Source organism: Medicago sativa, chromosome 5 (genome assembly GCF_051527215.1).
Source record: "Medicago sativa cultivar Bolivia chromosome 5, Bolivia_mono, whole genome shotgun sequence".
NCBI lineage: Eukaryota > Viridiplantae > Streptophyta > Magnoliopsida > Fabales > Fabaceae > Medicago > Medicago sativa.
Genome location: NC_140753.1, coordinates 16,609,167 through 16,665,219, shown reverse-complemented (window position 1 = coordinate 16,665,219; position 56,053 = coordinate 16,609,167). Strand labels below are relative to the sequence as shown.

The 56,053-nt window shown below is 33.2% G+C and overlaps 6 protein-coding genes across 7 annotated transcripts; 2 read left to right on the top strand and 4 right to left on the bottom strand.

The window, feature by feature from the left end:
* Positions 1 to 6,671: 6,671 nt before the first annotated feature.
* LOC146920568 (uncharacterized) lies at positions 6,672 to 9,221 on the bottom strand. Its single transcript, XM_085711159.1, has 5 exons — positions 9,129 to 9,221; positions 8,872 to 9,045; positions 7,704 to 8,365; positions 6,845 to 7,436; positions 6,672 to 6,803 (listed from the first exon to the last, which is right to left on the bottom strand). The coding sequence occupies exons 1-5, from the start codon at positions 9,219 to 9,221 to the stop codon at positions 6,672 to 6,674; spliced, it is 1,653 nt and encodes a 550-aa protein (XP_085567285.1).
* Positions 9,222 to 12,293: 3,072 nt separating this feature from the next.
* On the bottom strand, positions 12,294 to 13,557 carry LOC146920567 (F-box protein At3g07870-like). Its single transcript, XM_085710730.1, has one exon. The coding sequence runs from the start codon at positions 13,555 to 13,557 to the stop codon at positions 12,301 to 12,303; it is 1,257 nt and encodes a 418-aa protein (XP_085566856.1). The 3' UTR covers positions 12,294 to 12,300.
* A 13,266-nt stretch (positions 13,558 to 26,823) lies between these two features.
* Positions 26,824 to 28,248, bottom strand: LOC146920566 (F-box protein At3g07870-like). The gene is made up of 2 exons (XM_085711158.1): positions 27,527 to 28,248; positions 26,824 to 27,397 (listed from the first exon to the last, which is right to left on the bottom strand). The coding sequence occupies exons 1-2, from the start codon at positions 28,246 to 28,248 to the stop codon at positions 26,824 to 26,826; spliced, it is 1,296 nt and encodes a 431-aa protein (XP_085567284.1).
* A 3,431-nt stretch (positions 28,249 to 31,679) lies between these two features.
* Positions 31,680 to 32,570, top strand: LOC146920565 (uncharacterized). Its single transcript, XM_085713992.1, has one exon. The coding sequence runs from the start codon at positions 31,815 to 31,817 to the stop codon at positions 32,544 to 32,546; it is 732 nt and encodes a 243-aa protein (XP_085570118.1). The 5' UTR covers positions 31,680 to 31,814; the 3' UTR covers positions 32,547 to 32,570.
* Positions 32,571 to 34,020: 1,450 nt separating this feature from the next.
* LOC146920564 (F-box protein At3g07870-like) lies at positions 34,021 to 36,645 on the top strand. Of its 2 annotated transcripts, none has more exons than XM_085713989.1 (3): positions 34,021 to 34,118; positions 34,753 to 36,030; positions 36,295 to 36,645. In XM_085713989.1, exons 2-3 carry the CDS (start codon positions 34,760 to 34,762, stop codon positions 36,353 to 36,355), a joined length of 1,332 nt encoding a protein of 443 aa, XP_085570115.1. In that variant the 5' UTR covers positions 34,021 to 34,118; positions 34,753 to 34,759; the 3' UTR covers positions 36,356 to 36,645. The 2 variants fall into 2 exon arrangements, with proteins under 2 accessions (XP_085570115.1, XP_085570116.1); XM_085713990.1 differs by having other exon boundaries at positions 34,021 to 34,122.
* A 1,357-nt stretch (positions 36,646 to 38,002) lies between these two features.
* LOC146920563 (uncharacterized) lies at positions 38,003 to 48,704 on the bottom strand. Its single transcript, XM_085713988.1, has 22 exons — positions 48,570 to 48,704; positions 47,271 to 47,398; positions 46,674 to 46,765; positions 46,503 to 46,574; positions 46,191 to 46,236; positions 45,962 to 46,030; positions 45,637 to 45,803; positions 44,904 to 45,053; positions 43,991 to 44,137; positions 43,568 to 43,628; positions 43,138 to 43,394; positions 42,851 to 42,982; positions 42,632 to 42,760; positions 42,294 to 42,380; positions 42,051 to 42,170; positions 40,778 to 40,925; positions 40,566 to 40,691; positions 40,183 to 40,317; positions 39,580 to 39,719; positions 39,351 to 39,491; positions 38,403 to 38,753; positions 38,003 to 38,309 (listed from the first exon to the last, which is right to left on the bottom strand). The coding sequence occupies exons 2-22, from the start codon at positions 47,353 to 47,355 to the stop codon at positions 38,226 to 38,228; spliced, it is 2,739 nt and encodes a 912-aa protein (XP_085570114.1). The 5' UTR covers positions 47,356 to 47,398; positions 48,570 to 48,704; the 3' UTR covers positions 38,003 to 38,225.
* Positions 48,705 to 56,053: the final 7,349 nt, after the last annotated feature.

Below are 56,053 nucleotides of genomic sequence, written 5' to 3'. Positions count from 1 at the left end.
TTTGTGTTTGGGAACTAGTGAGATGGAGATACACACTGCAAACGGAATAATCACCGTCCATGTCTAAATGCCACTTCCACTCATCTTCCATATCAACCTACAATTGCACGTTAGAAAGAAAAAGCGAGCACTCCTTAACCAACTTCTCCTCCCACGCCGAAACTTCCAAACCTCACCCCAACCTAGAGCAAACATATCCGCCACCGTTACTGTCCTATCCGTCGTCAACTCAAACAAAATTAATAATGTGACAAAAAATTATGAACTCAACGCAATTTCATAATCCATTTACACTAACATCACCATCGAATAAAAATTCAGACACATCAAATAAATCATGCAACATCAATAAAAAACACAAAAATATTGTTCTTAAAAATCATCGAGTGTCAGGGTTTAACATTTAAAGCCAACATATATAATTGAGAAAATGTACATTTTTGTTAAGGGCGCTGCTACTTGTCGTGACTAAATTCCTCGCAAATATTGTACAGTTATTTATTTATTTATTTATTTATTTATTTATTTATTATTAGCATACTAATGTTAATCCGCAACATACTATTAAAATCAATCACAAGTCTGCAACACTACGACACCATTCACTTTTATCTCACAATTCTTTTGTACAATAAACCATTTTTATTGCTAATTGCTGCACAAACCATTTTTTCCCCCACTATGACAGCATTAACCGAATTTGAACTGGAAGAGGTGATGAAGGAGGTAGATAAGTAGATTTAGGAGTGCTTTGTTTTTCTTCCTTTTTTGAGTTTATTTTTCGAATTGGAATGAATTTGATTCCAGTTTTTTTTTTTTTTTCTCTCAGTTTGGATGCATTTGATGATAAATTTGGCAAGGAAGATGAAGAAGAAGAAAATAAATTTTAAAAAATGTTTATTTTATCTAATCATTTTTAAACAAACTAGACTCTAACTTGTGCGATACACTCGTATGCTAGAGTTTCACTTGTAGGTATTAAATTAGCTATATCATTATTTTTAGAGTTACCTTCAATAATAATATACTATTAAACCACTGCAAAAAGCAACAAATAAAATGTAAAAATTATACCAATTTAAGCTATTAACTTTATTTTCTCACCAAATAATATCATCATATTGTCTTCTTTAATTACCTTCATATTTGATTACATTCATGTAATTAAGAACAGCTAAAATATTCAAATTGAAAGGTTTGTAAGAGTTTTGTATATAAGTTATATATATATATATATATATATATATATATAATATGATGTTCAAATAATGACTACAATGATACTGTTGAAAAAAGATTAAATTATGTATTTTACATTAGCACTTTCATATACCTTTTTAAAAAAAATAAAAGAGACTCCATAAATGCAATGTATAAAAATACCTGAATAGATGGAATGCTATCCTCATCAGCATGCATTTGTCGTGAATATCATGTTGATCTCATTGTTACCATCCAATAAATATCCACATTTGTAAAATAAAAAGGAAAGCATGGGGTTGCATGGAGCGGGGGGAGGGAACGAGGAGGTTGTACTCTTGAGAAGTTAACGTGAGCATGGGGTTGCATGGAGCGGGGGAAGGGAACGAGGAGGTTGTAAAGGAGGGAGGGGATGTGGGAGGGTCGAAGGATGCGAGGGTGGGTGAGGTGGTGGTTCGGGTGAGGGCTTTGGCGCAACTGAAGGAGGTCGCTCCGGATGCTAATGCACGACAACCTCCTTGTCAGAAGTTGTTCCGGATGTTTAGGTCTCAAGAGGACGATCTGAAGTGGGCTCGTAAGGGCGTGATCGCTACGATAGCTAATGGTGAGGTAATTCCGGTGGTTCAGAACAGAGTGGAGGACACCGAGTTTACGAATCTTGATATCATTCTGATGGGGGCCGACAAGGTGATTAATCATACCTTATTAGATACATATGTTAAGACTTTAGAGGAAGCAAATAAATTTTTTGATCATCTGTTTTCTAATATTATATTGTGAGATGGGATAAGAAGGTGATGCCTTTTCAGAGGGGAGCCTGGCTGAGGTTATATGGTATACTGCTTCATGTGTGGAATGAAAAGTTCTTTAAGTTATGTGTTGTTGACTGTGGTCGGTTTCTCTGCACGAATAGTTGTTCGTTGGATAGGGAACAATTTGACTTTGCACGGGTGTTGGTTGCAACATCTTCTTTGGAGATTGTTAATTCCGTCGATAAGTTGTTAATAGACGGGGAGCTCGTGGAGGTTAAGATCATTGAAGAATAGGGGTTCAATCTTAGGGAGGATGCATGTCTTTTCGAGGAAGATGATAGGACCAAATCGTCTCAGTCTGATCAGGAGGATATACTGGGTGACCCGGAAGCTGGTAACAATGTCGATACCTTAGTTGAGAAATTAGTCGACGAGTTAGCGGTGGAGAAGCCTGAGGGTTCAATCTTTGAGGGACATGTGGACCAAGCTATTCATGCTTCTGAAATTGTGGCATCATCGACAAGGCTTGCTAGTAGGGTGCAGTCGTCAGGTAAGGCAAATGTCGCATGGTTATCTGCAAGAATCCAATTAACTCAAAATTCGATTTCTAGGTCGGGGTTTTCATTGTTTTTATTTTTTATTTTTTGTTTATAATTTTTGCGATTTAAAAATTCATAATTAATTCGTCTTTAGTTGAAAAATATAATTTTTTGTGTAAAGTTATATTTTAATGTCATAACATGTTTGAAAAAATTTATGAAAAAATTCAACCTATAAGTATTTTTTTTTGGACTTCAACTATACTACAAAGGTAAAATGTAATAAGAATATCAAATCACAGAGTTAGAATATGTGCTTTTTATTTTACACGGTCATTTTCAGACTTCGTATATTTTGCGGGGACAATTTCAATAATTAACCTTTTTTTTAAGAAAAAAATTCCACTCCAACTATGAGGTATTGGTCTTTTTTTAAGAAAACTTATTTTTGTTAAAAGAGTTTTTCTATCATGGGCAATTGAGTATGTTAAGATGTTCAAAATAGTAAATTTATTTTAAAACTTGTGTATTTTACATTAAATTTATGACTTTCTAAATAAAATAGTAGCATTACTTTCATATTTTCTACTCTAATTTTATGTATATGCATTGACCCCGCTTATTGAATTTTCTGGATCCATCCATGGTTGTAAGTTAACCATTTAAAAACGAGGATTAGATTAGTAGCCTATGTCGGCTCCTATTGTGATCCCTTTTAAAGAATAAGTTTATGCGTCTTTTCGTATCTGGAAACTCATTGAGATGATGTGTATATCATCATATGTTGTTGTTCTTTTTTCAAGTATTGAATACATTGAAGAACTAAGGAGAATTTGATAAGATCGTTGGTCGCTCAATTAGTTGGAGTCTTATCCCACCTTTTGTCTAGGATTAGAGTCACTTTCATTGACATACGATTAAATGTTTTCAAATGTATTAATTGTATTATAAATGATCATTTTCCTTAATTTTAACTACTCCCCAGTCTCATATATAAGGAAAAAAAATCACACTTTGTTAAGAAAACTAAAACATATTAGTTTGAAACATAGTTTTTTGTGTTATCTTTGAAATAAGTTATATAGGAAGATGTAAAAACAATTTTCATTGGTAGTTGATTATAGAGAAAATGAAAAAGAGAGCAAACTAAATGCACTTTGCATTTAATTTTCCTTTGGAAAAGATAATTTTTTAAAGGGTCTTATTAACTTGTGCACTTGAGTTAAGAAACTAAAAGTAGAAGTTTTTCTTGGAAATTGTGCATTCAATGTCTTAAAAGTTTCAAAAGTTATATTTTCAACATAAAATTTATTACTTAATTCTATTTTAAGTACTCTTTTTGAAAAAACATAGGTTGTGTTTGGTAATACAAATAAGCTAGCTTATAGCTTGTTGGACTAGCTTATATGCTTGTTTTGATAGAATAAGATGTGTTTGGTAAAAAGCTTTTCCCACTAGCTTATAGCGTTTTTTGAGAAGCTATTTCAAGTAGCTTTTAAGCTTATGGCTGGTAGCTTTTCATAACTTTTTCCAATATTAACCTTATTGCATTAATTTTAATATTTTATAAAAGAAAAATAAACTACCCACGTTCCCATGTTTTAATAGTTTACTGCAACCAACCTGAGTTCGGTATACATTTTTATATTGAAAATTGTTGTTCACACATTAGAGAAGGCTGGGACACACATGTAAAATACGCTTTTGCCCCCTTGGCAATTAACTACTGAGGATTTCAAAATCCGGCTGCAGTTAACTACCGAGGAATTCCTCGGCAGTTAACTGCCGCGGATCTTCTGCTACAAGTTTGGCAGAAGCTCACTCATCTCCACTATTCATCTCATATTCCAATTTTTTCCTCAAATCTCTCTCACAAATCTCTCTAAAAAACCCAACCAAATCCAACCAAATTTATTCAACAAAATCACAAGTAAGTAATTATAATGCTATTAACTTAAATTTTAGTTGTTATAAATGTTTTTATTTTTTAGTTTTTGAGTAGATTTATTTTATTTTAGTTTTTGAGTAGATTTACATAGTATAATTCATTTTTAGAGTAAATGTTAGTTGATTAATTTAGTTAAAATGTTGGTATGATGTTTATGTTTTAGTTTAAAATTTATTGGTTATATTTTAATTTGGTGTTTTAAATTAATTTTTTTATTTTAGTTTTTAATTAGATTTACATGTTATAAATCATTATTAGATTAGATGTTAGTTGATTAATTTTGTTAAAATGTTTGCATGATGATTATATTATAATTTAAAAATTTTAGGGTTATTTTTTAATTTGGTGTTTTATATTTTTTATTTTATTTTAGTAAGACTATATGATTTATTTTAAGAGTAAATATAATTTGAATAATTTTGCTATATTTTACGTTAATTTTTTTTTTTTTAGACAATTACATTTTAGGGTTATTTTTATGATTTTTAGAGTCTATGTATAATTTGTACATTAAGTGTTTGATGAAATGTTTGAATGAGTTTTTCATTGATTATTTTAAATTTCTATGTGTGTAGATTTGAAACAATGGTCGGATGGATCGACGTTCATGCAACATTCAACGGCGGAGAACCTCAGAGGTTGAAGGTTCGGTGCCTTGATGTAACGTTAAGAGATCTCAAGGATCAACTGAATGAATTCAACCAAGGAGTCAACCCAGGAGACACAAGAAGGGTGCAAAATGTTCGGTATAAATGTCCAAAGCTCGACGAGGGGAGCGTATCATTCACTTGGGTGGAGTTAAAGAACGACGAAAACGTGACGAGTATGTTTTGGGAGCACACCAAGTTCCAGTGGATCGATATGCGAGTGACGTTGCTGAGATCAACTGAAGATATCATCAACAACTTGATTCCGCCAGAAGATCGTCATTAGTTAGGGTAAGGTGCATTCAAACTACAACATTTGTCTCACCTCTGAAATCGGGTAATTCAAACTTGCCAAACGGCGAGGACTCAAGCATTTCGCTCAGCATTTATGTTTTTCCTTTGAAAAGATTAAATTTTTGTTTGGCTGGTTTAGATGAAGGTATTAAGTGTCAAGGAATGGACCTCATTTCGGTGGCACTGCAATACATTCATTTAAATCAAGCCTAACAAAAATTTATTCTTTTCAAAGGAATGCATGAATGCTGAGCGAAATGCTTGAGTCCTGTTGTTTGGCAAGTTTGAATTTACCCCATTTCAGAGGTAAGACAATTGTTGTAGTTGGAATGCACATTCCAACTACAACAATTGTCTTCCTTTGGATGGGGTCATTCAAACTAGTTAAATGGCAGGACACCGGCATTCGTCCGGGAGTGTTTTTGTTCCATTCTAAATGTTAATTTCTGGTTGGCTTCGTTTAAATGATGGTATCGAAGTGTCAAGGTCTGGACCTCATTCCGTTGGCTCCAAGACCAACTAGAATTTAACATTTGGAATGGAACAAAAGCACTTCTGGACGAATGCTGGAGTCCTGATGTTTAGCTAGTTTGAATTGACCCCATTCAAAGGTAAGATAATTGTTGTAGTTGGAAGGTACATTTTCGAATGTAATGTAATGATAGTTGACGTACATGTCTTTTACGTAATGTAATTATATGTAAATAAAATTGTCTACGAATTAATGTCGCAATATTTATTGGAATTCACTCTATCGCAATATTTCAAATAACATAAAATAATTTCTAAATAATTCCTAACATTTTCTAACATAATTCTATTCTAAACAAAATAAAACAAAACATTCCCTCAAAAAAAAAAATAATAAAACAAAACCTCGGCACTTAAGTCCCGAGGAAAACCTCAGCAGTTAAGTACCGAGGAAAACCTCGGCAGTTAACTACCGTCGGTTTCATTATTTCCTCAGAAGTTAACTGCCGAGTCGTCCTGAAGCCAGAAAATGGCAGAACCTGTTGAAGGCAGAACCTGTTACATGTGTTTTTGCACATTGTAAACACATTGTTTGAATGCCAAACCATAAAACCTAATCAAAGAAAATTAGCAACATAATTGAAATTGAAAATATAATACGGAAACGAACAATTGTCATAAAAAAATGTCATCGAAACAAAGTAACAACAAATGTACTGAAAGTACTAACAAAACGGCCAAATGTCATGAAAATAAACACCAAGTCCTAAAAATATATCCTAAACATAAAATACTAGCAGTCCTAATCCTACTGCTGGTCCTAGTCCTGCTGATGCTGCTGCTGCCTCCTCCTCGGTCTCTGGGCTCTCCTCCTGGTAATGATCGGCGCGATCTGCTGCCTAACATCCTGCAAGGCCGCATACAACTGCTGAGGGGTCATGCTCATCACCTCCTGACCCAAAAACTCATCAGCATGGGCAAAACGCCGCTAACCATGTCATAGGTGTCAGGGGAGCTTCTCGCCTCGTACCGCTCCCACTGCTCTGCAACGATCTGCTCCTCGTTTGGAGGCCTCGGAACATCTCCCGGAAGAAGTGGCAAAATCTGAGGGTGAGACACAACCGTGTACCATTGTACATAGCCTTCTGACATACGCCATGGTTGCTCTCCTGCATGCTCACCCCAATCGGCCGCCTTAAGCGTGTGAGGGCGGAAGTCGACGAAGGCCTGCACAATCTCAGTCGGTGACAGCTCTGCAACATCAGTCAGAGGTCTAGGGACGAACTGGACGTATCCGTACTGCCTCAAAACCCTCTCCGGCAGGTGACGGTACAACCTACGATCGCCACACATGATCCAGCCAGAATAACAGAATACCTCCTCGAAAGCCTGGAACTCCCTGTGCCCTTCGTACGGCCTCCAGCATACGTCATCAAACGTAATACGATCAAGTGTCAACCGATACGTGGTCCCCTCTCCATGACCCATCTGAAGAGTCCACCTCGTCGCAACCGGTAAATTTTCAATGTAGTACGGGTTTGGATCAACAGTATAAAACTTAAGGAAAATGCGCCAAAAACCATGCCTGCACAAACCATACAAATCAAATTTATAAATAAATTAAAGTTAACTAAAAAAATAAAATTTAAAGTTAACAAAAAAATATAACAAAATAATAATAGTTAACAAAAAAAATTAAAGTTAACAAAAAAATATAACAAAATATAACAAAATACTAATAGTTAACAAAAAAAATTAAATTTAAATTTAATTTTTACTTACAGTGAGCAGTGTCACGCTTCCCTCAAGCTGGCTGTCTCCGGGCAAACAGGCATGAGCTAACTCATCGTACAGGTATGCAAGTGTCATCCCTCCCCACGAATAAGCACGCATCCCCGCGTAGCCGTCCGCCATAGTCGTCAAATAGATCAACTGGATGCGTTTGTTGCTTCTATCCCCAAACAACAAGCATCCAACCAAGTATAGAAGGTAGCACTTCACACAATAAGTCTTAACCCTCTCCAACTCCTCCAGCTCCTCTGGATCCTGTGTATCCGCCAAAATGTTGGCTCTACCAAGGTGCGTTGTATAAAACTCCCTCAACTTTCGATAACTAATGTATCCACCATACTCTGTATTGCAGATTTTCTCTGCCTCCTTCTTCGACGCACCCAAGTGATTCATCAGTAGTGCCTCTCCCTCGTGTCTCAGCATCTTCTTCCGGTGGCCCAACATCCGCCCTTCAATCAGGACATGCATAAGACATGCGACATCATCCAAAGTCACAGTCATCTCCCCCATGGGCATGTGAAAAGTGCTGGTCTCGGAATGCCACCTCTCGCATAGAGTCATCAGCAAAGCGTGAGGCACAGTGGCGTAGCCCAAGTAGACCAAATCATGTAAGCCACTCTCCCTAAGAGGATCCCAAAACCATCTCTGATTGGCGTTTGGACGTCCGAGACTCAAAATCTTAGGGCCATGATTAATTGGTTTTACAAAACGCTTCTTGCGGCACTGAAAAAATAGAAAAATAAACATAGTTTAAACAATGTAAACATTTAACTAATAAATATAAAACTTATCAAATGCGAAAATAAAAATAAAGAAAACATATAAAGAAACATATAAAGAAAATCACATATAAATAAAACATATAAATAAAACATATAAATAAAACAATTTAAATCAAGAAAGAAAACATATAAATAAAACATATAAAGAAAACATATAAAGAAAATCACATATAAAGAAAACATATAAATAAAACAATTTAAATCAAGAAAGAAAAAATAAAGAAAATAATTAAACATAAAGAAAGGAATTAAAAAAAAACACATATAAAAGTTGATATAATAATTAAACAAACACACACATAATTAAACATAAAGAAAGAACATTTAAAAAAACAATACTTACGTTCTCTGAATTATACCAAAGCGGCAATGCCACATGATTGGCATAAGAGTGAAGCAGAGATATGTCTGCGGTCCTCCAGGAAAGGGAGCGTCCGTAGGCAACACCTCCGGGGCAGTCGCTGCTGCAATGTCATCCTTGTCTAGCTCCCCTGGCATATGCGGCTGCTCTGGCATATACTGCTCGTCGTACCCACCATCAGTCACATCATGGTGATCCTGATAGTTCAGGTACTCCACCCCCTGGGTCGGGTCAACCACCTGCGACTCTTCAGGCTGTGCCTGAGAAGCCTCAGAAGGCTGAGAAGTCCCTGAACCATCCCCCCCCCCCCCCTCCGACCTCTTCCCCTCTTTTGGATATGTGCGTTTCTCCTCTCCTTCTCCTTCCGGTAGCTTTGTGTCTGAGCACGCCTACCACCAATCATCTTAGATGGATCAATGGGGTCCTGATCGGCCATATCTACACAAATTTTTAATAAATTAACATCATTTTCCATAACATAATCAAACACATTAAACACACTAATCATAACTTAATCATTAACATTAACAACAATGAACATCATTTCCATAACCTAAAATCATTCATACAATCATCATTACAATAAAATCAATAACCTAAACTAATCATTTCTATACACTTACAATAAAATCATTCATACAATCATCATTATGTCCATCATTTCCATCATAACTTAATCATTTCTATACACTTAATCATTTACATCATAACCTAAATACAATAAAAAATCAATATACACTTAATCAAACTATAATTAACATCACTTCTATCATTTCCATAACCTAAACTAACTAAATAATCAATATAATTTTCATTGAGGCATTTGATCAAACACTTTGTGTGCAAAGTATAAAACATATTCAAATTGTGTTCATTTGCCACCATTCAAAGCCACATTATCATTTAAACAACATAGGCAACAACTACATTCATTTATCAATTCAAAAACTACACATGCAATCATCAAATTGTCAATTTTAAAATCAACCCTAACCACATGCAAACTACTCTAATTTTTTTAAAAAATAAACCTAAACAAACTAACATTAACATTGCAATGATTAAGGGTACTTACTTGTGATAATGAGGTGATGATTGGCTTGCAATTCGTGAAAATGTGCTTTTGGAGAGAATTTGTTAGTGTTTGAAGGAAAATGTGAAACTGGAAACTGCTTTTGTTCGATCTGTTTATGTTCAGAAAACCTCGGCAGTTAACTACCAAGGAATTCCTCGGCAATTAACTGCAGCCGGATTTTGAATTCCTCGGCAGTTAACTGCCGAGGGGGCAAAAGCGTATTTTACATGTATGTCTCAGCCTTCTCAAATGTGTGAACATCAATTTTCTTTTATATTTTGTACTTCACTTTTTTTTATGACATTGCTTTTAATTAATGTAGTATTTAATTTTAAATATAATATAATAATAAATAAATTGTGAAGCTAATTTAGTTAAATAAAATTCGTCAAAAAATTAAAATTTGTTGAATAAAAAATGTCAATTGAGTTCATAAAACACATTTATTATTTTAGAGTTGAAAGTAATTGGAAATAAATTTTGATATTTAAAAAGAAATACATTAAGTAAAAAAAAATTACATATATAATTTATAAAAAAATAAATAAACAAACATGTCATTTAATGTCATTTTATATTTATAAAAAAAATTGTTAAAAAAATGTCAATTAAATTCATAAAATACATTTATCATCTTGGAGATGAAAATAATTTGAAATATTAAAAAGAAATACATTAGGAAAAAAAATCATATATTTGATTTATATAAAGAAATAAAAATAACCAAATATGTCCTTTTATGTCATTTTATATTTATCGGTCATTTCAACAGCTAATTTTACCAAACACTTTAAAGGGTTAATTATGTTTCTAGTCCCTATAAAATAGCGACCTTGTAAGTTTAGTCCTTACTTAATTTTAATAGCATTTTTAGTCCCTATAAAAAAAAAATTACTTATAATTTTAGTCCCTGCTAAAACAAAGTTTGATTAATTATCCTTAAACTCTTAAATTTTTGAACGATTTTTTTGAGACAAGATTAGAACACTATGAAAGGTTCGTTTACTAAAATTTAGAATTTTCAGACATGAAATGAATTAAATATGAATTTTTTAAAACGACAAAAATTAAAGATAAAAAGTAATAAAAATCTGGATGTAAAAATCAAATTTTGAGATAATTTTTTGCGGAGGAACTTTTAGTAATGTTCTAAACATGTCTGCAAAAAATTGTTCAAAAATTTAAGAGTTTAAGCATAAATTAAACAAATTTGAATTGAGTAGGGACTAATACTCAGGGCAAAAAAACAAAATTAGGGACTAAAAATGCTATTAAAATTAAGTAAGGACTAAACTTACAAGGTCGCTATTTTATAGGGACTAGAAACATAATTAACCCTTAATTTTAATAAGCTAGCTTTTTAGCTATCAGTTATCAGCTATCAGTCATCAGCTATAAGCTAGCTTATACCTTATTTTTACCAAACACACCCATAATTAAATATGATAAAAGTTGGTCTTTTTTGCTTATAATTTGGGACAAAGAAAATGAATTTTTTTTGCTTATAATTTGGGACGAAGGGAGTATGTTGTAAACTTCTTGTAAAAAAAAAAAAAAAAAACTATGTTGTAATCTTCAACAATAATTTTAAAAAGAAGTTGATCGACTTATTTCACTCGATCCTTAGTACACTATTGAAATTTATTTATAAAAAAATGTCTCGTTTAAAGCCTAACAATATGTTTTTATTTATTTAATGAAAAGCCTAACAATATGTTGTTAGGCTTCTTTATGGTATGTCTTAATTGGCCAATAAGCTTCCTCGTACAATGCTGATAAAGTGAAGACATTCTTCGTTCAATATAAAGAAATCAATACAAGGAAGTGAAGGAAAAGCTCCAAAACTGTATGCTAGCAAATATTAAAACTGAAATAAAGAGTTGGCAATAATTAACTCCAAAAACTTCAATGTTGCTTCTTGTCTGAGCCTTTTAATTCACCATTTGATGGTATCTGCAAGAATCGAATTAAACATTTAGAGGCATAATCAAATTGTAAAAACAGTTAACATAACATAATATACAATAAAAAAAACGAACCATATTTCAAAGCAAAAATTAATAATTCAAAGCATCACTATTTTACGAAACAACTCAATTCAGCGAATGACATTTGTGGAAACATAAAATCAGAGTTCCAAAAACTAAAGAAGTTCCAAAAACTTGTCTTATGATTCCGATTTCTGAATATACAAATAATTATGATTTTCAGAACTGCAATTTAAAATAGGGTCGTTAACTTGTGCCCTAAGGGCACATGTTAAGCAATCCAAAAAGAGCAACTTTACATTGGAAAAAACAATATATTAACATTTAAGTAGTTGAATGCACGACTTTTGATACGTATATTTCTATAACGAGTTCCTTAACATGTGCCCTTAAGGGCACAAGTTACCATTTTTGCCTTTAAAATAATATATTTGAACCAACATCCTTATTCCTTACCATGAATTGACACTCTGCACTTCAATGTTGTTTCCTTTCACAACATCCTTCAATGATACAAGACTCGGAATATGAAAGATTGATTCAAACAAGATTGATTCGTCCCCTTCAACACAAAAAGTTGTCAATCGATGTTTTTCGGGTTCAAAATAAATAAAGGAATTCCAAAGATGGGACCTCTGAAGCAATAAGGCTCCCTCACCATTCTCAAAGTGTTTTATTGGCCTACATACACCAAAACGCCGAGGACGAGGAGATCCTTTGAAATTATCGCTGTAATAAACCTTTGTCCATGATTCACCGATACCATATTTCTTCATAAGCCATACTACACAAGAGTCGAAAGTTGTTTCGCATATGTACAGAAATCCCTTTAATTCCACCATGGTGATACGACTTCTAAGAGGAGAAGGAGGAGAAGGGAAGGATTCAAACCTCTCACTTTCAAGGTTGAAACACAATATTGAACGTATCTTTCTATCAAAATTGATCCAATGAAGTACTCCGTTCACAGAAGCTGCATATTTAAGTTCAAGGCTCAAAGATGAAAACTTAGGATCAACTTCAACATTCCTCCATGTTGTTGTTCCTAGTGTATGCACTTCAGCAGCCATAACATCAGATTTAGAGCACCATCTATCATATATCTTCCACATTCTTATCACCTTATATTCATTAGTTTTAGGTTGGAAGCCAAAACCAACACATATTGGTTTTCGATTAGGCGCAGTTTCTGGAAGTCTTATGAACTCACCTGTGATTGGGTTGCAAACAACTAAATGGTTTACACTATCTGGCTCACGTAAACAAAGCAAGCCATTGCAGGAATTCACCACAGCAAATTTATCATCTTCTGGATAGTAAGAAGGTAAATGACATGTTGTATTTGCATTACGGAGAGGAAGCTTGAATTTTGGGTCAAATTTGGTGTAGACAACTCTCAACAAATTTTCAGGTTGGTACTCAAAAAGGTGCAATGTATTTGACACTCGTCCTGAATCAGCGTTCCGAATCATTAAACCAAGTGATGCACGTTCAAAGTATAATGTGGCAAAATATGAGTCTGAAATCAGTGCATTCCATGTTTTACAAACACATTTGCAAATGGAAACAGCTTTGATGGGGAGTTGAAGTAGAATGTGGGTGGTGATTGAGGATGGAAGATCCGGAAAATATCCACCAACTTTCTCTCTTGTTGGTTTGCATTTGTGCCTAGTTGTGGAAGATGCAATTAAGTTACTTTTTCTTTTCATGGTGATGCTGAAACAAAAATAAATTAATGAGAAAATAAAACACATAAGAGGGATTCTTATTTGATACATATCATGTAATAGATGTCGGAAGAGAAACATAGGAGCAAATGGGACGAAACAACAGGTTCCTATCTTTCATTTTTTAGACCTATGTATTAAAAAAATGAAAATTAAACAAAGAAAATTCTAAGTATGAATATTGTATAAAAAAAGGACAGCATTAGTTAAAGATATTGTTTGTATTACCATGTTAGTCTCTTGAATAAGAGAGAAAAGAGAGACATGTGATGAAATTATGTGTCGTTCAACCGTTTTTTTGAATCATTGATTGTATTGTATCGCGTATCTTAAGATACATATAAAAAAAACTATGACTTAAAATATCATATATATAAACTTCAACATAATTCAAATATTGTTAGATATATAAGAGAGGAGACTCATTCATCTAAAGCCTTAAGGTTCTTGGTGGAGATGTTAATGTCTAAGTCTCTTAGTGGTCTTCGAGTTTTAGTCCACTTCCATCTAAAGCCTTAAGGTTCTTGGTGGAGATGTGGAAGTCTAAGTCTCTTAGTGGTCTTCGAGTTTTAGTCCATTGTCGCCCCCACACTCCTCAACAAGTGGTATCTGTGTCTTGATTAGACTCGAGGGTGACTCACACTGGAGGGCAAGATTGTTGGGAATCAAGTGTGGGTAATTATGCCTAAAACCTAAGGTTTTGGATGAAGATGCGATGTCTAAGTTTCTTATTGATCCTATACGTTTAGTTTACTACCGCTCTCGACGCTCCCCGGGCTCTTAAAAAATATCATATATAAACTTCAAAAATATTTCAATACTAAAGTTATATAATAAAATAAAAAGACATAAAGCATCCTTAATTCAATCAAAATCAAACATAAAGTGTATTATTATGTTAAGCAACATTATGTATCATACAATATAAGGTGTTTTCGGATATATTGTCAGATAGGTTCCACTTAGATGACTTTGAGTTTAGTGATTTTGTCTATATCTTACTCTTAACTAATCATACTCTCTCATATAAATAATTTTAATTTTTCACACGTCATTCTCCGGTCGTCAAAATATATTTAAAGTCACCAAAAGACATCATAGTATGCCTAATTACCAAATCATGTTTGTTTCTATTTGTTATTGTGAAATTAGTACCGATCCTGTACACCTTCTCAATCATAGTAACAAGGATCATCGTAGATTTCTACCTACATGACATAGATAGTACAAAAACAACTGGGAATTAAAAGTTTAGGTTTATATGAAACACGGCAACGAATGAATTGTATAAATAGTAAAATCAAAGAGCGTGAAATTATATTAAAATGCTTACATGCTGAGTGAGTGATATCAAGCGATCAAGAGTACGACTTCCACCGTTTTGCGATTTTGATTTTGAGTGACGGCAAATCCTACTATGATTTGATTATGTTAATTCTAATACTAGGTTTAGTTTGCTCAGAACTATATACTTATATATAATTTGATTATGTTAATTCTAATATTAGGTTTATGGGGATGTATTGGATTAGGATTCTAAGGGATTTTAAAAGACTTTTTAATTATGAAAAAGTCTTGTGGTATTCAATCAAGACTCTTTGCAATTTAAAAAAAGTCTTATGGTATTCAATCAAGATTCTTTGTCATTTTAAAAAAGTCTTGAGGTATTCAATCAAGACTTTTCATCACTTAAAAAAAGTCTCATGGTATTCAAAATCATTCAAATTTCAAAGGATTGTTTAATAAATTAGATTTTGATTGATTTTGTGAGATTGTCTAGTGAAATTTTAACAAAAAAAAGTCTTTCATGAAGACATAAGATTTCTTGGGATTGTTTTTCTTTAAAAGTTTTTACTATCTCTTTCTTATCCCTTCTTCCTTCTCTCTTCTCCCTTCCCTCTCTCCTCTCTTTTCTCCCTCCTCTCTCTCTCCCTCTTCTCTCTCTCCCTTCTCTCTTCGTCTCTCTTCTCCTCTCTCTCTCTCTCTCTCTCCTCTTTTCTCTCTCTCTCTCTCTCTCTCTCTCTCTCTCTCTCTCTCTCTCTCTCTCTCTCTCTTCTCCCTCTATCTCCTCTCTTTTATCCCTTCTTTCCCTCCTCTCTTCCCCCCTCTCTCTATCTCTCATAAAAATAAAATAAAAAATAAGAGTATGTATTCAAAATATTATGATAGAGAGTGTGTTGTAATCATTTCTTTTCAATGAGTCCTTAAAATTCATAAAATCTTTTGAAATCTTATAAATCCATAAAATCCTTTAAAATCTTATGATGTAAATCCATTGAAATCCAAATTGAAAATCCTGATTGTCTTTTAAAATCATGAAAGTCATTAAAATCTTTTAAAATCTTTGAGACTTTTTTAAGCAAAAATTGTCCTTCAAAATCCTAATCCAATACACCCCCCTTAGTTTGCTCAGAACTATATACTTATATATAGGCTGGAGAAATTCTTAGGTGCAAACAAACATAACACGTCATAGTTTAGAAACAACCAATCAATTTTTTTTGTTCAATTTAATAAAATAAAAACTAAAATAAAATAGACACGTTCTCTCTATTCTTCTCTCACCGTCTCTCTGGAAACAAAAACACAGCAACAATGTTGTTTTAGAATTCTTTCTTCTTTTCTCTAAATTACATCATGTGTTTGTTGCTTCTTCCTCAGACAATATCCTTAATTTTAACTTTCTGATTTAAACAAATCCAATTCTTATCCACATCCAAAATGTTTTCCAATTGCCCATCACCTAAAGTTTCATTCTTCTCCATTTAATCTCCCGCATGAAGGTCATTGATGTTGGGTCTTTTCTTCTGCAACTACACTTGTGTTGTGTGCATCCTTCATAAGGGTTTCCCAATTTCTTTGGTTTTTGTATTTAATCAAATACATGTACTTTTGGTATGAAGAATTGATCATAGAGAAAGACACATTCAAAGAGAAAAGTAAAAACATTGAAAGAGAACGTGCCAATTTTAATTTTAGTTTTTATTTAATTAAATTGAATAAAAAAATTTGATTGGTTATTTCTAAACTATGACGTGTTATGTTCGTTTGCACCTAAGAATTTCTCTATAGGCTGATATTGTTTTTTTTTTTAATTAAATAAATAACTGCTACAAAAAATTTAGCCCGCCCAAGCTTTTTATTTTTCAATATAAATTTAATAACCTACCCCTCTCTTTCCTCCAATTATATAATGAATAATTATACTTGACTTAGTACTCCCTCCGTCCTATTTATAAGAGAAATTTTGGTCAACAAAAGTTGATATATCTGGTTAACAATTTGGTTCAGTGAGAGAATCACCGGTTTTGATGTTGAAGGAGGAGGAACGAGGGCCGAGGGTGGAGAGGAAGGTTAATGTTACATTTTTGGATGTTGATGAAGACGGGAAGGTTACTAGGGTGTCTGAAAGTGAGATGGATCGATTAGAGAAGCCATCTATGGCTGTAGCGTTGGAAGGAAAGATGGCTAAAATTGTTAAACTTCAGTATCAATCAGATAAACAAGACCGCGAGTGGGCTAGTGCGGGTATTGTGGCGACGGTTACTTCAGGTGAATCTATTTTATCTATTCAGCAACGGGTGGAAGATGCTGGTTTTATTACTATGGGTGTCATTCCGATGGGCGGTGATAAAGTCTTTATTCGTGGTAGCAATAATGAGAATATATGGGAGGTTTATAATTTAGCTAAGGATTTTTTTGGGATGTTTCTATCGGATGTGCAGAAATGGTCTTCAAAGAAGTTACGATATGAACGCGGCGCTTGGGTACGTGTTTATGGGACACCGGCTCATGCATGGAATATTAATTTTTTCAAGCTTTGTGTTTCGGAATGTGGTAAATTTGTTAGAGCTGATGATTGTACGCTTGATAGGGGACGAATTGACTATGCCCGTGTTCTCATCACCACTACTTCTTTGGAAGTGTTGAATTTATCAACGGATGTGTTGGTTGATGGTTCGACGTTTTCTATTAAATTGGTCGAAGAATGGGGGTGTAATCTAGGTGAGGATGCTTTCCTATCGGAGGATAATATTGAACAGAATTTGTTTAAAGATGAAGGCTTTGATAATTTCGACAGTCATGACATTGAGGGGGAAGGAGGGGAGGTCGAAGCTATACTTGATGATCTACGCAACGATTGGAAGGAGCATGAAGCATCTGCTCCTATCATTTCCTCTGTGAAGCACGATAACAAATCAGTAGAGCATGAAGACTTGAATGTAGCAGTGGTGCATCCTACTCAACAACCGTTACAAGTTAATGCACCATGCAGCGTTGAGGCAGTAACGAAGGCACAAGGCAAATCAGTACCTAAAAATTCAAATGGTGGTTCCTCAATGGCTGAAAGTACTATAAAGATTATTTCTTCTCCAGGAGCTACTAAGAAAAATAATTCATCTATGAAGCATGATACCAAAGTAGTGGCGTGTGAAGCAGCTGATCCTAATATTCTTTCTTTGAAGCATGACATCACTAATGTAGCTCTTGAGAATTTGAACATGGTAGTGGGGCCTCTTGATCAACAACCTACACAAGTTACTGTACCATGTATCTTTAATGCAACAAGGAATATACAAGGCCAATCACTACCACCAAATTTAAATGTCGGTTCCTCTTTGGATGGAAGTATTAAAAAGTTTATTCCTTCTTCTGGAGCTACCATTAAAAATAAAGGCGGTGGGTTCAGGTATTCGTCTCGCAATTTGAGAAGAGTAGCAAGGATGCCTGCTAAGGATAGGAGGGAAATTCTAAAAATATTGAAAAAGCAAGCACATGAACAAAAAGCTAGATTCATAGCTAATTCTAGTAGAAAAAAGGGTACTGTAACATCTAATTCATCAAAAATAGATTCAACTACTTCACTTTCTTCAGTTAACAAAGACTTGGAGCACTGGGTGTCGCTACGGAGTGGTTTGGAGGCGAGGGACAAGGATGTGTGTGATATTGGGGAGGTGTTAGGTGTGAAGTTTAAGGAGGAAAACTTGAATAAATTTAATACTTTATCGAAGGAGGGTCGGAGGGAGCTTAGAGAGCAGGTGGGGAGGATTTTGGCAAAAGGGGTGACGGGAGGGAGCGGAGGAGGTAGTCAGTAGGTTCTGATCGGTGGTTGTGATTGGGGTGTGGGAAGGTAAGAATGAAGATTATTTCTTATAATGTGCGGGGTCTTGGTGGTTTTGAGAAACGAAGCGAGGTTAGGAGGATGTTGTCTGAAAAAAGCCATATGTTTTATGTTTACAAGAAACTAAGTTAACTGTAGTCGATGATGTGTTGTTTCAGTCTTTATGGCCGAACCCGTCGGTGGGGTTCTCGTTTCAACCGTCAATTGGGGCATCTGGTGGTATTTTGACGGCGTGGGACCGTAATGTTGTTGAAGTATGGTCGACGTCTAGGCTTGCTCATGTTTTGGTGATTCGTGGGAGGGTTATTCAGACTGGTCACGAATTCATTATTGCTAATGTTTATGCACCTTGTGACACTGTTGCTAAACAGTTGTTGTAGGATACACTATTGCCTTTTGTTATACACAATAATAATGCAAATTTGTGTCTTTGCGGTGACTTTAATTATGTTCGATCTATTGAGGAGAGGAAAGGTCGGGGTACTATTTTTCGTCAACATGATTCTAATATTTTTAATAAATTCATTGATGATGGTTTTTTGGAGGATTTGCCGATTTGTGGGAGATTATTCACTTGGTATAGCGGTGATGGGTATTCGATGAGCCGTCTGGATAGGTTTTTGTTGTCAGTAAACTGGTGCTCTGTTTGGCCAAATAGTGTTCAAGTGGCAAACCAGCGGGGTCTGTCAGATCATGTTCCGTTGGTGTTGTCAGTGGATGAAGTTAACTGGGGACCGCGCCCTCTTCGTATGTTAAAATGCTGGGCGGATTTTCCTGGATATGCACAGTTTGTTAGAGACAAATGGAATTCTCTTCATATTGATGGGTGGGGTGGTTTTGTCTTGAAAGAAAAGCTAAAGTTGATAAAAGGTAGTTTAAAGGAGTGGCACCAGAGTCATGCTCAGAATCTGGAGAGTAAGTGTTTTGCAGTTAAGGATCAGATGTCATCTCTTGACATTAAGGGAGAGGCAGTCGCCCTTGATGAGGAGGAAGTTGCCGAGCTCAATGATTTTTCTGTGAATTTGCACTCATTGTCGCGAATACAGACTAGTATAAGGTGGCAGCAGGCGCGTCTTAACTGGTTAAAGGAGGGAGATGCTAACACAAGATTTTTTAATGGGATCATGTCTTCTCGGCGGCGTCATAATGCTATACAGTTGTTACATGTCAACGGTGTCCAAGTTGAGGGAGTTCAAAATATTCGTGATGCTGTTTATTGTCATTTTTCAGCTCATTACAAAGCCTTAAGTATGGATCGGCCAGGGGTGGAAAATTTACAATTTAACCGTTTGACTATGGCGGAGTCGAGTAATCTTATTCGACCTTTTACTATGGATGAGGTGAGAAAGGCGGTTTGGGACTGCGACAGTTTTAAGAGCCCAGGGCCGGACGGGATCAATTTTGGTTTTATAAAGCAATTTTGGTCGGAGTTGAAGGATGACTTTATGCGTTTTGTTGTTGAATTTCATCGGAATGGGCGGTTGACTAAGGGGGTAAATTCCACTTGTATTGCTCTTATTCCCAAGGTTGACAGTCCTCAAAGATTAAATGACTTTTGTCCTATATCCTTGGTAGGATGCCTCTATAAGGTGTTGGCTAAGATTCTTGCCAACAGACTTCGAGATGTTATTGGAAGTGTGGTCTCAGATTCCCAGTCATCCTTTGTTAAGGGGAAACAAATTTTAGACAGTATTTTGGTAGCGAATGAGGCGGTTGACGATGCACGTCGCCTTGATAAGGAAATGTTGCTCTTTAAGGTTGATTTTGAGAAAGGCTACGACTCGGTTGACTTAAAATACTTAGAGGCGGTTATGGTTAGAATGAATTTCCCGACTTTGTGGAGGAAGTGGATGTTAGAATGTGTCGGTACGGCCACAGCTTCAGTGTTGGTTAACGGCTGCCCCACGGATGAGTTTCCCATCGAGAGAGGTCTTCGACAAGGTGATCCTTTGTCTCTGTTTCTGTTTTTACTGGCTGCTGAAGGTTTTAATGTTCTTATGACGTCGTCAGTAGAGTCAGGATTGTTTCATGGTTATCACGTGGGTCAAGGTACTGAACTAAGTCTTTCTCATTTACAATTTGCTGACGACACTTTGATTATTGGCAAAAAATGTTGGGCGAATGTGCGATCTATACGGGTTGTGCTAGTGATTTTCGAACACTTGTCTGGTCTTAAGATGAATTTCCAAAAAAGTTTATTGACTGGAGTGAATGTATCTGATACCTGGTTGAATGAGGCATCTCTTTTGTTGAATTGTCGAGTTGGGACTTTTCCCTTTCTGTATTTGGGCCTTCCTATCGGAGGGGATCCTCGTAGGTTAGATTTTTGGAAACCGATTATGAACAATATTATCTCTAGATTGTCGAACTGGAAAAGCAAATTTCTCTCGTTTGGTGGTCGCCTGATTCTCCTAAAATCTGTCCTATCATCTCTTCCGGTTTACTTTCTTTCCTTCTTCAAGGCCCCCACAGGTATAATTTCTTCTATCGAATCTTTATTTAAAAAAAAATTTTGGGGGGGAAGTGAGGATTATAGAAAAATTGCGTGGGTTGACTGGGATTCTGTTTGTTTACTGAAGGAGGTGGGAGGTTTAGGTGTCAGAAGACTAAGAGAATTTAATATTGCTTTGCTTGGTAAATGGTGTTGGCGTATGTTGGTTGATAAGGAGGGTTTATGGTACCGGGTCTTAAAAGCTAGGTACGGGGAGGAGGGTGGGCGGTTGAAGGATGGGGGTAGGGAGAGTTCGGTGTGGTGGCGGATGATGACTGACATTCGTCAGGGTGTCGGTTTAGGTGTAGGGGACTGGTTTGGTGATAATGTGCGTAGGGTGGTAGGCGGTGGTGATAGGACTTTTTTTTGGACTGATAACTGGGTGGGAGGAGTGCCCTTAAGGGTGCGATTCCCTCGATTATTTGATTTAGCCGTTGACAAGTGGGTGACGGTGAAGGAGATGGAGAGTAGGGGTTGGATGGACGGGGGCGGTGCCTGGGAGTGGAGGAGGCGCCTTTTGGCTTGGGAGGAGGAGTCTGTTACAAATTGTTCTTTCTTGCTGCATGATATTGTTTTGCAGGACAGTGCTCCAGATAGATGGCGGTGGCTACTTGATACCGTTGTCGGTTACTCCGTCAAGGGCACATATCAGTATATTACAACATCTGTTAACTCCATAGAACGGGGTATGTTCGACGCAGTGTGGCAAAGGCAAGTCCCTCTTAAGGTCTCTGTGTTTACTTGGAGGCTCCTTCGTCAACGACTTCCAACTCGAGATAACCTTCTTCGTAGGGGAATTATTCATCAGGATGGCACTTTTTGCATTGGGGGGTGCGGCTGTGCTGAGACTGCAGCTCATCTCATTCTTCATTGTGAAGTCTTCGGTTCAGTGTGGCACTATGTTTATCGGTGGGTAGGCATTTCTTTTATTGCTCCAGCTACAATAGGCGACCACTTTCAACAATTTGGTCAGTTGGCAGGTTTTTCGAGGTCTACTCATTCTTTTATGACATTAATCTGGCATGCTTGTGTTTGGGTTATATGGAAGGAAAGAAATAACAGGATTTTTCAGCAAAAGTTATTGACTTCGGATCGTTTAGCAGAAATGGTCAAGATTATGTCTTTTAATTGGCTTAAGGCAAATATGTCTAGCTTTGCCTTCAGTTATAATGACTGGGGACAACATCCTTTATTATGCATGGGTGTGCTGGTGTAGCTTTTTGTTTATGTTCTTCTGTTATTCGTTTTATCTTTTGAAGTAAGACTGTAACTAAACTCTGTTTATGTTGGGTGTTCTCTTTTGCACATCTTGTGCGAGATGAATCACCTTTGGTAATCTAATATATTCCATTTTGGCTTGTTCAAAAAAAAACTTTTGTTGACTCAATTTTCTCTTATAAATAGGACCGGATGGAGTATAAGATAACAAATAGCATTGACTAGGAAAACAAAAACGTGCACTATACTTTTTCAAAAAGAAACCACTCAATTATAATACTCCGTAACTAATAAAAATAATAATAATTAACTTTAAAATAAATTATTAAATAAAATTCCAACAAGTACCACAACTTGCTCTGAGATAGATAAAACCATCAAGAATAAGACCAGGTAAGGTAGACACAAATAACACAACATGATCAAACCAAAGAGTCATACATGTTGATCTCCATCTCATTCATCCAATTGGCTTCACGAAGAGCTCGTACAAAAACCTTTTTTAACACAGTAAGATGATAAAATATATAAGCTTGCTAACAATCTCACTTGTTATGGTAAAATACTCAAACCAAAATCTGAAATATTCATATTTCCTAGTAAATCAATAAAAAGATTTTCACTTGAATGAAAATCTTTGCTCTAAAAGTGTGGATAGAGCATTGATTTACGTCTGTTCTTCCAAGTTCCAACATCTATTGGTCATATGCTACAATTGCATTTACCGCAAGAAACAAATACTACTAATTGATTTCAGTGAATTAAAGCAATCAATCATCAATGCACTAACTAACTGACCTATACATATAGTTACTACAAACATACTAAACCATCTTCCATTCGAATAAATAAATGTTGATGCACAGCCATGCATAGTATCACATTAAACCCCTAATTAGAAAAATAAAAGAGTAAATTACAATCTCCTTCCTTTAAAGATGTTCTCCTCCCCTCTTATGGTAAAATATACATTTCCTTCCCCTCTTATTCAAAACATATTAGAAAATATTTCACTCCCCTCCCCTAAGAGAAGCTTGATTTACATTCTCCTTCCCTCTTATGTTAAAATCTACACTTTGCTCCCTCAATAAATTTTTTTCATTTCTATTAATCTAGCAAAAATAAAAAGTAATCTAATACATTTCGGAAAAAAAATAGTATTGCAGGATCATTTTAATGTAACAAAATTTGAATACATATTTTCGCTATTTTTTATTCACAATTTCATTAACATATAGCTTTAAACCCTATTAAAAAATGAAACAACCCAAAATAAAATTAAAATATGTGAAGAAGTTTCTAAAGGTGATAAAGTATGGTTATTTAAAAGTTAATATTATACTCAAAATTATAAAACTAATAGCAAAATATTTAAATTTAATTATCATTAACATTTAAAATATTATAAATAAATGAAATTATTTTTATCAAATGGTGGTTCAAAATAAATATATATTATAAAAATATTTATTTATGTTAAAATAAATTAAAGTGTGTTGCATATTTAATTATTAAGGGAGGGGCTTGTTATTTAAGCATCTTATTATTCTGACGAGATCTCACTACCTCATGTGTTTGTGACGTGTTTCCAAACCAAAAAATCCCACTCAAAGACACTCAACAATTAGTCTCTAAATTTTTTAAAAGTTTCCTCTATTAGTTTGACAAGATCACATAAAAAAAAACGTGAGAAATTTCTTAAGAGGTAGTGCAAAAATCCTCTAAAAAGTGAGAAATGACACTCAACCCATGCACCCCATGCATTACACAGCACGATGCAAATGTTGACAACTGGAAAATGCGCCTCACGCATGAACAAACTCGAGAGAAGATCCTCTCCAATGATAGGAGAGTGCAGTGGAATAACAACCCCACATTTTTCTATAATTGACTTAGTCAAAATTATTAAATAACCATTCAATGGTGGAGATTGGCACTGGACTGTATCCACTGAAAAATTCACCGGAGAGAATCCCCATCCCACAAACTTGCCTAGCACAAGAGGTAGTGTCAAAGTCCTCTATTACATTTTTTTCCTTCCTCCTTTCTTGAGGGTAGTTGACGTTTGATCTTGAAAAAACAACATTGGACACTATGAGTGATTTTGAAAGATTTAATTTTTTTTTAATATGTGAAAAGGTATTACGAAGAATGTGAATTGGAAAACCAATATAATTGTCACAAGAGAGACCAAAACCAGGGTAGCCACAAAAAAGTTTTTTGTGTTCCAATTGTAGATGATAGATTCAGAGTGGATTGGAGGAAAAAGATAATAGGGTTGTGCCACCAACATTTTTCTCAATTCTTATATCTCAACCACACATTCAATATCCTCTTTTCATTATAATATTATATATATTTTTCTTTCATGTTTAATGTTGTAGACGTAACAATAGAAAAAATTAGAGAAAATTCCACTTGAGAGAATCCATCCCCAGTACCTATTACTTTACTATATATGTATTGTATAAAAGGAATATATGATTTTGGGGTAACATTTTCACTTTTAATTATACTCTTAAAAAAAAAATTGTCTATATGAATGCTATATTATTGAAGTCGTTCAAAAATATAAGCGGTGACTCTTTGTCACCATACTTTTTTATACTTTGTGCTGAAGGTCTATCTTCTCAAATCAGGAAAGTAGAGGCTAGAGGTGATATACATAGAGTTAAAATTTGCACTAATGTGCCTATAGTCTCCCACTTGCTATTTGCAGACGACTATTTCTTGTTTTTTAGGGCTGATTTGTCTGAAGTTACAGTTATGAAAAATATTTTATCTGTATATGAACTGGCATCAAGACATGCATTTAATTTTCAGAAGTCACAAATTTTCTTCAGCAGGAATGTTATGCAATATGAGCAAAATAATATTACAAACATTCTCGATGTACAAGTTGTTCTAGGCACGGGGAAATATCTCGGGTTGTCTTCAATGATTGGAAGAAGCAAAAAAAACGACTTTCAATTTTATTAAAGACCACATTTGGAAGAAAATTAATTCCTTGAGCAGCAAAATGGCTTTCCAAAGCAGGAAGAGCGGTGCTTATCAAGTCGGTACGTCAATCTATTCACACATATTTTATGAGCATCTTTACTCTACCCACAACTTTATGTGATGAAATTGAAAAAATGCTTAATTCTTTCTGGTGGGGTTACTCTAGCACTCAAAATAAAGGTGTTCATTGGCTTTCTTGTGATAAATTATCCATCCATAAAAATGATGGAGGAATGAGCTTTAAATGTTTACCAGTGTTTAATCTTGCTATGTTGGGTAAGCAAGGATGGCGTATTATGTCAAACCCAAACTCTCTTATTGCGCGTATTTACAAAGCTAGGTATTTCCATAGGTGTGATTGTCTACAATCTACCTTGGGACACAAAAGCTAGGTCTGGAGAAGTTTGTAAAATTATAAGTTCATATTGAAGGCAAGAAGTGGATGGAAGATGTTTTGGCACAACAAGTGGATTGCAGGTGATATCCCATTGGTTCCACCATTGGGAGAGGATTTTCCTCTTTCAAATCTTCGAGTTTCTCACTGTATGGTTCACAATAAAAAATTGTGGGATGTTCCTTTCCTAGAATTGATTTTTGACCATGATGGTCGGATTTAGGCAAATGTACTAAATGATTTACCAAATAATAAAGTGATATAAGTAGCATCCACATGAATTGTTGTTTCAATCAAAATTCCAAAATAGTCCCTTATTGTGCAATGTGTTAGTCAAAATAGTATTTGGTGTTAAAAAAAAACCTCAATTTGGATAATAACTTTTTTTCCTATAGGGACGAACACTTGATATGTTGAAGTGTTAATTCGAGTCTCAAATTTTTTACATTTTAACTCTTAGTATCTTTGTTGAGGATTTTTTTTTTTTAATATAATAGCATGTCAAATTTTCGACGATAAGATGTTAGTGATACTATTTTCACATCAAAAAAAATTTAGCCAACCATACATGTATGTTAAAAACTCTAAAAGAGAACTCTCTAGCTTGTTTTATCTAAAACAGAAACTCTGAAAAAAGAAAATTTAAAAACCGGAACTACATGCTATTGTGAGTTTTAGCCAAATTTATGTAAAACAGAAACTCTCTAGCTCTTTTTTTTTATCTAAAACAGAAACCCTAAAAGTCACCAACTCCAAGTGATTGATAGAAAGAAAGCTTCAACTTTGTTTCTTGTTTGAGCCTTTCAATTCACCAATTGATGGTATCTGCAAGAATCCAAATAAAATATTTGCAAACACGGTTCATAAAGAAAACACAAAGCACAATAATAATATACATAATAAAGAGTCAACTAATGATTCTATTGGGATGTATAAACACAATACAAGAAAATGAACCATATTTCAACAAAGCCGAAATCAATAATTCAAAGCATTTGTGGAAACATAAAATCAAAGTTACCATCATCTACTACTTTGCAACCAAAGACGATCCAAAAACTTGTCCTGCCATGAATGGACGTTCTGGACCTCAATGTTGTTTCGTTTAACAACGTTCTTCAATGATACGAGACTTGGAATATGAGGGACTGATTCAAGCCAGATTGATTCAGCTCCAACAACAAAAAAAGTTATGGATCTTTGTTTTTCAGGTTCAAAATAAATAAAGGAATCACTCTTATAGGTCTTCTGAAGCAATAAGGCACCCCCACCATTCTCAAAGTGTTTTATTGGCCTACATACACCAAAACCCCAAGGAGATCCTTTGAAATTGTCGCTGCAATAAACCTTGGTCCATGATTCACCGATGCCATATTTCTTCATAAGCCATACTACACAAGAGTCGAAAGTTGATTCACATATGTAAAGAAAACCTTTTAATTCTACCATTGTGATACCGTCACTATAAGGAAGAAGAGGAGGAGAAGGGAAGGATTGAAACCTCTCACTCTCAAGGTTGAAACACAATATTGAACGTATCTTGCTATCAAAATTGATCCAATGAAGTGCCCCGTTCACAGAAGCTGGACATTCAAGCCTCAAAGATGAAAACTTGGGATCAAATTCAATATTCCTCCATGTCGTTGTTCCTAGCGTGTGCATTTCAACAACCATAACAAAATTGATCCAATGAAGTGCCCCGTTCACAGAAGCTGGACATTCAAGCCTCAAAGATGAAAACTTGGGATCAAATTCAATATTCCTCCATGTCGTTGTTCCTAGCGTGTGCATTTCAACAACCATAACATTAGATTTACACCGCCATCTATCGTATGTCTTCCACATTCTTATCACCTTATATTCATTAGTTTTAGGTTGGAAGCCAAGACCAACACATATTGGTTTCTGTGTAGTTGTAATTCTGGTAGGTTCTGGAAGTCTTATGAACTCACCTGTGATTGGGTTACAAACAACTAAATTGTTTACACTACTTAGCTCACGAAATAAATTATATGGCTCACATAAGCAAAGCAAGCCATTGCAGGAATTCGCCACACCAAATTTATCATCTTCTGGATTGTAAGAAGGTAAACGACATGTCGTATTCACATTACGAAGTGGAAGCTTGAATTTAGGGTCAAATTTGGTGTAGACAACGTGCGGCAAATTTTCAGGTTGGTACTCTAAAAGGTGCAATGTATTTGACACTAGTCCTGAATCAGCGTTCCGAATCATGAAACCAAGTGATGCACGTTCAAAGTATAATGTGGCAAAATATGGATCTGAAATCAGTGCATTCCATGTTTTACAAACACATTTGCAAATGGAAACAGCTTTGATGGGGAGTTGAAGTAGAATGTGGGTGGTGATTGAGGATGGAAGATCCGCAAAATATCCACCAACTTTCTCTCTAGTTGTGGCAAAAGCAATTAACTTACTTCTTTTCATGGTGATGCTGAAACAAAAATAAAATAATGAGAAAATAAAACACATAAGAGGGATTCTTATTTGATAAATATCATGCAATAGATGTCGAAAAAGAAACATGGGAGCAAATGGGAAAAACAAAAGGTTCCTATCTTTCATTTTTTGGACCTATGTATAAAAAAATTGAAATTAAACAAAGAAAATTGAAATTATGAATTTTGTATTAAAAAAGGACAGCATTAGTTAAAGATATTGTTGGTATTGCCATGTTAGTCTCTTGAATAAAAGAGAAAAAAGAGACATGTGATGAAATTGTGTGTCGTTCGACCACTTTTTTCAATCATTATTTATATTGTATCGCGTATCGTATGATACACACATATATATATACACACACACACATACTCCAAAATAATTCAAATATTTTCAAAAATCAAGTGTGAGTAATAATTATGTCCCACGTTAATTAGAAATGGAGTAAACGTTGATGTATAAAAGAGGGGACTCATATATCTAAAGCCTTAGGATTTTGGGTGAAGATGTGATGTCTTAGTCTCTTAGTGGTCTTGGACATTTAGCCCATTGCCGCTCCCCGAACTCTTCAACAAGTGGTATTCGAGCCCTGGTTAGGCTCGGTGGGGGAGCGGGGGTGGGATCCTAGTGTGGATCAGGCTAGTGATGTGGGAGACTCACACTTGAGGGGAAGATTGTTGGGAATCAAGTGTGAGTAGTTATGTCCTAGCTTGAAATATAGGAAACATTGGATATATAAGAGAGGGGACCCATATGCCTAAAACCTAAGGTTTTGAGTGGAGATGTGGTGTCTAAGTTTCTTATTGATCATATCCATTTATTGGTCATATACGTTTAGTTTATTGCCGCTCTCAGCGCTCACCGAGCTCCTCAACAAATATCATATATAAACTTCAAAATACTTCAATACTAAAGTCATAAAATAAAATACTCCCTCCGTTTCAAAATGAGTGTCGTTTTAGGTGTTTACACACATATTAAGAAATGCAATGATTAAGAGAAAGATAATGGTTATTTCACCAAATTATCCTTATTAACTATTGGTTAGTTTTAAAAGTAATACTTTTGAAGTAGTGTGCAGAGTATTAATTGGAGGGTACAATTGAAAAGAAAAAGTTATTATTGCATTGGAAACTGAAAGCGTCACTCATTTTGAAACAATTTTTACACTCATTTTGAAACTGAGGGAGTAAATAACATAAAGCATCCTTAATTCAATCAAAATCAAACATAAAGTGTATTATTATGTTCAACAACATTATGTCTCATACAATACAAGGTGTTTTCGGATACAGTGTTAGATAGGTTCCACTTAGATGACTTTGAGTCTGAATTTGGTGATTTTAATTTTTCACATATCATTCTTCGAGTCACCAAAAGACATCAAAGTATTTTCGTAAAATAAGTATGATGAAAGTTGTTCGCAAGTGTTCCACGTTAGACCAACAATTGAAAATCATTCAAAACTTGTCACTTACGGCTCTAATTAATCATTTTAAAGACTCAAATAAATAACGATATGATTAGTATGCCTAATTACCAAAATCAAATTTGTTTCTTGTTGTTATTGTCAAATTAGTCACAGTCTTACTTCCAATTTTGCAGCATATGAAACACAAATATAAGTACCTAAATATTTTGTGTTAAATTTTAATTGAATCCTCGACTTCCAAGGGTAGTTGCTACTTGCTGGTTTTTTGATCGATTTCAAAGTTGTTTATTAGAGACTATATGAAACAGAGCAACAATCCTTTTTTTGTTGGAAGGAGAACAACAATCCTAGAATCAGAATGAATTACATAAAAAGAAAAATCAAAGACCGTGAAATTAAAATGCTTACATGCTGAGTGAGTGATATCAAGCGATCAAGAGGATGAATTCCACCGTTTTGGGATTTTGATTTTGAGTGACGGCAAATCCTATTGTGATTTGATCATCTTAATTCTAAAGGTTTAGTTTGCTCAGAACTATATACTTTTTTTTTTTTGACAAAAACTATATACTTATATCTAGGCTGATATTTTTTTTTTTAATAAAATAAATAACTGCTACAGAAATTTTAGCCCTGCCCGAGCTTTTTATTTTTCAATATATAAAATTTAATAATCTCTCTCTCTCTCTCTCTCTCTCTCTCTCTCTCTCTCTCTCTCTCTCTCTCTCTCTCTCTCTCTCTCTCTCTCTCTCTCTCTCTCTCTCTCTCTCTCTGATTGGGGTCTCTCTTTTGGCTTTTTATTTATAAAAAATTTCAGGATATTCTATCCATAATTTCTGTTGTAATTATTATATATTTAAAAAAAAGTTGGCTTTTTTATTTATAAAAAATTTCAGGATATTCTATCCATAATTTATGTTGTAATTATTATATATTTAAAAAAAGTATTTTGTATATCTTTTTATCATCATCGGTCAATCAATTTTTTCCTTGCTATTTGAGAAATTCAAGTAGTTTTTCAATAATTATTTAGGTATGCCGTCGATGATTGGTAGAAGTAAGAAGGCTACTTTTTCTTTTATCAAAGATAGGGTGTGGAGGAAGATAAATTCTTGGAATGGTCGTGCCTTATCTCGAGCTTGCAAAGAAGTTATGTTGAAATCAGTCATTCAGGCTATTTCATCCTATATCATGAGTCTTTATCTTATTCCGTCGTCGATTATTGATGAGATAGAAAGGATGATGAATTCCTTTTGGTGGGGCGGGGGAGGAAACCGTAAGGGAATTAGGTGGATGGCGTGGGATAAACTTGCATGTCCTAAATCTCAAGGCGGTCTGGGGTTTCGAAACCTCCGAGCATTTAATATGGCGATGCTTGCTAAACAAGATTGGAATCTTCTCAATAAACCGGATGCTTTGGCCTCAAAATTATTAAAATCTAGATATTTTCCAAATAGCTCTTTTCTTGAGGCTAAGCTTGGACATAATCCTAGTTATGTGGCGAAGTATTTGGTCTTCTCGATCTATTCTCATTCATGGTCACAGATGGAAGATTGGTGACGGCTCTAGAGTGCGAGTTATGCAAGATCCGTGGCTGAGTAATAGTTCTTCATCTTGGATGCCATCTCCTCAAAATATTGATGTGCATAATATGTATGTTTGCGATCTGATGAATGAAGGCAGTAACTCATGAAATATGAACCTTATTAGTGGAATGTTTCCTCCCTGTATTGTGGATAGTATTATGCAGGTTCCTGTGCTTGATGTGGTCACACATGATACACTTATTTGGAAGGAGGATAAATCTTGTGTTTATACTGTCAAAACTGGCTATAGGTTATGTATGGAGAAGATTATGAAAGTCGCTAAACATTTTGTTCCATGAGAGTGGAAGCGGATTTGGAGGATTAAATCGCCCCCGAAAGTGCGGAATCTTATTTGGAGAATTTGTCGAAATTGTTTGCCTACGCGAAAGAAGTTGCAAGAGAGGGGTGTGGACTGTCCTAGTAGCTGCCCTGTTTGTGACAACAATGTCGAACAAACAATCCATCTTCTGTTTGGATGTCAGTTCAGCAAAGAAGTTTGGGACGTGGCTGGTTTGAAGGATGTGATTGAGAAACGAATGACTATTACTTCATCTCCTCATAGTGTTATCATGGATATTTGTGCATCAGAGGATAATACAGTGGTGAGTAAAATGGCTATGGTCATTTGGAGTCTTTGGTACAATCGAAATAATATTATTTGGAATAATAAGAGATCAACACCTTCTCAAGTCAATATGATGGCTAATTCTCTATGGGATGATTGGAGGCTAGCAAATTGTATTAGTGAGAACTCATCAGACAGCCAAAGTCATAATCCTATTCAAAGGTGGGTGAAACCTCCAGAGGGTTGGTTGAAGTGCAATGTTGATGCAGGCTTTCATCCTCACCAAGGAGTGTCTTCTTTGGGTGCTTGTATTCATGATGAGAGGGGAGTTTTTGTTAGAGCGCATACGGCATTGCGGGAACCGATGTTGCAGGTGATAGAAGGTGAAGCAATGGCTTTACTTGGAGCCATCCAATGGGTTCTTAGTTCGGGATTTCAGAATGTCATTTTTGAGACTGATTCAAAGATTCTATCAGATGCTATTTTTCGGAAGAAAGAAGACATTTCTGAATTTGGATCCATCGTTACAGAAATTAATAGGTTGCTATCTCTTAATTCAAACTTTGTGGTTAAGTTTATTCGGCGACAAGCGAATATGGTTGCTCATTCCCTTGCAAGGGCGGCCATTTCTTGTGCTAGTCTCGAATTTTTTGATTTCCTACCTTTTTGTATTAATGATCTTGTTATTAATGAAATGAGTTGATTTGGTTGTTGTCAAAAAAAAAAAACTTCAAAAACTTTTTTTAATTTTGGCGGAAGGGTTTGGGGTTGTGGAAGGCTTGGGATTTGAATTCTCTTGTTAACATAACAATAAATTATAAATGGGTCAACAAATAACTAAGGTCATTACTAACATCCACACCTCTCATTAGAATTTAAGTAATTTTTTTAGGGCCCAATGAACCCCTATTTTTTTTGGTTGGGGCCTAAATTTTGTACTTATACTTTTGGGCCTAAGACAGCTCCCCTGCTCGCCCTGCCCTGATACGGCCATGCCTATATACGATGCAACATTGTTTTTTATTTGTTTATAGCTAAAAATACTCTAAAATGACCTATAATTGAAGTTAGGGTTAAATATGTTTTTGGTCCTTATAAATATGTCAACTTTTCATTTTAATCCCTCTAAAATTTTCCTTCAACTTTTACTCCATATAAAATTTTCAATTACTACTCTTGGTCCCTATTTTTATGTTATTTTTTTAATGAAATTGTGCATAAATACGTAGAATATTGTAAAAACCTTTCCCATTGGTTACCTTTGTTATTATCTTTCTCTTAATCACTCATTATCTCCTATCTATACTATATATAAAGAATACAACCCCTTTCAACACTTTTGGGCTGAATTTTTTCTTCCAAAAATGCCCTCAATTTTCAATATAAAATAACTCATGTTACAAATAGATAAGAATAAATTTTAATATTAAAAAAATGTAACAAACACGGTGTGAATATATATATGTCATTTTTTTCCTTTATCATTTAAAAAGTGTAACAAACTAGATGAGTATATTTATACTTACTTTTTATTTATTCAATTATACCCTTAAACTACTTTTTCTATAATAAAGATTATCGTTGGTGTTAAAAAAAAGAATTTATATTATATCTTTTGTTATATTGTTGGTGTTATTGAAATAGATAATCATGTTTAATTTGGTTTGTCATAACTAGGAAACAACAAACATTTATATTTTGTCAAAAAAAAAAAAACAAACATTTATATTTTTAGTTTTAATCAAAATCAAAATTTCATTAAAAAAAACATATTTCATAATTTTCAAATTTTACGTGCCCATCTTTTCGCTAATCTAAATAATTTATTTTAATAATTCATTCATCATTTTCTCTCATCTAAAATGAACCAATGACATCGATGGCACCCAAGTATTTCCCATATCATGGTCAGCAAAGACCTTTTTCTCAAACTACAGGAGTGTATTTAAGTAAAGTCAAACCAAAAGTATGGAGCCCGGTCATAACCCAAAATGAGTTGGGCTTATTATATTTGTTTTATGAATTTTGCTCTTTATCCAACAAAAAATACTCATTCCCAACTGAAATTACTATAATGCCCGTGGTGAGTTAACTCACACAGGGGTATTTTTGGAATTTCAGTTGGGAATGAGCAAAATGTGTTGGGTAAAGAGCAGAATTCTTGTTTTATTTAACTTTAGTACTAGAATTAGGGAAATCAATCAAATTGCCAAACCGATCGAGAAACTCAATTCATCCCATCCTCTTGGTCGTTCGATCGAAATCCACTCACTCTGTAAGTAAGCATAATAAGCAACGTTTTCACTCTGTTTCTTAGATTATTCTTCTCTTTGTTTTTTTACAATACTTTTTTGTTGTTATGTAAATTCAATATTGATGATATCTGTTTTGGGCTTGTTTGGATAACAAAAGCGTTTATCATGATGATAAGCCCTAATGTATAAGCTTGCATATGTTTTTCACAAAAAATTTAATAATGTTCAATTGTTTTTTGTATTTGCTATAAACTATATTGTAGAACTTATGATAATAAGTTGAAAAGAGCTTATCAAAACTGTCATAAGCTGTTTCCATCACTTATGCCAGTATATAAGCTCAAATAAGTCAATCCAAACATGCCCAAGTTTGAATGGAAAATTGGTTGGTTACCTTTAGGCAGATTTTTATGCGCTCTTGTAGTCAAAGCAAAGAAATTTTCTAGCTTTGTGGTGCTTTCACCATTCATTTATCAATATTTTACTCTAATTTTGCAATTTGTATCTCAGTTTCAGCTTATCTTTGATTGAAGTTGTAATTTTTGTACCCCTTGGTCTCTCTTTCGGCGTCTATTGCATGATATTTATCAAATATGAATCCCTTTTTCGTAATTTATTTACTCATTGTTTTATTTTTGCTTGTTTGCATAACAGCATTGCCATGAAAAGAACAAGCGAGTCAGTTGCCTCTTCCACGACTAGGCACAGAAGCAAACCAGCAAAAGAACTTGGATCGTTTGCAGATCTTTCATCCTTAATCATAACCAACATTCTGCTTCAACTCCCTATCAAAGATGTTTCCATTTGTAAATGTGTTTGCAAAACATGGAATGCACTGATTTCAGAACCATATTTTGCCACATTATACTCTCAACATGCATCACTTGGTTTCATGCTTCGGACTAGAAATTTAAAACAAGTGTCAAGAACTCTGCACCTTTTGGAGTATCAGCCTAAAAAGTTTCGCCGTGCATTCAACATTGATGTCGTCAATTTTAATCCTAAATTCAAGCTTCCTCTTCGCAATGCTAATGACACATATCAGCCAACTCCTTACAAGCCAGAAGATGACAAATTTGGTGTGGTGAATTCCTGCAATGGCTTGCTTTGTTTATGTGAGCCATATACTGTAAACCATTTAGTTGTTTGCAATCCAATTATAGGTGAGTTTATAAGACTACCAGAAGCTATCGGAATTGCAAATACTCGGAAACCAATATGTGCTGCTCTTGGCTTCCAACCTAAAACTAATGAATATAAGGTGATAAGAATGTGGAAGAGATGTGATGGGTTGTGCTATAAATCTAATGTTATGGTTGTTGAAATGCACACACTGGGAACGACAACATGGAGGACTGTGGATGTTGACCCTATGTTTTCATTTACGAGGCTTGGATCTCCAACTTGTGTGAATGGGGCACTTCATTGGATCAATTATGATGGCAAGAATAAGATACGGTCAATATTGTGTTTCAACTTTGAAAGTGAGAAGTTTCAAGCCTTCCCTTCTCCCCCGCCTCCTCCTCCTCAGCATAAAAGACAGAGCATCACCATGGTAGAATTAAAGGGATTTCTTTACGTATGTGAATCAACTGTGAATTCTTGTGTAGTGTGGCTTATGAAAAAATACGGTATCGGTGAATCATGGACTAGGGTTTTCTGCTCCGATAATTTCAATGGAATTCCCTCTTGTTTTGGTTTATGTAGGCCAGTAAAACACTTTGATAATGGTGGTGGTGCCTTGTTGATACAAAAGTCCTATAGCTGTGATTCCTTTATATACTATGAACCAGACAAACACGTATTCAAAGTTTATTCCGTTGATGGGGCTGTATCACCCTGGTTTGAATTATTCCCTCATAGTCCAGGTCTCATCTCATTGAAGGATGTTGTCGAAGGAAGCAACATTGTGGTGCAAAATGTTTATTCACGGTAAGGATTTTGGTTCCAATATTTTATTTTAATTGCCAATTGAATTTATTGCTTTTATTTATGAAAATCAAAATAATTTTGATACGAGGAATCAAAATAAACTCTTTTGATGTGCTAAATTATACGACAAGGTTTTGGGTCTGCTTTAGTTGAAAAGTAGTAAAATATTTCAGGAAACAATAGAAGTGGACCACATTACCTGTGATTTTAACGACATTACATAATTATCATCAAATTCCCTAATATTTTTGTTATTTCATATAGGTGTGCAAAGGTTAAAGTGCCAGAAGAAAATGAAAGTTTATTAAAAAAAAGAAGAATATGAAATGATTTCTTTGGCTGAAGATGCATTCATTTGATGGTGAAGAATGTGCGAAGAATATTCCTCCTCGGGCCTAAGATTGTTTGAGTCAATAGTTCATTATTTGTTTGTTTTGGGTTATTTTCTGCAAAAAAGCAGAACTTCAGTTAATTTTAGGGTCAATTGTTTTGAACAATGGCACACCATGTAGATAAATGTTTATTCATGATTTATTAGAGATGTCATTCTGGCAACATTGAAAACGTTGTATGAAACTCACCAATATCTATAAATGTATTATTCCCCTTTTATAACTTTTACTTTTGCACGCACTGTGCATGTATTTTTCATTTTCTTGTTCATTTTACTTTGATAATGTCGTCCACAATGTTTCTTGCACCCTAATAGAACATTTGTATTCTTAAATCTATCACTAGGAACTCGGATAGATTGATCTGTCTTGTTCACTTGTTTGAAGGAAAGGTTTACACGTCAAGAAATTGACACGCTCAGTGAGACGTTAGTTTGAGATAATTGGTGGCAAATTTCTAAGTTATACGAAAAAATGGAAACGCGCCTCTAAACCCATATTTTGGCTCATGCACTTAAAAATCCATAGCTTTTTCATTTATTTATTATTGTTTTTCTTTAAAATATCCTTTACACTGACCACCATTTTTGCCTGTTGATCTTCTTCATTATTTCCACTTTCATAAGTACAAGGTTTCCATGGCCAATCTCTTATTCACAGCTAAAATCTAATCTAATCTAATCAAGTGGGATGCAAAATATTATATTGTATCATAAAATGTTGAGTATTTGTTATACTTTAAGCAACATGACAAGCAAAGTATAACAAATACTTAAAGTTCAAGAGATGTTGGTTGTATCAAGTCGGTATGTGTTTTTTTGAGTTTGTTCTGTTAAAAAGTTCAAGAGAAAAATGGTGAAGACTATAACCAACATCGTTTTCCATATAGCCACGGTGTTGGTGAGTTTTCGTCAAAAGCAACCTTTATGCCTTTAAGCACTATTCTTTTCTGATGAAATGAATAAAAATAAATCTTAAGATAAGTAATTTAATATAATTGTTATAGATAAACTGATGATTGCCAATATTTAAAAGAATTCTCTTAAACATAAGCGTGGGTGTAGTGGTCGTAAAAGTATAACCGATTAAGCATTTTTACAAGTATGGCTTAGAGTAAAAATTGTGGTCCAAAGAATAGTTAACTCAGATTAATTTTAGAAGCATAAAGCAAGCGTAGAACTAAGTGTATGTTTCACTTTTGGACGAGGCAATATTAATTTTAGAAGTGTAGAAATAAATTTTGATATGTTTGATTCATATAAAAAGAGTATAATTGATTTTATTCTCTAGAATTTGATTATACATGAAGCTAAAAATCATAGCTTCTCACTCTAGAATAAACTTATAACTTAAATCTATAGTTTAATTCATTTTTACATAAATGTATTTAAATGTAAATTATTTTACTTATAACTTAATTTTAATCAAAATGGGAAGTACTTGTGAAAGAAAGAGAAAAAGGTCACTTGTGACATTGTGATTGGCCAATGTCACCCATTGGGTGTGGTTTTCTCCAAAAGCCCAACCGTGAACCATATACAAGCCAATTGGCACCGCATGGTGGACCATATACAACAAGCTTTGTCAACACTAATCATAGCCTATTTTAAATTGACTACATCAGTAACAACTGGAATAAGTGTCAAATGCATATTACAAACTTACATCCAAATTAACATCACACCAAAGTTTCTCACAATAATGTCACCAAGCAAAACTTCAAAAACATAAATGTCAAAGGGTACCAAGGTTTACTAAAAACTTCAAATAACATCATCGGTCCAATATAAGAAACTTTTCTACTCAGATGATATCTCTGAGTTGATCCAATATAAATTGTATTGCATGCCTTTCCTCATCTGTGAAACTAATAACCTGCTCAGATGACTGCAAACACAAATATAATGATCAAAAAAAGCAACAATAAATTTTGAAAAACAAACATTAACAAAACAAGCTAAACAACACTTACGACTTTACCTGCAAGAGATGAACTTCATCTATGATGTAATCAATTTCGTTTTTGAAGACAGACATAGATTTTAAGCTATTGTCTTTACTCATCAACACAATTACAGATGTAATGACATTTGCCCTTGTCAAACAATTTCTCATCTCTTTATAAGTGTCTTCAGTTACCAAGTAGAAACCTTTGCCTGATGTCATTGTCTTTAATTCATCATATCTTATAGTTGATGCCATTGTTTTCAAAGCATTACTCAAAAGCTCAGGGCATTGACTAAACAATGAAAAGCAAGGTTCCAAAAAATAAAACCCAGGAAAGATTTGATCACAGTGAATAAACTTCTCATAATCTTCCACTTGAATGCGCTGTGAGACAATTGACAATTAAATTTATGATCAACAACTCAGATCATATCAACCAAAATAAGAAAACTACAAAAAGTAGGAAAAAATTGATTGATTATTTGTTAAAAATTGTAAGATGTCATGTCAACCAATAATTTTATATCTTTTTCCAGGTGCCTAACTGTAAACAAGAGTTTACAAAGATATAAAGAGCTTAAAACTCCATGCCCACAGACCCCACGACAGCATATAAAATAAAACAACGCCTAATTTGCAAAACAGTGATACACCCGTTTTCAAAAACAACACACCAATCCCTGCACCTAATGTGTCAAATTTCGTCAAAAAATGCAATGTCAACTTATAAACATCTCATTACAGCAACAAAAACTCATACATAATCATTAATTCTTGCATTGCAGCCGCTTAAACCAAGCAAAGATGCGCATCAATCAATAATAAATAATCGATTCATAATATTTCAAATACCAAAATACACTGACTTCCAAAACATAAATAAGGAAGACCAAAAAACCAAGGTTTAATTTTATTAAACCATGACCTTAAACCCCAATAAGAAATGAAATGGGTAGATGAAAACATTAAGAGTATCTTTACCTTCACAGCTTCCATCAGAAATTCGGAAATACAGTAGCTTAGAGCGATAATACTTTCACCAGAAAGCCTTGAAAGCTTAGAATATAGCGTAACAAGGATCTTTATAAGACATGCAACATTATGAGAAGAAGGCTTTAGCAGCTGATTCAAAAAACAAAGAAAACAAATAAGCACCGGAGAAAAGTAGCAACGGACAATAAATAGTCAAATAAAAATCAGATCAACTTACTATCTCCTTAATTATCTTTTTCTCTACAAGAAGAAGATAATTGTGTCCCTTCTTCTGTGACATGTAACAACAAATGACATCAATCAGCTTCTTCAAAGTTTGTTGGGGGGCATCATTCTTCATATCAATGTAACCAACTCCTGCAAAGTTAAAAAAAAAAATAAAACATAACATTCCTTAGGCGGCCAAAAGAATACCCTAAAGGTAGGTTTAAAGAATAACATTTTTTAAGACAAAATGATATCAAACATGACTAATTAAATAATCCAAAATAACTAAGTCAAACTTTTTAAATATCTGCCTAGTAAGTTAATCATTCATCAAATAAAATAGATCAAGAACATGTGAATACGACTATATAATTTTGTTATCCAGTGGTTAACAAGAGTGGCAGACTGAAACTTAGCTTTGGTGTGGATGAAAGTTAGCAATGAACCATATGTCCAAACCCTTTATGATCATTCATAGGGCAGATCAAACAATTAATTTTTAAAAACTGAAATATGAAATCTTGCATTGCTAATTTTAACCTACATCCAATCATTTATTATCATTCACATTGAAGAGGGTAGACAAAACAAAAAGTTAATCATTGCAACTTACCATAAGAAACATTGAACTGGGAGATCAATGTTATGAAGAAATTCACGTAATCTTCAATTCTCATTTGAGTAGCCGTATTAAAAGAATTGACCACCTCTATGATCCGAATGAGCATATCAGGATCTACATCAAGAGCTGCAGCAAACAAAAAGCAAAAGGCAAAATTAATATGGATAAGCTTTAACCCATAGATCTTCAATATCATATAAATCCAAGTTAAAACATAATTAAATACAATGCCAAGTGAAAACTATCAAGCAAAAAATAATCCATATCATGTATATACAAATCATAACATGAGCTAACTTATCAAGTGAAAAATATATGGAGAAAAGATAAAAAATGAAGTTAGGTGAAATTTTAGAAAACCATAGAAAACTCACTTGTGCAAAAGCATAGAAGAGAATTCAAAATTGGCGTGTCCAACCAAGAAAAATACTCCACACAGCATAAAAATAGCTCCTGAGTATCTTTTGGAAGAAAAAGAAAAGGACCATAAAGAATAGGCTCTGCAAGATAAAAGTTGAAAGAATTAGAGGCCAAGTAGCATATTATCAACTTATCAATGTTAAAGCATGTTCAGGTTTATGTTTACCTCCTCCTCCTTCTTCTTCGTCTTCTTCTTCTTCTTGACGTATGCAAAAGAAATCATGGAGTTGGTACTGTATATTGTCATACGAGTGTCGAAGCGATGAATCTTTCACAGCCACTTTTCCCATGCCATGCAGAACTTGTATGACAAGCTATATTGAACATTGAAATATAGAATGTAAATGCTACAAGACATTAATAATTAATCTGTCATTATTATAATATAATATGCTCTTTTACTTTCTATTTTTAGATCATTAGTTAAGTTAGTTTTAATAATGTTGCATGCACTTGGTTAAGTTAGTTTTTTATGTTTTAGATCAGTTTTTGACTAATTCAAAGGAAATGCCTATATAAGCTTCTTGTTTTTTTTTTTAAACCGCAAATTTTATTAAACAATCTCTAGCATAAGACATGCCAAAGGTGTAAAGAAGAACAATATTGTTACAATACCACTATTACAAATGCATATAACAGAAGAAGGAGACGTATAAAGACTCCCAGGTGAGAAACCTAATACCAAACCAGAGGTCCAAAACAGACCAGGTATGCCACCACCAAACCGCGCGTTCCAATTCAAGACCACCAAAACAGACCGCCTGCAAACGCATCATAAGGCAAAGCACAAAATTGGGTTCCACCACCATTCGTATCATAAACAAGAGCTCTTCGCCATTCTACTAAGGAACCTCTTCCAAGACACCACTTTTATTTTCTCGATCACTTCTTCCTGTTCACAATCTTTATTCTTGAAGAGTTTACCATTTCTCACACTCCATAACACCCATAAGGTCACATTCCAAACCAACGTTGTTCCTTTACGAATCACTTTATTACTCCTCGAGTGTGTCATCATAACCGGAAAGTTGGTGAACCGTTAAGGTCATGCTATGGAGGCCTGACCTCTTACCCACTCCCTCCCCACGAAGCTTCGCACTACCCAAACTTCCCTCCTCTCACTGTTGACACCGCCGATTTCCCCTATTCTCACTCTTCCTCGCTCACCTTCTCTCTCTCTCTCTCTCTCTCTCTCTCTCTCTCTCTCTCTCTCTCTCTCTTTCTTCCTCTCTCCCCATTTCTATATCCATTGACAGTACTAAAAGGAAATTTTTTGAACTTTTTAGTAAGGCATTTCATCAATTTTTTAACTGATGCTGTATTCTCAAACCATTCAATAGAGTAATGGATGTTATTCAGTATCTTCTTTCTCTTATCCATTTAAGTCCTTAATTGATACTGTATTGCAATATGTTTTTGAAATTGGAAATAATTATTACCAAAGAGTAGTCAGTTGGATTATATCCAATTTTCAACAGCAACTCAGTAAGCTCTAACATCCATGCATGTAAAGCTTTTAGATACTCTGACTTTTCTTGAAAAGGAAAGCTCTCGTGAATCTAAATTTAAATCAAAAGTACAAACAAACTAACTTAGAAAATGGAGGACAGAGGCATCAAAAATGTTATCTAAAAAGCAAGAATTTCATATCTGTAGGATAGAAATGAAAAAGCCAGACTCACATGCGAGAGCATGTCTTTAATAGCATGAAGACATGTCAATTTCAACAAGGAAACAGGCATGCTTACTGTGAAAATATGTGTCAATGCCTGCAAGAGTAACAAACAAATCCCATGTCACAATAGTGGTTTCCAAAGTTCTATTTTAAAGAAAAAACGCACACAGCACGGTACAATAATGTAAAACCTGTGTTTTTGGAAAATATCATTCCCTTACCATTTTGATATAAAATTTTTATGGTAATTATTATAAGTAAAATAAAAAAAGAAAAAGAAATCGAGTGAGAAATCAGAATGTCCAAACAATGCAAATAAATTATTATAATCAAGGCAAGTCGAACCGGTAGTAGACGAGATGCCCTATTGCTGTTGTTGTTTGCTCCATGTAAAATAAGTTTAGAAACAAAAGGGATAAGCTGTGATAAATGTCTTTCCCATACAGCATTACCAGACTCAGAAACCTGGCAGAACTGCATTTTAAAATACAAGTCAAAATCAGATGTTTGTCCATTGCTTTTCAAATATAAAACTTGAAACATTTAGTCGTGTATCAGTCAGACCTTTCCAAGTAATGCGCTTTCAACAAATTCTAGATACTTCTCCAACAATGAATTAAGGCAAATCCATTCATTTAATTCCAAAAATATTTTTGAAATAAAAAAGTTAAGGTCAAGCAATTTATCATTAGTCCCCTACAAAACAAAGGAAGAAATAATTAACTTATTTGAAATCAATGGAATATTACATACTATTGCACATCCAATACTAAAAACGAAAGGGACTTCAACAACACAACAATAAAGGTTAACCAAACCATTATAATGATTAAGTGATCAATAGTATGTACCTTATCTAGAAAATTAGTGACTAGATGAATGGGAAAGTGATGAAATAGGTTCCCCAAGAATGCAGCCACCTCTGGTCCACTTTGAGAATTTAGGTCTTTTGTCGTCTTAAAGTATATGACAATTAAATCAATGCAGTGAAGAATAGATGTCAAACATCCAAAAGTCAGCTCATCAAGGCATTCTGTAGCTGATGGAATCAGTCGTTGAAAACTGTCAACTAATAATGGGATTAGATCCTTCATGTTACGAGATAAACCTACACACATAGTAAATAAACATTATAAACACAATATTTAAACAATCATCAAGAACATAAAAGATTAACAAAACCTTTTAGATAATTGAAAATCTTGCAACTCATACAACACCATTCAATTATTCATTTCATCCGAAATCTAAATTGTATTCTAATTTCTAAATTTAACTTACCATTAAAGCTCATAAAGCTATCATCTTCACAAGCATGCAATAGCCTCTCTCCAATATCCCCCTATTAGATTAGAGAAAGCCTTAGAAATAAATTGAATGCAACATCAATATATAAATAATGGGCTCCCTAAATCACGGTGGAAAATATAGAATATGTAGCTAGAGTCTTGATACGTTTCACAAGACCGAAAGTGACATACCATAGTTTCAAAATTTAATCATATCTGCCAAGCTACTCATACCCAGCTAAGAGTATTACGATTTCGCAAGTAACTCAACCAATATTAAGATGCAATGCTAAGATGCAAAATATGTTTATGTGATGCAAAGATATTCAGCAGTTTAAAAAGAATGACCAATGTACTGTTGTTTCAGGTAACAAAAACTCACCAAAATTCAATGTTAATAGAATACAAGATATACCTTGTCAAGCAAATCATTCTCTACATCATTCTTAACAAGATGTGACAAGCATCTGATCAATCCAGGCAGAGAAACCTTTAGATTCGTTTTTTGATCCTTAATGAATTGCAAGATTTTTCCAAAAAAATCTTTATAGTTCTGGAAAATCTGCAAACAATGCAAACAACATTATATGGATTTCTAAACTCCCAGTATAGGAATGTAACAAATATAATCACAAGACTGTGAAAATTAGCAAGAGAAAACATTTTCTGAATGCTCTTGTAAAAAAACCGTTTGATTTATACACATAAATATTACATGGATAATAGATGTCATATGCAATTTACAAGATGAGAAATTAAGCTATACCTATTCCCTTAGATGCATGGAACTTATTCTACTTCCTCTATAATAAATCTAAACTATTTGGGAGTGGAAAAAAAACGTGGTTCTATTTCCAACAAGACTGATGTAAAGTTAAACTCACAAAAGTTTTAAGGAATAAAGTATATAGATGAAGAGAATAGAATGAAATAACAGACTTCAAACTAAATAAATAAATAGATGAAAACACAGAACCAATTGTAGAAAACCATGTGAAATTGAAATACATTCACATTGTTGATATTATTGAGTTTAAATTTAAGAAAGAAAAAGAATAACAATTTTAAAATGATTGTAAGATTCGATGATACAAAATGGATTAAGCACCAACTAAATCATGTTTATACCAATACCAGACTCCAGATCCTAGTTCAATAGAGAAACGGTTCATTTTAAACCAAGTAACAAGATAACTAATATTAAGAGTTAATGTAAGAAAAGAACTAATTGAATGAGATAATTTAAGATACTCTAAAATAATGTTAACATGAATGAACATATTATACATGTAAATGAAATTAGGGAAACCAATCTAACATAGCACTACCTTTTTTGCATCAGAAAGCAATAAAGTGGCGTTCAGCCAAAGAATATGGCTTAAAAATTCAAATGATGTGCTTTGAATATCTAACTTTGAATGTTGCATTGCATTCAAAATTGATCCCATCATCCTCCGGGTGAGCATCTGTTGATCCTCCTACAAAATATAGGCAGACCTCATTAACGAAGGAAGGAGTTGTCAACAATGGGGAAAAACATTGTTAGTGTCCCATAATAAGTAAATTACAACATCCTTTAGTGTTAGTGTTATTGTTGTCATAAATATCACTTTTTCTTGAAATATAAAAATAGCTGTTTAGTGTTAGTGTCCCATAATAAATTCCAACATCCTGAATTGAAATTAGAGAAGCCATGGGGAAGTTATAAATTCTATTTATGACCTCCCTATCTTAAATATGGAAACCATGACTGCTACTGAAAGATGTTCAAGTGATTAAATCTGTTAGGAAAAATATAATTTTCTTAAACAAATAACTAGTGAACAGATTATTATTTGAATAGCTAAATGTGCTAAAATCAGAAAGTGAAAGATATAAAAAATATATATTCATATAAGCAAAAAAAAATATCTATATTCATATTAGATTAATTAGATCATATCAAAAAGATAAATTGGAAATTAAAATAATAAGCTTGGAATGAAATCTTTTAAAATTAGAGTATACTACTATTACTCTACTACTCGAAGAAACACTTTTATCGAAAGTGAAAGAGAGTACCACATCAAGATGTGGAAAGACCAGTTCAAAAACATCATAAGCTAAGTTCCGAATCTGTCCGTCTTCATTATTCACAAGCCCCCGGAGTCTTTCCACAAGAATATAACTGTACGGTTTAAGTTCTGCTGGACTTTTTTGGAACAAACTTTCAATAGCACGCAACTCATCTGTATTTAGGAAATTAGGAGTGGTTGTAGGAAAAAAGAGCATTAATCCATAATAATAATAATAATAATAATAATAATAATAATAATAATAATAATAATAATAATAATAATAATAAAGAGTACTAATCGATAATATATGTATTTGGCACAAAATGTACCTATTTTATTAGGGTGTGTAGGCCAAGAGAGTAGCTTAAGATGACGTCTTAAAGCTGTAACGTTCGATTCTGCTCAATTATAAAATATAGAACATTTAAATTAGATTACTTATATAGTGTGTGCATGACTTATCAAAAATAAAATATAGTATGTGTGTCTGCACTGTTTGCAATAATATAGTTTGTGTGCAAGATGATTAAACAAAAGTGTCTTTTATTAAAAAGTCACCTTCGGGCACTTGGCTTCCGGTTGCAATTCGAACCTCAAATTTTCTCTGCAAACACATAATTTAAATACAAGTAATTAAGAGGAACTTAAGCATGAGGAAGACCACCAAAATTTCTATGATGTTTAAGATAAAGAAGATCAAAATGGAATCTATAATTCAAAAAACTTCAAGCAAATTAAACAACGTAATATGAGGATCAAATCACTTCCGGTGATATAACCAGAATTGTGCCATTAATAGAAAGATCGAATTATAAAGTGTTGAAATAGTATTCTAAGTAGCTTAGATTTCAGATTTTACAATTTACTAACCAGAAGCTTCTTAGCCGCTTCCCAGATTTTATCAACCGTTTCCTCAGATAGACCGTTGATTCGAGTCAAGTTCTACAGAAAAATATCAATAATAACAAAGCTATTTAAGTGCAAAGTAATTCCACATCTATAGATATCCAAATCAGAAACGTGTTTAAAGTTAAACTAAACCTTCTTTGCTTGTAGCAATAAGCTATTGCAGGTAAAGATCCCTGCATCCAGAAGCTTCTTCACATCGTCGGCGCCAATATCTTGAGAAATCACTATGAAGATGCACATTGTTGTCAGTAGGAGACAAAACATGATTGTTCAATGAAACGTACAAGTTAAACTAGCCAAAATTTAAATTAAAAAACCGAGAGAACAAAAGCATATACATAGTTACATACCACTGATAATGATTTTACCATTCTAATAGATTTATTAAGTGGAAAAGTGACTTAGAATTGTATAATCATCATCATCAGTGGAGTTAGATCTGAAATTAGGCTATGATTATCAAATTAAACATAATAAGCTAACTAGCCAAAATTTTCGAAAAACCGGTGTGACAGAAAACCTATACTATTGAGTTGAGGATATGACTATATTATACGGAAATTCTCAATGACGAGTAGAGAAACAAATATAGAAAGTACTACTATGATATGAAACTACTACTAGGCTATATGTTACAGACAAAAATTCAAATACAGAGATCAGTTTTTTTGAACGTTGATGTAGCAAAACGGAAATCACAAATACAAAAATAGAATTGAGAGAAATTACGTTTGTTGATAGATTCCTCTTCCATAACTATGTCTTCTTCATCTTCAATAAACTGCATGTGATTGTTCGTTTCTTCCATAACCATATCTGCTGGTACCAGCTGCAACTGATTGACAGATTCTTCCGATCTAAGAAAATGGAACAGAAACTCATCAATCGATTAAAATGCAAGTAGAATTGAAATTGTGAAGTGGAGAAGAAATTTTGTGTTACTAACTCAACGTCTTCATTCATCGTTGTTGAGGGAAAATGATAGAAGAGATGACGATATAGTGAGAGAGAAAGAGTGTGTGTGTGTGTGTGAGAGAGAGAGAGAGAGAGAGAGAGAGAGTGAATTTTGATGTGAAAAGGGTTTCAAAATGTGATGGAATAAAAGCGTGAGTGAGGGAAATGAGAAGTTCACTGATCAGTTAGAGATGAGAAGAAGAGAGTTCCCGCGTTTCTCCTTGCTTCCCCGGAGAAAGTGGGTTGCTAATTTTATTAAATTTGAAAACATGCACAGCTACAAATTCAAATTTCGTCAATTAAAAAAACTCCAAATTCAAATTAGTTGGACGCTCACACGTGGAAATAAAAATTTAAAAACAAATGAATGAAATGATTTCATTAATTATTTCTCTTTTTTATTTTATTTACATATGAGAGTGCTCAAATAATGTTAATTTGAGATTGTGGCCAATTAAAAGCATCTATAAGACTATAACATCGACACTAATTTTTTTAATAGTAGTAACTAATTGTATCTTACTTTTACACATCATTTATTTATATTTTTCTAATAATAATATCTAATAAATAGTGGATCACTATTGTTTAAATGTGGCGTGGCTCAGCTATGAATAATTTTTGGATAGACGCAAGAATTTGGACCCTCTATTTAATCACACACACAAAAGTAGACATGCTATAATTATCTGAAAGTTAGTGATTATTTAATTATTTATTTTTTTTAACTTTTTCATTTTTATATGTGTGTGATCAAACAGAGGATCTAAATCTTTGTGTCCACCCAAAAATTGTTCACGATTTAAATCGATTCCACCAATAAATTATATTATCTATCAATAACTATATATATCATTATATTTTAATACTAAAATGTTATGAATCCGCAAAGAGAGAGAGCTTAACTGAACTCTCTTACTCTACATTCTACAAACACCAAATAATAACAACAAACAATTTTCGGTAAAATGTTGTGAGCAGTGGTAATTTGTGGTGTTTAGAAAGTTAAAAAATAGATCTACAACCAAGATCTTAAGATAAAAAAATATAAAAAAAAGGGGAAAGAACCATTACTTTGTTCCATGAGCTCAACCACAACTTGTAATGGAGAGAGGGTCTCTTGATTTTTGAAGGAGATGGTGACAGGTGAAAGAAGGTTGCATATTTGTGGGGGTGAAAGACTCAAAGAGAAGATGAGAAAACATGTTGAAGAGGAAAAGGTAAGAGAAAGAGAGTGTGAGAATATGGAAATATGTGTAGTATAAAAATGGAATGAAATTTGGATTTGGATTTGAATTTTAAAACAACCAATTTTCCCACGTTTACTTTTGACGTTAATGTACTTTTTACTTCCACCGTTACATTGCATCCTTCACTTTGAGTTTTAATTATAGTTTTTTTTGTTTAAATGTGTGTTTAGTCCTCCACATTGATTTAATTTTGGCTTTGGTTCCTGCATTTTTTTTTTTGTTAGGCATTGATCTATGCACTTTATAAAACTTTTGACATTAATCCTTTTGTTAAGTATTTGTTAAAAAAAAAAAAGAAAACCAAAACTAACAGTGTGCCACATGGACCAATCATGGCACGCCACGTGGCGCACTAAAAGACAAAAAAATCAACTTTTTAATTATTATTTTATTCTTTATTTTTTAACTTAAAAATATCATTAGTCCCTGCACTTTCAATATTTTTTGATATTAGTCCCTGCATTTTGGTATTGGTCCCTGATTTTTTATTTTTTTTAAAAAAAACATTCAATGAAATTACAGTTAAAACTCTATAAATTAATAATGTCAGGACCGGAGAAATTTATTAATTTAGAGAGTTATTAATTTATCGATAAATTAATAATTATTAATTTAAAGAGTTTTTAAGTAATTACACTGTACCTACCAAACAAAAAGGCAAATTAGTCTATGCCTCTTAGAATTACGTTGCAGCGAACCTTGGAACTCAACGTAAATTAGTAACTACTGTGTTCATATGCATTGGAAATCAATAATGACTTTTGAAGTGCAGCAAATGTAAACAAGAGGAACAAATGTGTTCAATGTATTCTTAATGTTTTTTTTTTCAGTTTCTATGAATTATTAATTTATGATTTTCTTGGGACCGAAAATTATAAAGGGATCTCCCGAAAAATTATTATCTTATTATTTTATCGAGTTTTTCAATTTTTTACATTGGCCCAAGTCGGGACCGGACAAATTTATTATTTTAGAGAGTTTATTAATTTACCGAGTATTAAATTAAAGAGTTTCTACTGTATTATTGTTTTGTTCATTATTTTTAGGCTTAATAGCAGTTTTAGCCCTCTAACTTTTCCAAAGTTGTGATTTTGGCCCCCTAAGAAAAAAAAAACTACAAAACCGCCCTCTAAGTTTTGCATCTGTGGCAGTTTTGGCCCCTAAGACCAATTTTGACTCGGCCTACGCTGACGTGACACCCTAATTGAGGTGACACATGTTATTTTTTTTATTTTTTTTTTGCCTTGGGGGGCCAAAACTGCTACAGTTGCAAAACTTAGGGGGCAGTTTTGTAGTTTTTTTGCTTAGGGGGCGAAAACTGCTATTAAGCCTTATTTTTATTGAGAATAATCATAAAAAAAATAAAATCAGAAAAAACTTCTTTAAAAAATAAGAAAGTTTAATAAAAATTAACTTGAAAAATAACAATTGTATAACATTATATTTTGCTTAACAATCACGATTTTACTTGTAATAAGTACGTTTAATAAATATAAATGTTGTTAGCACAATTTGTACCCCAATAATATATTTTACTTACAAAAATAGAATTTCTATGACATGAACCAACATAAACAAATGAGAGAGGTGTATAAGACATTGACAACCATCGTATAATTTGTTGAATCTCTATAACATGGATCAAATACATAATAGTGTGAATGTTAAGTCGTTGTCCAAAAGCAATGCACTATATAACTCGAGTACTGTGTCGCATGAGCAAGGATTGTTGCATCCCCATTTGAGGTTTGAAATATGATCTATGATAGAAGATTATAATATAATTTGATTTAGTTAGCCGGTGATAAACTTGATCATTTTTGGTATAAAAAAAATCATTAGAATGATCCACATTGGAATTACTACACATTTTACTCTAAAAAAGTTTATTTATTATATAAAAAGTAGTAGAGTTAAGTAAGATATTTATTACCCTTTAAAAAAAAAAGCTAAGATATTTATTGTCAAATAGAAGGTATAAGTAAGATATTTTGCTCTTTAAAAAGATTTTTAAAAAAAAATCTTTTTAAAAATAAAATAAAAAAATCTTTTATTGATCTTTTATTAAACTTTAATCAATTTTTTTAAAAATATTTTTTTGATTTTTTTATGATTAATCCAATAAAAATAATGAACAAAACAATAATAAAACTTAATAATTTCATTGAATGTTTTTTAAAAATAATAATAAAAATTCAGGGACCAATACCAAAGTACAGGGACTAATATAAAAAATTTTTGAAAGTGCAGGAACTAATGATATTTTTAAGTTAAAAAGTTGATTTTTTTTGTCTTTTAGTGTGCCATGTGGCGTGCCATGATTGGTCCACGTGACACACCGTTAGTTTTGGTTTTTTTTTAACAGATACTTAACAGAAGGGCTAATGCCAAAAGTTTTATAAAGTGCAGGGACCAATGCCAAACAAAAAAAAGTGTAGGGACCAAAACCAAAATTGGATGAAAATGTAGGGACTAAACACACATTTAAACCTAGTTTTTTTAGGCAAAATTACACGATTAGTCCCTTAACTTAATTTTAGGTAACATTTTTCGTCCTTTATCTTTTTTTTTTGTCATGATTTAATCCTTTATGTTATAAAATAACAACATAGTTATCCTTTTTTATGTAAAAAATAATCAAAAACTCCAAAAAAAAATTCATCAAACTCATAGACAAACGCAAATCGTCATCATACAAGCCTAGAAAATTAAATTTCATTGAAAAAATCTCATATAAAATGATAAGATATTGTCATTTTATAACATAAGGACTAAATCGTGACAAAAAAAAATAAAGGGCGAAAGTGTTACCTAAAATTAAATTAAGGGACTAATTGTGTAATTTTGCCTTTTTTTTTTATCATTTTAAAATTTACATAAGTTAAAGAGTTAAAAATAGGAAATTTAGATTAAAACTTGTATATTTAATATTAAATATATAACTTTTAAATAAATAATTATTGTTTTTTCTAAAAAAAATAATTATTGTTTTTTAATAAAAAAATTACTACTTTTATTTGTTTTAACATGTGTAATATTGAACATGTTAAATAAACTCTTTGATTATTTTGTGAACTTAGCTCAGTCGGTAAAGACAATGCATAATATATGCAAGGTCCGGACACCACAATCCAAAAAAAAACTCTTTGATTATTTAATATTTGTGATTTAAACACCATGGAGTGGAGAATCACATCACCAATACAAATTTTCATTACCAATACAAATTTAAACACCATGTGATTTAAATTATATAGGTAGAGATAAGAATAATAGACGTGGTTGAAGTGAATGCATTCTTTTTTTTTTTGGGGGAATCTTTTTTGGAAGATTCACTTGTTGATTTAACATATCATAATATCTCGTTTTTTTATTTGTCGATTTTTTTAGTCAAGTAATCTAGTATGTAGAAAGTCATATTTTTTTACGGTGAATAAGTGGAGTGGTGAGGGTTCAAACTCCGATCCTTAAATAAATTATATATTATTTTTATCAAATGTGTTAAGCTCGCGAGATTTAACATATCACAATACCTCTTTTTTTAAGGGACATCATAATACCTCTTAAAAATATATTTCAAAAAATGTACATGAAATATTCTAAGAAACTGTCCGAAATTACACAATTTACAAACTAAAGATGGATTACTCTTCTATAGTCACAACACTAAATATAATTCTTTTAGACACATCACAAGGTATCAATTTTACATTTTATTTTGTTAATTATTTAAAAATATAACCAAAAACTTAATTTGATATTTAGTTTCATGTGAGTGTGCCTAAATTATTTTTTGAGGGGAGTGTGCCTAAACTTGTGTCCATAATATTGTGACTATGCAAGACTTACTTACCAAAGATAGTCAAAATCAATGATGTTTTTTTTAAAGAAAAATCAATGAGCTATAAGCTATGTAGAGTGTGGCACGATAAATCACCATGGAGTGGAGAAGCAATGATTTATCAAGGAGCATTGGTTCTTGAACTTGAACGAATAACTAAAACAACATGTTGTCAAAGAGAGGCTAAAACAACATAAACGGAGATTGAATAATTCTATGAAGCTATGGTGATGAGTTTTTTTAGGGACTAAACGTTTAACAAAAAATTTAGGGGGATTTTCTTCAAAAAAAAAAAAAAAAAAATTTAGGGGGATTAAACGAAAAATTGATATATTTATAAAGACAAAAATACATATTTAACCTAAAAATAAATAACTTCATTTGGGAGAATACAAGTGTCAGAAGAAATAAACGCAACATCACGCTTCCTTTTCTAAATCTATAAATGAAGTAGGAATCTATACTTATATCATAGGAAAAACAAAATGGATCACACCGGTTCTCAATGTTGAGCTGGGTAAAGCTATGGGACTCTTGCGAGCTTTAAAGTGGGCGAAGGATCTACACTTGAGTGAAGTTGATTTTGAAATGGATGCGAAGACAATGGTGGACAAGCTCCACAACAAGAAACTAGATCATTCAAAATTTGGTGATATCCTTAGGGATGTACGAGTATTTTTAGTTTTTTTTTTTTTTTTTTACAAACTCTAATGTCGAGTTAATAAGAAGTCAAGCAAATGAAATTGTTCATGTTTTAGAAAATGTGGCCACATTTATATCTAGTATTTTTCGCATGGTAATATTCCATCATGTATCCAACATACTATTATGAATTAAATGTTATAAGTCTTTTACTGTTAAATAAAAAATAAACAATAATTATTAAAATTTACTTATGCAGTTTGATTCAGCTTTAAAAAAGTGATATGAAATCTGATCCATGTAGTTTTCACAAAACATCATCTAAACACATAAAATAATATTCTATTTTGCACGATTTAGGTTTTTTTATATTGGTTTACGGTTTAATTTTTTATCGGTTTTAATTTGAACGCTCAATCAAAAATATACTATAAATACTCCTTTAAATATATAGTAGAAATATAATATTGGCTCTTTATCCTGAACTGTGTGCTTCCATGACTGCTATCGAGATAGCTTTTAACAAAAGATTGTTCAATTTATGGCTTGAAATTGAAATTGATTATAAAACTGGTTTTGATGCCCTTCTCAAATCATTTTATTATTCCCTAACAATATAGATGGCTGAACTCATTAAGACTTATTGATAGCATGACATTCATGGTCTCTCATGTATATAGAGAAGGCAATTCTTGTGTTGATATGCTAATAAAATTAGGCATAGAACTTACTGATAATTTTGTTTTTTGGAAGAATAACATTCTTCAATCTGTCTATTATGAATATATTTGAAAAAGACAAGGTCAACCTAACTATATGTTTGTTTATTGGGTAAATTACACCAAGGGTCCTTTAAGTTTGAGGTTTGCAACAGATTGGTCCTTTAAGATATTTTGTTCTCACATAAGTCCTTTAAGTTTGTGGTTTGTAACATATTGGTCCTTTAAGTTATTTTGGTCACACATAAGTTCTTTAAGTTTGTAAAAGTTTTCAATTTAGTCCTTATGTTAACCAAACAAATGATGTGGCAGAAGGACTAAATCGAAAACGTTTACAAATTTAAAGGACTTATGTGTGACCAAAATAACTTAAAGGATTAATATGTTACAAACCACAAACTTAAAGGACTTATGTGGGAACAAAATAACTTAAAGGACCAATCTGTTACAAATCTCAAACTTAAAGGACCCCGGATGTAATTTAGCTTGTTTATTTGAAAGAGGTTTTGGTTTGGCCCCCTATTTTTTCCTGTATTTTGCTTCCATTTTATTTTTATAGAATCTCGATGGTGCACTTTGCATCATCTTTTTTCTAAAAAATAATATAGTGGAAATATTGTGTTACTAACATAAAAACGAAATAGTGTGATATTACTATTTACTAATCAATAATATTAAGTAAATAGTAGAAATAATATTTACGTAATTCAGAGCAAATGGATGTGATGCGAAAAGATCTCTTTTAGATTAACTATGAAAATGCAATGGTCGTTATATAAAAAGATATTTTGTCATGAATGCAATAAAAATCCAAACCCAAAAAAAAGGATCACTCCATGATTTATGACCTAATAGTTTTCTTATGATATTGTCATGAAACTATATTTTTTACTTTCACTTTCATTATGATATTGAGAGAATTGACCCAATGTTTATGATATTGAGAGAACAAAATTGAAGAGAGAACAAAAAAAAGTTCAAACACAGTAAAATATAGTACGGGTTTCCCATTCAAACAAAAGAAGAAGAAAAATGCTTTGAATTCATATTTTCCTGCAACACAATGAAATTCAGCGGTGTTAACCTTGCTACGCTCTCTTTTTTCCCTTCTCGGCGCTCCTATTCTAGGCCAGTATCGTGAACACTTCCCATGGATTATGGGCATAGATGTTAAAAATTGTACTTAATATTTTAGAATGGTCAGTGTAAAATATTTCATTCTTTTGGGTATAAATATAAGTTAATTTAAACTAGTGTATAACACTCCTTATGGCAAGTTAAATGTCAACTTATGTATGATGGACAATTTTACTCATAGTCCATGTTAAATAATAAATACCACCTCATACCACAATGGTATCATTCCACTACACTCATTGTTTTTCCTTATTTTGCTTGAGAGGAATGAGATGGAATTCTTCCTCATTCTTTGCACTTCACATATATAGTTACTCACTAGAGAGTTCGTAAAAGCAACACACCATGAACTAAAATTTGGTATTATTTTTCATCTTATGATTTTCAATCATGGTGTTCTATAGTTACTCTCTAGAGCGATATGTTTTCCTACGAACCCATGTACATAACCACCATTACTTGTATCTATACCGTCTAATTGAATTCTAGTGTCTCTTATCAGAAAGGATCATGAAAGATTGTTTTGTTTCTCATAATAAGAGGTACGTATCCTGGTGGTAGTCCATAAGGAAACATTTGTCCTTCGAAGGTAATCCCTTAGGGGAATAATGTAGTCCTCTACAAAAAAGAGAGGTATTCTTTTGATTCAAAACACATTGTGTTGGTCAAGCTTATAATTTATTTCTGGAAAATGCTAGAAACTGCGACAAGCATTTTCGTGAGTGCTTCCCGAACTTGTTGGCATGTTATAGCCATTGGATTTAATGCTAATTTGACTGTTTCATAAAAAAATTGAAAATCAAAACCTAACCCCCCATGTTTTATTGGTTGGAATGGAAATCGTGAGTCCTTCGGGATATATATCATTGCTCTTTATTTCTAGAAGTAGAACTAAGAAGATAACATAAGCACCCAAAACCCAAATGTGAGAGTAGGACCGTTGTTTGGTAAATAATTTTTGTCGGTGTA

Excerpts from the sequence above, each read along its gene's own strand:
- LOC146920563 (XM_085713988.1), bottom strand. The coding sequence starts at position 47,355 with ATGGTTATGGAAGAAACGAACAATCACATGCAGTTTATTGAAGATGAA. Across the intron at positions 46,031-46,190 it reads CGGAAGCCAAGTGCCCGAAG|AATCGAACGTTACAGCTTTA; the intron begins GTGACTTTTTAA and ends ATAATTGAGCAG. Across the intron at positions 42,983-43,137 it reads TCACTAATTTTCTAGATAAG|GGGACTAATGATAAATTGCT; the intron begins GTACATACTATT and ends TTTGTTTTGTAG.
- LOC146920566 (XM_085711158.1), bottom strand. The coding sequence starts at position 28,248 with ATGAAAAGAAGTAAGTTAATTGCTTTTGCCACAACTAGAGAGAAAGTT. Across the intron at positions 27,398-27,526 it reads CCCAAGTTTTCATCTTTGAG|GCTTGAATGTCCAGCTTCTG; the intron begins GCTTGAATGTCC and ends TTCATCTTTGAG.
- LOC146920565 (XM_085713992.1), top strand. The coding sequence starts at position 31,815 with ATGACTATTACTTCATCTCCTCATAGTGTTATCATGGATATTTGTGCA.
- LOC146920567 (XM_085710730.1), bottom strand. The coding sequence starts at position 13,557 with ATGAAAAGAAAAAGTAACTTAATTGCATCTTCCACAACTAGGCACAAA.
- LOC146920568 (XM_085711159.1), bottom strand. The coding sequence starts at position 9,221 with ATGGCCGATCAGGACCCCATTGATCCATCTAAGATGATTGGTGGTAGG. Across the intron at positions 9,046-9,128 it reads AGGAGAAGGAGAGGAGAAAC|GCACAGCCTGAAGAGTCGCA; the intron begins GCACATATCCAA and ends GAGGCTTCTCAG. Across the intron at positions 8,366-8,871 it reads CAGCAGCGACTGCCCCGGAG|TGCCGCAAGAAGCGTTTTGT; the intron begins GTGTTGCCTACG and ends CTATTTTTTCAG.
- LOC146920564 (XM_085713989.1), top strand. The coding sequence starts at position 34,760 with ATGAAAAGAACAAGCGAGTCAGTTGCCTCTTCCACGACTAGGCACAGA. Across the intron at positions 36,031-36,294 it reads GTGCAAAATGTTTATTCACG|GTGTGCAAAGGTTAAAGTGC; the intron begins GTAAGGATTTTG and ends TATTTCATATAG.